The following is a 72,089-nucleotide window of genomic DNA, read 5'->3' as shown; positions in this document are numbered from 1 at the left end:
TTAACATGTGTGATCTTATGCGAGATCCAATGCAAATCCATACAATACTAAACACACATGCTCCAATTTGTTGCCAGACTCACATTCCAAATCCTTGGTATGAGAATGAAACACCGAATGCTGATAGTAGAAATCACTTTGAACATAAACAAACTAATAATAATAATAAGGCGTAAATACACTTTTAGTCTCTATATTTTATTTTTACCACTTTTAGTCCTAAACCAATTAACGTGTGACATTTAAGTCCTTATTGTCACCTAACTAACAGAAAATGCTGACATGACTAACAGCACAATAAAATAATAATTAAAAAATCTATTTTGCCATTAAAAAATTGCCACGTCAGCGTTTGAATTAATTTTAATTAAATAAAAAATAAAAACAAAAATAAAACAAAAAATTGAACATGAACATCAACAACAACAAACCCAGAATCTAGAGCATGAACATGAACATCAAACCCAGAATCAAGAACATGAACATCAACAACAACAAAATAGATCAGACTGAATCACACCCAAACCAACAAACCCAGAATCAAGAACATGAACATCAAAGAACGTGAACATCAACAACATCAAAATAGATCAAACTGAACCACACCCAAAACAACAACAACAAACCCACACCGATCAGACCAACAACAACAACAAACCCTGCAACAGTAAGGTATACAAGAATGGATCCTTCCTCGCTTCGATAATGCCTGGTAGAATTCAATGATTCTTTGCGAATCAGACCCAAAGCAACACCAACAACAGACATTATTGTGTTCAAATAACTTGAACCCCAACAAGAAACAAAATCTATTCTAAAATTTTTCTGAAAAACAAAATCTTTTCTAAAATTTTCGATAATATACAAAACACAGAACCCAAATCACAATGAAAATTAAACTCGTCAATCTCATGTCTTCTAAGATGAAATCTTTGTTGTTAGCATTCTAACTTCTAACATCTAACAGAGATTCAAGTCCCAAACCCCAGTAGAAACAAAACAAACCACAACACAACACAAAACTCTCTTCCACTGAGATGGAACCAGACCCTAACTTCACGCTTGCCAGAGCTTTCTTCTTTGCCACTGGAGACTTCACGCTCTTCGGCTTCGGTGCTTTCTTTGCCAGTGCCACCTTCTTTGACGGAGTTGTTCTTGTTGAAGTCCTCGCCACCTTCGCCTTTGGCTTTGCGACTGGTTTTGCCTTTGTTGCAACCTTCATCTTTGGCTTTGGCTATGGCTTCGTAGCCATGGACTTTGCCTTAGGCTTCACAGACGCTGTGGCTTTTGCCTTTGCCTTTGCCTTTGGCTTGGTTGAAACTTTCTTTGCCTTGGGAGCCACTTTGGTTGCCTTTAGCTTTGCAACGGACTTAGGCTTCGCCAGAGCAGAAACGGTTGAGGACTTCTTCACCGGAGTGGCAGGAGTGAGCTTGAACGAGTTTTTCACCTTGACGAGCTTTCCAGAGGCGATGAGTTTCAGATCTGAAAGCAAGTTTCTAGAGGCGACGAGTTTCAAACACACAAAAATCAGTTTCAGATCCGAAAATTTTAAAAAAGAAACAGTTTTGTTGTTTTTAATTTTTTTTATTTAATTAAAATTAATTTAAACGCTGACGTGACAATTTTTAATGTCAAAATAGATTTTTTAATAATTATTTTACTGTGCCGTCAGTCATGTCAGCATTTTCTGTTAGTTGGGTGACGGTAAAGACTTAAATGTCATGCGTTCATTGGTTTAGAGACTAAAAGTGGTAAAAATAAAATGTAAGGACCAAAATAGAATCGGGTCAAAATGTAGAGACTAAAAGTGCATTTACACCTAATAATAAAAAGACAAGAAACGACAACAACTATCAATTTTTTTATTTAAATTTTTTTGGATAATTTAAATTAAGGTAAATCACATGTTTGGCACATTAGGGTAGGGTTTTTTCTTTATATTCGAGCATTTAAAAACTTTTAGCATTAAAAGACTGCAAAGACTCTTTTACTAAACAGTGTGCCAGCTAGTTAAATTGTGGGGTTAAAAACTTAAAAGCCTTAAGCCATTTCACTCCATATCAGTAAATTGAGGAAAAACATTCTCAATTGAATTAATCTGAAAATGTACAGCTTATATATAATCAGAGAAGCTAAAACAGTCCTATCAAAAAAAAAAAAAAAGAGAAGCTAAAACAGAGAAGAAAACTAACTGCTAACGTGAAAAACTAACTAACCTCACATGTGTGAAAATACATATTAACAACCTTTCTCGCGTGTCATAACTCACTACTCAATTGATAAATACAAAACAAAGCTACACACAGTTTAATCCCTTAAGCTACTGTCGTTTCTCTGTTGCCTTTCCTTCTTTCTTCAACTGTAGCTTTCCTTGTTGCTGATTCTGTCAAGTTGTCTTCATGCTTCTCATGATTCTTCCTTGCACTTTGAATCTCTGATACTCCCCCTTAAGGGAAACTGTAGAATTAATATTGATCATCCCCATTTTACAAACCAAACTTGAAAATTTATTGAAACTAAGTGCCTTGGTTAGTAAATCAGCAAGTTGACAATGTGTTCTAACATGAATTAACTTGATGACCTTTTCAAGCACCTTATCCCTTACTACATGACAATTAATCTCGATATGCTTGGTCCTTTCATGGAATACTGGATTTGATCCAATATGTAATGCAGCCTGACTATCACAGAACAACAAATTAAGCTTCTCTATTGTGTTGAACTCCAATGTCTTTTAGAAATTGTAATAGCCAAACTATCTCACATGTAGCCATAGCCATAGCCATAGCCCTATATTCTACCTGTACTAAAGACCTAGGCACTGCGCACTGCTTTTTTGATTTCCATGAAACTAATGAGTCACTAATGAATATACTATAACCAGTCACTGATCATCTTGTATAAGGACATGCAGCCCAATAAGAATTTGCAAACCCTTTCACATGTAACTTTGATTTTGATGAAAATAAACACTTTGGAGGCACTCCGTAGATCAAATTATTCCATTATGTTATATATATATATATATATATATATATATATATATTTGTTATCATTTAAGATTTGAATCTGCTGAAAACAACAGCTGTGATTTAGACTATATCCTTTGTAATCAACACAAATGTTTAATTATCGTTTATCCTCAAAAAACAAAAAACAAAACAAAAACAAAAATGTGTGATTTAAATAACTATTGTAGTTAGGGATCCAAAGACTTGTGTTTATTATTTTTATTCCCACAAAAATCAAAAGGTCAGGAAGAGAGCACGGAACATAAAATAATACTATATGAGCTTCCCCATCTTGTCACTTTTCGCTGTTAATTGATCTGAAAAACTACATCTTTTAGTTTACATCGTTGCTTACCTATCAGATGCAATATAATACTGTGGTCCATGCAATAAATCGGTGTATATATATATATATATATACACACACGATACAGTGGTCCATGCAATTAATAAATTTAAAGACCTAGTAGGTTTCCGTACCTATTTAAATTTTAAAATTATGATTCATTTTATCATATGGACATAGGTTACTTCTAGCCTCTATATATATATATACACGTTACAGTGTTCCATGCAATTAATAAATTTAAAGGCCTAGTAGGTTTCCGTACCTATTTAATTTTTAAAATTATGTTTCATTTTATCATATGGACATAGGTTACTTCTAGCCTTAAAAAAAAGTACTCCTATGATCTAGGTTGATGGTTGCCAAGTACTTAACATTTTCTCAAAAAGAAGGTGAGCACTAAACTCTGCACGGTTATCTATGGAATTTTTTTTTTGAAAAAAAAATTGAGTTGCGTAAAACTCTCCTTTTACACATTTCAATCATACTTAGAGCATTTTTATCCGTTCTTTTATAAAAAATATCATTTTGACACACTAAGATGCTACTTTATGATTTTACCACATTATTTTACAATTTCATATTTATCACATCTTTTATTTTTCAATTCTATACATCAAAATAATATGTCTAACATATTAAAATAATCTATAAAAAAACTTTTACAAATATACACACACACACAAAATCCTCCACTACCCACATCCATAGATCAACTACCACAGCCCACAACCACCGACCACCCCCACAAAATCAACCACTGACCACCATCAGCCCCTACACTAAAAAAAAAAAAAAACACCACAACAACCACCACAACCAATATCGGCGGCGGCGCATGTGAGACTCATCCACAACCACAAAAACAACACATCTGAGCCCATCCCAAATCTCAAACCCAATCACCAACAATCAAAACAACCAAACACCATTAGAAACACTGCCACAACCACCAAGAGAGAGAGAGAGAGAGAGATCAGTGAGGTGTGGAGAGAGGAGAGATCGGCAGGCGGCGGCTCCAGGCGAGATCAGTGGCACGGCAGCAGCTTGAAGTCCACGGAGTAGAGTGAGGACGAGAGAGGAAGAGAGTGAAAGATAAAAAAAATGAGAGTGAGAAAGAAATAGGGAGCAACGAGAGAGATGGAGACTAGAGAGCAGAGAGAAGACCGATTAAAAAAAGAAAATAAAAATCTATTTCTACAGTTGGCCAGGCCCACATTGGATATAAAAGTATTAAACACATATGCCATATTGATCCGTACTGTACCAAAGATAAGACAGTACTATAGCATGTCTCAAAATTTTTTGGCATTTAACACACCTCATGAAGGTGTGTTTTTGGTGTTTGGTGTGCCAAATGCCAAATATTTGGCATTTGGCACACCTGATGGTAATGCTCTTATACTGTTATACATGTAATAATTTTTCAAACATTGATATACTTTTTTACCATCGTAGAAGAATTATATTTATTGTAGAAAGAAAACAAAATAGATTGAACCATATAAAAAGAAGATCAAAGAGGGAAATAGTGGAGTGGAGAGAAAATTGGAGCATCGAGGCAAGAAAGAAACTTTGATAGATGTTTTTAAACAACCTCATATTCAGCCTTAGGAACAAAATATAAGTAAAAACAGAGTCAAATAAAAAGAGAGAAAAAAGCAACAAGTTAGAAACTTGATAGATGTTTCCAAACTTGTAATATATAATCTCACCCATCAGCTGAGAAATACAAAGTTGGTTGCTGATTTGCTGAGAAAAAGTAGTGAAACAGAAAGAAAGCATTGTATCTTTCGATTTTTACAATTCAAATACCAAAAAAACTACACTCAAATTAACAATCTAATAAGGAAAAAAAAAGTACCCATAAGCTAGACCAAAATTCATTTTCTTTTATTTCTGATTAGTTAGGATTTATATGCTCAAGGGTCAAAGATGATACATACATACATACATACATACATATATATATATATATATATATATATATATATATATATATATATATATATATATATATATATATATATATATATATAGTGAAACTTATTTCATTGAATAGTAGACATTTGAGGCTTCATAATGAACACAAATTCGATCAAATTCGGATTTAAAACAAGTGAAATATAACAATTATTTTAAGTTGGCATGATTGTGTTGAATCGTAGAATTTCGATAGAGGAATTTGCTGTAATTTGAAGTTTGAATTTTGATGAAAGAAGGGCTTTCACTATGTTTTTATCAAATTTTGTGTTCCTATAAAAATCATTTGTTGCATAACTTTAAGAGGAAAGAAGAGAGGTCATATCAAAACTATAAACAAACATACAAATATATATAGAAGATAAGTTCAAAACCTTTTGACTTCTCCTTGTGCTTTATAGAAAAATTATTATTTTTTGTTTGCTTATCTTATTTATTTATTTATAAATAGTAACACTTTATTAGATCACACAAACACGAAAGTAATATGTAGAGTTTTTTAAACAAGCTTATAATATATTACAAAACCAGAGTACTACTACAAAATGACCTAATTTTTGTAGTAGTAACTTGGGGTTTGCTCTTCTTATGATCTTAAAGAAAGTGTTTAATTGTGTGAAATTACAAAAGTCTATTCCAATAAGTTTACTATAGAAAAAACCTTCAAGGAGGTGCCTTGGGTGCTCTAGAGGTTCTGGTTCATGTGGAGTAAATTGTACGTTTTAAGACCTCTTAAAACACAAGTTATTTAATCTAGTTATTTAGCCAAGTGATTAACTTAGTTAAATTATTCAGATCTAGGTTAACACAAACAAATCATATCATGTAAAGTAATACGGAAAAGTAAATAACACACGATATGATAACCCAAAAAAATCAAACCGGTAAAAAATCTGGGGAGGATTTAACCTAACTCTCCTCAAAGTAAAACAAGATCTACTATGAAAGAATTAAAGTTTTACAATAGTGACTTAGACCATTAACATCCTATTACTACCTCGAGTAGAAAACTTACTACCACGACCACGTGACAGCTCCAAGTTCACGGACTATTTCTTTCTCAGATCCACAACATCCACAAGTACACCACTTGTATTTCTTGAAAGTTCTTTATGCAGCAACTGAATCAATCACTAAGGTCTCGACATCAATTTTGATCTTGATAACCCTAAATGTGTATGAAGGCAGACACTTCTAGATCTCATAAGAGATTCACACACACAACATAAACAATAACTCTAAAACGTAGCTAGGGTTTTTCTTTTTATACTTAAGACAAAATATAAAACCTTACATTTCAAACAGGCTTGGGTTGAGTTTGAAAATTCAACAGAAAAACAATCTGCATGAGTTTCAATCGATTGAATCTAATTTTTGATCGATCTTGCAGATTTACGTAATAAATCTTGCAGTACACTCAATTCTAACTATACAAATAAATACACTTTGAGCAGCTTAATTCTAAACTCTAAGTTTTAATTATGGTTTGCCAACATTACATATTAAAGTTCTAATACATTTAGATCCTAAATCCTTAGAACCTAACATAAATTAATCGCCATTGAAAGATTCCAAAGATTTTGGAATTATTGCGGTGGAGAGACAAGCAAGTCATTTGCAGAGATTGCATATAGGGTTCAAGTTACAAAGATTTTGTGAAAGTCCAAAGTAATTGTAAAAATTTCTTTATAGTAGATTTTATATGGGGCTCTCTCATAAAGTTTCTATCGGCTAGCCAAATATTTCCTCAAGTCAAATAGAAAGTTATTTTGTATTATAAAACGGATAAAAGTTACAATATCTATTGTAACTTGACTCAATTATATATATATTAAACATATAAATTTTTGGGTTGAGAAATTCATAATTGAAAATAGTTACAGGAAGCACGACAGGTATTTATTGTTCTCACCTGCATACTCAGCAAGCAGGTTTATCTGGAAACTCCGTTAACACAATGCATTTCATCTTTTATTGCCAAACCAATGCATTTTCAGAATATGATCAAATTGAACTTAAAAATCAGTTCCAAGAAATCAAATAACAAAAGAAAAGAGCTAGATATAAAGATATAAAGAAGTTCAATAAAGAAACACGGATATTTTCCAGGTGTATATGTAGAGAACAACCTGATGAAAATAAGGTTACATGTTCAAAATCAAAGATGAGGGTCTTGTCTTGTTTACATGGCCAAAAATCAAATTCGGCTGGAGTCGGGGTTTTGGGTTGTGCAAGAGCTTAAACTACATAAAATATTGATTAACCACTTCATTGGAGTGCAAAGAAGCTAGGTCAAAAGTTGAAACTATTATTGGGTTCTTCTCTTTATTTCTATGATTCTCGAAAGAAGAGTTGGACAAAAAGAATAAAAAATTGTAATAAACTAACTATTGGTTTGGCTACGATCACTAGACTTCAAGTCTATGGACTAGTGGAGTAGGCTAGCTTTAGGCTCGGTCTTCGTAGTTTTGCTATGATAAAATCTTGAAATATAATGATCGTGCCAATAATTCTATCACAATATATACTGACCCTTTCTGTTGCTGCAAATATTCTTTTGGTTACTTCTATGATCCTTCCTTAGAGTCTGCTTGAAAGTTCAAAAACGTGTAAAAACACCCTTGAACATTTAGATCTTTAAAATACAAATTACTAATTTAAGCTTATAAACAAACAATGTACGTGTGAAAAATGTAGACAAGCTAAAACAGCATTGATAACAAAATCTAAATCAAATAAAATCACATCTACAGCAGAAATTAAATGGTAAAGATTAAGGGAAGAGAGATGCAAATATAAGGACAACACATCGATGTGTTATCAAAGAGGAAACTGAAGTCCTCGGCATAAAACCTCTCCGCCTTCCTCCAAACGGTCAATAATCCACTAAAAAATGTAGTTGGGATACATGGACAACAGAAGACCCTCCAAGCCTAATCTACTTAGTGTACCTAAGCCCTCCAAGCTCCTACTCCAACGAGGTTGCGCCGAACCTTTTTTTTCTTTAGCTTACCGAATTCTGCTACAGCCTATAGCATCAACCAATATAAAATTGATCCATTCTTAACTGCTTTCCAAAGCACCAAATAGCCCTCTCACAGATGTGGATAAGGTGAGAAAAGGTTTTGGTAATGACCCTCTCAAGGATGTAACAATGGAGAGGAAGAGAGTAAAGGAATTTGAAGAGTCTCTATATGAAGATTGTGGATGAATCAATCTTATTTTTCTCTAGGATTTCTCTCTCAAAATTCTCTCTAGAAGTTCTCTACAATTCGTGGGTATACGGGGTATTTATACTGAGGTGAGAAAGGAATGCGAAGAGTCAGATTTTCCCAAACAGGGCTAGCTAGTGGCTTGACCTCGCGACTTAACTGAGTCGCGAGTTCAAGTCACGAGCAAACAGAATGGCCAAATTGGACCTTTTGTCATGTAGTGCTACTGCTGGCATGACTGTTCACCTTCTCAGCCTTCTCAGCACGCTTCACTTGTGTGCATCATCTGGCGGCTTGCAAGCCACGAGCCACCTGCGAGATCCAGCCGCGAGTCCCTATTTTGCTGCACATTCTTGAGCATTTCTTCACTCTCTCACACACTACCTTTACATAAATCCCACCTAAATACAGGGTTTCTAAATGCTGAATTACAAGCAAATTGGCACGGAATAAAGCCAAAACAATGGTTGATAAATTTCAACCTTACACTGCCCATTGACTGGTTGATGGGTCCAAGAGAGACTCGTGTTTGGAAATGATCAGGGTGAGATAATTTTTGGATAATCTTATTCGCGTATAACTCATGGATAAAAAACAAATAATTCCTAATATTTTGAGTGGCAAAGCTTGGTCTGTGCATGTGTGAGCATTTTAGAATTTACAATTAGATAACATCTTGGAGAGAGCGAGAAAGGTTGGTGGGTGGTGACTGCTTCTTTAGTGGTCCATCATATCCTGGCTGGGTAAAGGTAGTCTCAGTCTGAAATGTATAGGAAAGTGGAGTTATAATGGGGATGAACATTGGCTGGTGTGGCCAGCATAAAGGGAGATTTTTGGGCTGTGCCAACTTCGTTATATTAGTTTTTAGACCCCTAAACAAGCAATGTTTAATTTAATTGTATGGCCAAGTGGTTAATTAAGTCAACTATGTAAGCCTTAGGTTAAACATAAATCACATATCATGCATCAAAAAATATAAATAACATAAAATATGATGATTCAGGAAAACCAATGAAACAAACTGGTTTCAAGGTAAAAAAAACCTAGGGGGACCAATCCTAAGAAGAACAATCCACTATCAAACAAAATTTTATAGTCAAGAATATTAAATTCTTAGTAAACTTAACTATGATTATCAAACCTAGCTCTGAAACCCTCAAACTTCTTTGATGTGAGCTTGCTCGAACATGAACCTCCAGTTCATATTTTGCTCTTCAATGCAGTACTTGATATCTGAAGCTTGGGCTGCAACTTTGTTCCTTGATACTTATAGAATAAGAATGATCTTTGGTGCTTGAAAGAGTAGAATGCACAAAACCTCTCAGATCTCAAAAGAGTTGCTCTTCAAGACTTAAAAAATGTACTTTAGGATTTTCCTTATATACCAAGTAAATCTAGACTGAAACTCTAAATGTTTAATGGGTTGTTTGGCTTTATTTAAATTTGGCAGAATGACATCTCAATTAGTTGAAGCTTTCTCTCTATCGATCGAGCCAGCCTGATTTTGAATTCTTAAACCTACAGCTTGTATGTTCTTAAATTTTGACTTGCAACACTTTAAGCAATGTCTAATGTAACTCATAAACACTAAGATCTATATCTAGACAAGTTTATGTACATAGTTTGCCAACAAACAAATCATTTGTAACCTAAATATTTAAAATCTAATATTTAGCATTCCTTAAAGACAAACCACTGCTATGTCGTTGGATTGAAATTTCGGCTACGATCTTGGCAGTTTTTATTGGAATAGTCATTAGTGCTCCAATTTTTGTTAGGAAAAGAGAAAATAAATTTCACAACCACACAAATAGAAAATCGATGGCCAATCTATAGCTGAAAAGAAGATGTCAACATTATGAACCCTGTTAGGTTCTAAAAGTTTTGAACAATTAGCAAACCGTGAGCACAAACTTGTCTAGGTATGAATTCCTCAGTCTATAGTTTTGATTAGACAATGCTCAATGTGTTACAAGTTAGAACACAAGAACATACAAGCTGCAAAAAGAAGAATTCAGATTCTGTGAAACCCGATCGATCGAAAATTAGATCTGATCGATCGAAAATCGTAAAAAATCAAATTCTGTAGAATTTCAATTAAGACCAACAGCCCATTGGCCCATTATACGATTAGGGTTTCAAATCTATTTTACATAGTGTATAAAGGAAATCCTAAGTCACATTTTGAAGAGACTTTGGAAATGCTCTTGTAAGATCTAAAAGGTATTGTGCCTTCCTCTATTAAAGTTACTATCAAAAATCATTCTCATATCATTAAATCCGGGAAATCTAAATTTACTGCAACAAGATCAACAACTGTTGATGATCTAAATCTTCAAGGATGGTCTTGAAGTCATAAACTGGAGAGTTTGTATTACTAAACCTTTGAATGAGATCTCAAAGTCACAAGCGTGGGTGCTTGTGTTGCAGCAAATCCAAGAAGAGAAAGAGTCCATGGATTCGAAACTTGAACGTAGTTGTGTCAGTAAGTTACTACATAAGGTAACAATAGATTTAGGGTTAAATCTGATTGTAAAAATTTCAATTCTCTTATAGTGGATTTACTTTATCTTGAGAATAGTTAGGTCAAATTCTCTCTAGGTTTTAACCTTGAAACGGTTCATTTCATTGGTATTCTTGGGTCATCATATATACCACGGTGTTATTTACTTTTCCGCTTTTATGCATGATATGATATATGCTTGTTTAACCTAGATCTGAATAATAAACCTAATAATCAACTTTGTTAATTAATTAAGTTAAACAATCTAGTTTAAGGGGTCTAAACGAACAAACAAGTGGTATTAGAGCGGGTTCACTCTGATTGGATTAATGTCCTGAGTGAGATCCTTAAACCCTACTATCATGGATAATTTTAAGTGTCTGTCTGCTCATATTTGTGATGATTTGAATAAAAAGGACACAATTATTTCTGTTGATCTTATTGATGTCTATGAAACTCTCCATAAGGAATTATCTAAATCTATGAAAATTATTAAGAAATTCAAGGAAGAGTTAAAATTGGCTAATCTTGAAAAAGAGGAATTAATTATAAGATTCGATGAATCTAATAAAAATAATGAATTTTCGAGAAATCAATTTTTCTCTCAAGATGAAAAGATAAAAAGCTTGGAACAAAAGTTAGCTGAGTTTGAAGCTAAACTTGAAAATTTGGCTAGTACCAAGTCTGTTGTTAATGATAGATCTGTTTCTGTTTCTCTCAAGCCTAAAGCTGACAAAATTTATATTCCTTCTATTAAGAGGAATCATAAAGAAAATGCATATTTTGCTAGGTTAGGCAAAAGTAAAAGTTCTGATGTAAACGCTAAAGTTTCTAAACTTGTGTCTAAATCTCTTGTTAGAGAGTAAAAGAAATATATTTTTGTACCTACTTGTCATCTTTGTGGTGTTGTTGGTCATATTAGATTAAATTGTTCTTTGTTGAGGCAAAAACCAAAATCTGAGACAAAATCTGATGTTAGGAACATTGATATTCCTAAATTTGTTCATATTTGTCACTTTTGTGGTGTCTTTGGTCACATTTATCATAACTGTCATAAATCAAAATTTAAGCATGCTGTGTTTCAGTCTAGGATATGTGATGATTTTTCTCCTGCCACAAGTCCTAATAGATTATTTCATACACTTCTGAAAAATTTAAGCTTGTTGGCTTGTGAAAGAAAATTGTAGGATTTAAGTCTCTCTCAGAAGAAGTGTCTAATCCCTCAAATACACTCTAGTTCTCGTGATTTTTCATCTACAAAGCCAAAGACTCATGATATATGGCTAAGAAAAGATTTGCTAAGGTGATTGTTGTTTACTTATCCCTGATTTAATTCTTTCAATTATTTGCGGACATGTTTTTTATTTCTATTCTAGGTTGTTTTGATTAAAAGAAAAATCCAAAAATATTGAAAATTTTCAAAAAGACAAAAATATATTATTTTTTGTGTCTTGTTTTCTTGAGGATTACATGAACTATGATTTCTCTCTTTTGATTTAGAACATGTTTGATATTATGGAGAAACATAGACAGTGTGTATTGCATAACTAAGTGCATAAGCTATTTTTGTATACCTTCTATAGCTTAGTTGAGCACTTTCATGCATTATTGTTGCATTTTGTTTATTTAGCATAATGTGTGCCGTTTGTTTTTGGTCAAAAATTTTGAAAATACAAAAAGATTTTTATTTTTGTGTTACGTACCACTAAGTGTGTAATTGAGGTTGGCCTATGAAATTTATAGTTCATGACTATGTACGTGTTTAGCTTTGATAAGCTATTTCTCTGCACTTTGCTAGTTTGTGTTATGTAGTGTTTAATTGTGTGAGTTGTTTATAGTTTTTAAACACATGCTCTTGATTTTGATGTCACATTCTTTTGATTGTAAGGAATAAAAAATCCTAAAAGAAATGCATAAATAGCCATCTCACCATTGTTACTCGCCAACCATGAACACTTGTGTGCAAATCATAAAAGTCATGCTCAGTAAGGTGTAGTACTTACACAGCAAAATATTTAAGGTGTTGTTGTAAAATAAATAAAAGAAGCAAAAAGAAAAACAAAGAAAAATATGTTTCAAAAGAAATAAAAAAAAAAAAAAGTATGGTTGCAAGCATGTTTTCTATAAGATGTGTGAGTTATATGATGTAACTCTCTAGGTGATAGTCACTTTCAAACTTATGTGATTGATGATGTAGAAATTGTGTTTAATTTCTATCTACATATCATCTTTTATGTATTTCATACACAAACTAGTTGCACACACTACACACAAATCTTTTCTAAATTCTGTATATATGATTGTGCATTGACTAATCTGGCCATCTTTAATTGCATATGAACTGATGTGTAAAATGCAAGTTTTTGTTATGGTTAGGGATTTGAAGAAAAATGTTTTAGAAGTTTAATTTTTTTTTTCATTTTAACTTCTTGATTGGTTTTGATATATGCATTAAAGAGGCATCCTGTTTTTAAAACTTATCTAGATCATGTTTATCTGCATTGAGTCATAAAAACTGCTTTCAATTTTTTTTTTTTTTTTTTTTTTTTTTTTTTTTTTTTCTGCATAAAATTTCCAGATTTTAAAGTTTTAAAATTTTTTAGCTGTTTTGACTGATCGAAGATCTCCCTCAACCAATCGAAAATGTGAGTTTTTGTATTCAAAACTCTCTGCCTCTCTCAATCGATGTTCGATCGATCGAAACTAAAATTTTTTCAATTTTTAAGTTTTTAATCAATCAGTCTTTTCATGCATTGCACATATAGATTAGGACATGCATTGCATTGTTTTCTTTATCCATCTTACATTTTTGCAGTCATATCTTTCACTGGTTTCACACACATCACCATACACTTTGCTAAATTGGGTACTCAACTTGATTTAAAAATTAATTGATTAATTTTTTTTGAATTCTGTACATTTTAGTATATGTTATTTTTCTTTATGTGTGAACTGCTGAAAATATGAAATATTTTTTGAGATATGGTGGATAATAAATGTACAAATATTTTCTCTAAAACACTTTACATGTTGAATTTTTATATCATTAAGATCTATATTGTATAGTCTTAACTTATTATGCCTGGAATGTTTTCATGCATCTGTTTATGGGTCACATAGTGTTAAGTTTACATATATTGAAAGAGAAAATATTTTTCTTCATGTGTATCTTCAACTTATTTGTATCTTTTTAGTCTTCCCCACCTCCTGAATTTTCCCCAAAATTGTTTTCCCAAAACTTTTTTTGTTTTTCCTATTTTTTATAGGGGGAGAAAGCTGTTTTTAAAACCTTTACTCTTCATAGGGGGAGTTGTCTCTATTTTTTATGAATCTGAATTCTTTTGTGTTTCCTAGATTTCTATTTTCTCTTGTCCTCCGTTATGTACGTTTACTGTCTACTTCTAATTAAGTTATTTTTGTCAATATATGACAAAAAGGGGGAGAAATAGATGAAATTTTGAAAATTTGGAAAAGGTTTGTAACTATTTTTATTTAGAGGGAGATGAAATTGTTTTTGAAAGGGGGAGAAACTAAAAGTTTTTTATGTATCTAACTTAGGGAGAGAGTTAGTTTACATGTTTGTTGTTTGCTATTATTGCATATTAGTTATTTATTGTTTATCTGTCTTTATTTCCATATATGTGTTGATGTGCTCTTTTGAGTGTTTTAGGGAAGATAGGTATATTCTGATCAAGACCTTTTGCCTCTTATTGCAACTTCTAGGTTAGGAGTCTTAGATTGGAATTTGTGATGTAATTAGGCATTTTATTTAATAGGGTTGTTCTTATATTTGATCATTTCATATTGTATGTAAATTTTTTTACAGATTGCCAAAGGGGGAGATTGTTAAATTCTAAAAAGTTAGAACAATTGACAAACTGTGAGCACAAACTTGTCTGAATATAGATTCTTAAGTCTATAGGTTTGATTATACAATGCTCATTGTGTTATAAGTCAGAATACAAGAGCATACAAGCTGCAAAAAGAAGAATATAAATTCTATAAAATCCGACCGATAGAAAATTAAATCCGACCAATCGAAAATCACAGAAAATCATATTCTGCAAAATTTTAATTAAGCCCAACATCCCATTGGCCCATTATGTGATTAGAGTTTCAGATCTATTTCACATAGTATATAAAGGAAACCCAAAGGCACGTTTTGAAGAGACTTTGGAGATGCTCTTGTGAGATCTAAAAAGTATTGTGCATTCTTTCATCAAAGTCATTGCCGGAAATCATTCTCATATCATTAAATCTAGTAGATTTGAAGTTGCTGTAAAAAGATTAATAACTGCTAATGATCTAAACTTTCAAGGGTGGTTTTGGAGTTACAAACTGGAGAGTTTCTGTTGCTAAACTTTTGAGTGAGATCTCAAAGTTACAAGCATGGTTGCTTGTGTTGTAGTAAATCCAAGAAGAGAAAGAGTCTGTAGATTCAGAACTTGCACGTGGTCTTGTCAATAAGTTACTACATGAGGTAGCAATAGATTTAGGGTTAAATTTGATTGTAAAAACTCCAATTCTCTTATTGTGGATTTAGTTTACCTGAAGGATAGCTAAGTCAAATCCTTCCTAAGCTTTTACTTTGAAACAGTTTGTTTCATTGGTTTTCTTGGGTTATCATATCATGATATTATTTACTTTTCTGCTTTTATGCATAATATGATTTATGCTTGTTTAACCTAGATATGAATAATAAACCTAATAATCAACTTGGTTAATTAATTAGGTTAAACAATCTAGTTTAAGGGGTCTAAACGAACAAATAAACTCAAAATTGTAATCTCATCAAGAGGAAGTAGATCTACTTTGATTTGGGTTGGGAAGAAGTAGATTTCGTTCAATCTACATGTGAACCGCACCCAGTGATCCACGACAACAACTCAGTGAGTGAGAGATGGAATGCAACAAACTTGCTTCAATGGGTAAGCCTTCAATTTTAAGTTACCTACGGTCGTTTCTATTCCTTGTTAGAATCAAAAACCTAGAACTGCTTTTCGAATTGGCTTGCGTTGGCAAACCCTAGACTCCATCGACCATCGTGTTGCTCGTCATTTGCAACCCCAACTAACGGTTTGATCAGCTTGGCATTAGTTGGCTACATTAGTGACGGGTGGTTGATGAACGACACTAAATTATATGGACATAGTAGTACAATTATAAAATCGTGCAAATGCTCGTTATTGTCTATGTTTATTAGAAAATGTTAAAATTATTCTTAAGTTTACTAAAAACAAATTCAATCATTAATGTGTAAACTAATGTGATTAGTATTTCTTGAATGATGTAATTAATAAATATCTTACTAAGAGTCTTGCAATCCAGTGTTATAGTGTTTGGTCTCCTTTAGTAAAGCTTGAACCCTTCCTACTTGTAGCAATTGAATATTCAAAATAAATAAATGATATCTTAGTTAATTTAATTTTTGGTGATGAAAAATCAGTTTGAAAGACTTATCGAATAACGTTTATAGTATCCATGGTTCAAGATAAAAGAATTCCCAAAACACTCTAGAACCTTAACATTAACAAGATCCTATTATTTTAGTCGAAGGGAACATGCCATTTGCATAATTTGATCGATTTTTTTGGGTTGAAAGATTTTATTACTTTACTTTGCTCAAAAGTTGTTGAATGATTGAAAAACAGAAGTTAGAAGTGGAAGTCAAAAACTAATATAGTTCAGCTCGACTACACGTTTTTGTACATTTTATTAGAGGATTTTTTTAAAAATTTTTTTAGAGAAAATAGGGTATATATAGGGTAGGATATTAATTTGAATTTTTTAAGGATTTATTTACTTGTAGAAAAAGTTTTATGAGACTTTAAATTGGCCCCTTAATTATAAAATTAAAATCATAAACCCACTTTCAATAAAAAATTTAAGTATTTTTTTTTTCTCTAAAATTTTTGGGTAAATTAAAGATATCAATCTTGCCGATTTAGGTGTTCAAGAGTTAGTGGTGCACGATCTTGCTACTCTCTCTCTCTCTCTCCTTTTCTTTTTTTTATAAAAATTTTAATTAAATACTTGCAACAATATGGAGAGATGATTTGAAATCTAGTCAATTTCATAAAGAAAAATACATAATGTCATTGAACAACAAGACTCTTAATAGTTTTTTTTTTTTTTTAATTTTTAGATACCCTAAATTATCATACAAATTAAAGGTTGTCACTCTTGCAGGGTTAGGAATTTGGATCATGATTCATTATAATGCGAATGAAAGAAACATACACATGGAAAAGAATTTCCGGAAACAATGCACTCAATCATTAATTATTTCGCGTTCACTAGGGTTGCTTTTGAGATGTATAGTGAATTCACCCAAAAACATATATAAAACAGGAAAAAACAATAGGCCACCATAGAAAAGAAAAAAAAATTCCATGCCATACTTTTTGTTGATTGGGAGATTTAGAATTTAAGATCTATTTCTAGGTTCACACAAGAATCACAAAAAGAATCTTTGTGATCATTTTGTAGAAATATTTAGATTTCGGTACGACTATTCCCACAATCAAATAAACTGTATCCACCACTACTAATTGTTAGAGAATAACTATTAGACAAAATTATTCTTTTTTCTTGTTTATTGAGAGAGAGAGAGAGAGAGAAGTGAATAGTTTGTCTATTATTTTTAATGTTGTTATTATTCTCATTGTTTATCTTTTATCAGGCCATGGATAAAGCAAGGTCATCCGTGGAAATGAATAAACCCTAACCCATACACTTACTTCATTCTTAATTCCATTACCTTATGTTTTAGGGTACATTATGCAAAAAAAAAAAAAACAACAAAACAAAAAACAAATTGAGAGTACAAATTATTTTGCCTAAAAATTTCTTTAAAAAATCATTCAAAATTATTAAATTGACTTCCTACCAACTTAAAGCTATAAAAATTATTAACCATCATACTCATTATTAGAGGCTGACCTTTGATTTTTATTTTTAATTTTTGAAGTAGACCTAGAAATTTTGAATGGTTAACTCGAAAGTGATATATCACCCTCACCCAATTCCAAAAACATGATACATTAGTTCCATAAGGAGTAAAAATCTAACAAATTCATGCCACATGTAGTGTATAAATTCTACTTTAGCCTAATTCAAGTGTATATGTGTGTAAAACTCTCTCTTGAAGACTTGAATCTTGGTCTTTGCCTCCCTCTCATCCAACGAGAACCTCGTACTTGTGGAACGACTATTACACTAAGGGTGCACGGTAGTCATATAGTGTATATAATAGGTAGTTGCACTTTCAAACAAGCTTTCTATGGCATACAAGACTAATATTAGAATAGATCGAACTTATGAAACTTGAATATGGTACCGACCAAAACGTTTCAAATACTTAAGTTGGAACTCAAAATGATAAGGATGCAAAGTATGGACATGTGTAGGGATTTTTATCATTCCTTACCAAGGGTGATAGTTGACATAACTTATCATACGATTTTGTATTTGATGGGAAATTATGGGAAACCTACCTACAATTTACGTTTTTCTTTTCCAAAAGAAAAATAAAAATAGCTGCTTTGTTCCTTTTCTTTAATTATTGGTTAAAGGAATTTATTTAGAACGATAATAGAACTATTATATTTTACTACATATGTCTTACAAACTAATATATTAATTTTAAAAACATAAAAAAAAAGTAATTAAGAAAGTTATTTATTATGTTACTAATAAGGAGTCAATTACGTTCATTGTGATGTAAGTTTGTAGTAGTTTAATATACTAATAAGGAGTCAATTACGTTCATTATTTTATAGTAAAATTGGTAGTAGTTTAATTTGGCATTATTGTTTTCTTATATTATTGATATAGTACTAATCTCATTGATTTTCATATCAATTTGTAAGCATTTTTAGTAAAATTAGTAACAGTTTTAGCACTTTAATTGTTGATATTTTGTTAATACTAAATAAATGATAGTTTTAACTTTTTCTTTCTATACTTTGTCCTCCTTAACTTAAAATCATGGTTCTGTCCTTAACTTAAAATGCAAGTCTGTAGTTTACCAAGCATGTTGGTCCATTAGTGTTGAAACACAAAAACACAAGTGCTTACATTCACCTCATTCTCCTCAAGATCATATCTCAGCTTCATGGAGTTGGAAGATCTCTTTATGGGCCTTTACCATAACTTCTTGTCAACAATATTCTCACTACCTAGACCTTCCTTGTTTGCAGGGTCTTGGTTGGAACTACTTCAACATTAGCTCTTCATATGAGCATCTAATGCTTCCAGTTTGAAAGAGTTGATCCATTTTGTTTTGATTTTTCATTCCAAACGTAGAAAACTCATGACAATAAGTATAGATAAAAAATAAAATGAAAAAAACAAGGATGGGTAAAATACAGAGAATGTAGAAGGATTCGATTGAGCTAATGGGAACGCAATAATAGCCCAGGAAAGTCAATAAGTCACGAAAACAAGGGTTTTGGGGAGCAAAGCAAGACTTCTGGGAAACTTCATGAGGAAGAGGTTAAAATATTACTTTTATTTTTATTTTTATACAAGATAGAATTTTTACTCTAGCCTAATCTAAGTGTATGTGCGTGAAACTCCCTCCTGAAGACTTGAACCTCAGCCTTTGCCCCCCACACCCCATAAGTACTTATACTTATGGAGTGACCACCGTACCAAGAGTGCGCACTGGTAAGTTAAAATATTACTAAAAGTTCACAATGGATTGAGAGTGATAAACTAGCACTTTTCCCAAAGGTTCATGTTAATAAACTCCGGTTTTAGCCTAATATAATTAAGCGGAATTTTAGGAATTAACTAACATAGAAATGAACTCATTAATGTTATAAGAAATTAAATTGCAAACATGACCAAGACCAGTCTTGTTTGCCCTTCAAAAGATCAATCTTCATTTGAAAAGGAAAGTTTAATTATAAGAGTGATGTTTCATTTATTTATAAAATTTTAGTAGTTACAAGAAGTGAAAAAGAAGGAATTTGAACTCTAGTTCATTTAATAAAGGAGACCAATTAATATCATTAAAACTTTGTAATATAAAAATAATGTTTCTATTACTAAAAATATTATATTTATCTTTTAAACACTAAAGACATTTAACTTTTAATTGACCTCACAATATTGTACCACATAAACTTTTGAGATCTCACAATTTGTACATTATTATTTTAATAAATATTTTTAATTGAATTTAAATTCTATTTTCTATCTAAATTTTCCATTAAATCTTGGCATATGGTGTTTCCTATAAATGTGTGTGTGTGTGTGTGTGCGCGCGCGCGTTTGGAGAGGGGGGGGTTTAGTTTGTAGTGTGTCTTTATAATAGAATCTCAATGTCACCCTCTTGTATGTGTCTGTGTGTGTGTTTGTTTCTAAAAAAAATAAAAACAAATAAATAAATCGTATTATGTTTCTTTTTGTATTATACGGGTTACTAATAGTTATAAATTTTTTGCAATAAAATTAGTAGTAATTTTAGGAATTATATTAAAATAAATAAAACTTTAATTTTATAAACTTATTAATAATAATAACAAAATTTAGTTACAAACTCAGTTGTATACAAATCATTTAAATACAATTACACATGTTATCTTCCTATTATTTATTCTAATTTTAAGCTATAATCAAATTTACAAGTTCTTAAAATATAATACATATAAATAAAGAGCAAATACTCCAAATGATCCAAGCTATGCAGTGAGAATCCATTTCTCAATTGGGTCCCTAGCCTCCGTGAAGGAACAGCGAAAAGAAACAATACCTATTGGACTTCCTTCTAGTTTAATAACTAGATGGAATAAAACACTACTACTACTACTAATAATAATTAATAATAATAATAATGAGAAAGAAGGTTTAAAGAGAAAAAAGGACAAGCAAACGTAAATATTAACCACAGTATGACCTCTCTCTTTAGGACCTAGACTTGGACCCATGTCCTCTGCAGATAATATAATATATATGCATGCGTCCTTTGTGGTGGTACCACTATTAGTTTGCTCCCTTCTGCTCTATAAAATGCAAACCAGTCCCCTCAAAACCTTGCTACACTAAGACACACAAACACATGTACAATCACAAAATATCAAATGGCAGAACCAGTGCTTGATTCCGTCCATGTAAACCGGAAAAATGTCACAAAAATGGTGTCTGATTCACTACCCGCTAATGGTGGTCATGGCAAATACAGCTACTCTAAAAATTCTTACTATCAGGTATGTGCAACCCTATTTGTGTATCTAATAAAGGGTAAAAAGTATAAATAAAAGAACTTACCCGTATATGTATATGAGTACATATCCCATATATAAATGGATTTGCACTCTCTTTATTCATCAAGAAGAAAAAAAGAAAAGAAAAGAGAAGAATTCTTGATCTCTTAAACATGTCCAAAATGTTCTCTCTCTCTCGATCTTTCTTATTTTTGTTCTTCTAATAAAAAACTATGTCCATATTGTATTTACTCTCTTAATCTTAGTGGGTGGTGATCTATTTATCATATGGATGTTGAGAGATTTACAAGTTAGATATAATCTTTAATCTTGTTTATTGTATTTATTTATTTGTTATTGTAATGTTTATTTTGTTGACTACATGAAGATAGCTTTAGAAAGCCTAGAAACTCTAAGATCAGGCCAAGTTCCATACAGCTTTTGTCCTGTGGGTTGTCCCATTTATGAGCCATTCATAGCAATGTCCATTTGGGTGAAGAGTATCTAGCTTGGAACAAGGGAATACCGAATCTTTCCTAACAGGATAAGTGAATATCATCATTTCCATTTTTCCTTAAGGGATGTATTTAGGGTCTGAACAGCTTATTTAATTTTTTGTTGAAAGTATAATAAAATATACTTGTATTTTAAAAAAAATGAAGAAAAAAAAAAAAAAAAGATTTTAAAAAAACATACATAAAAACTAACAGTTAAAAGTTAAAATTTAAACCTGATGTCAAACTCACCCTTTTTATTTCTAATAAAAAGAATATAAACAAAAGAGAACAGTGATAATTATTACACACTGTGTGTAATAGATCTTACCCAAAAGAGAATATGTTTACTATCATATGGTCTTGAGGTTAAGGTGACTAATTTGGTCAAATTATTAGTAGCCACTCTTTTTTTTTTTTTTAATTATTTCAGGGAACTTCTTCTTGGCCGACCCTAACCCTATTCTATGGTAAACGAGAGCCCATTAGTCTTTATTATATTGGCATTATTATTGATTACAATATTTGAATCTAAAGCCCGTACCAACTCTACTTCACTCTTTTTGCTATTTGAACAAAGGGTCAAAGGCATAATTTTTAATTTGCTAGGATTGAAGCGAAATTTAATATTTTTTATAATTTGTCTTTAAAAAAAAGTAGAATAAGACAAATAAAAAAATACAAGTGTGTAAAAAAAAAAAAATAGTCCATTAAAAAAAATTATTTTTAATTTCTAACAAATTCGCTTCTAATTAATTTTAACATTTCCTTAATTGTCTTCTTCATGTGCTTTCTTTCTTGATATGATTAATCTTTGTGATATTCCCATTGCTTCCATAAAAGTATCTTTCTTCCTTCTACCTCTCTTTTCTTAATTAAAAGAAATATTGCCCAATAGAAAAATGAAAAAAAAATATTGGAAAATAACTAAATGATTCAATTTGGCCAATATCAAACTATGACCAAAGAAACTCGGATTTATACATGTAAGTATTAAACATTAGGAACCTCAGGGTTTTTTTTTTTTTTTTTGCTGAACAAAAAGTCTCAGCTAATTTGACAATCTAGCATACAATAGACACATGCACGTCTATTGAGTTAACAGTGAGGATCCACCATGCATATGCTGAGTTATGTTGGACAAAGAGATATGCTAGAATACAACATTCTTCGTAATGTTTTTTACCATTTATTAAGGTGATATGTTATGATTGGAACGTCAATTTTATATAGATTAATTATTACCACCATTTTTATTATACATTAATCATAATATATCATTTCAATAATTTTGAAATTTTTTTCTAAATTTCTAAAATCTCAATTATTATGCACCAATCATTTTTGTTATACATCAACCATTGACATCTCTATTTTCCTTAAAGTTTAGAGGTTTCAATTATTATGCATCAATCCTTTTATACTTGACTAGACTTATTGATTGACAAAATTAAGCACATGGATTCGAAGTAGAATAATATGTTTTGAGATCCAGGTTTGTGAATTCATTGCAGATCAACCCAACCAACTCAATTTAATCCAAAAGCAATAGATTGGTTTCTTACGGGTTGGTGAGTTGGTTTGGGTTCAGATTTTTTAAGAGGTTGGATTGTATTGATTGAAGTTTAATAATTTTTCTAACTAAATAAACACGACTACCTAGCTCTCTGCATATGTATATTACAAGGTAAAATACTATTTTGGTTTCTAAATTAAAAAAAAAATAAAAAATTAGTCCCTAAATTTTAACAAGTTCTTTTTTTGTCCCTAAATAATAGAAAAGATTGTTTTTCATCTGTAAACTATTGAAAATATTTCACTTTTGTCCTTAAACTTTAAAATAAAATTTTAAAAAATTTCTCATCCCTAAAAAATTGAAAAAAGCTCTTTTTATCCCTACTTTTGTCTCCAAACTATTAAAAAAATTTATTTATGAAATTTAAGAATAAAAAAAGAACGTTTCAAAATTTAAAAACCAAAATAATACTTTACCATATATTAAATATATGAAATATTAATTACATATGTATTGCTTTTATCGTTGATCTCATTATACTATATACACCACAATCCACCCAATAATTTCTTTCCCACACATCCAGCCTAACTCTATTAAGATGTCTCATTCTCATCTCACTTTTTTTCCGCTATCATTCTCACTCTTTTTTCTCTACTGTCATCAGATGTAATCCACACCACATTGCCATCAATCCTATATATATATATGCCTTGTTTTGTTAGTTTGACGTATTACATATTTGGATGACTAACTATTTATTAATGATGCTTATGTGATTTTATTTTGTAAAATAATGGTTCATATAAACAGCTTAATATTGATATTAAAGATAAATAGCCCAAGAAGCCTGTTTAAAAAGGCCAAATAAATCCAACAATGTTAGTTTAGATTGAGAATGCCCCTAAACTAAACCAACTCAATCTATGTGGCCCCTACTTATATTTTTTCACAAGTTTTTTTTTTCCACATCAAATTCTCACAATATTTTCATAAAAAATTAAGGTGTCAGTTCACTATAAATCAAAATAAAATAAATTACAAGTGAAATTACAACTCAAAATAAGGTTGTTGTAAAAATGTTGCGAAATTTTATTGTGCCCATAAACTCTTTATTTGAGTACCATATTATATTAGGGATTTATTGGGCCTCAATGCTAATTGAACACCAATAATAGGACTTATTTGAACTCTACCAATGCTTTCTCTTTTCTTTTTTCTTTTTCTTCTTTTTTTTGGAGGGGGAATTTATCCCAAATTCTGATGTTTGTCATGGTTATAAAAATTTAAACTAAGCGATTGTGACTTGAGTACTCTCTCTATTTCCTCTCCCCACTCTTAGACAAACACATATAAAATCTTGGATTTTATTTCTACAAAGGTAAACTCTCTAAATCACACATATAAACGCATCATTGGAATTCTAAATCTAACTTATGGAATTGAGGTCATAAAATTATATAGGGTCACCATTTAATCCAAAAACTTAAGCATATAAGTTAGGGCTAGTAATATTATATTAATTCATCAACTTTTTATTTTTCTTTTCATATTGTACAATAATAGTATTCATTATTGAATCAAGACCAACAATTTGATAAATCTGATCCTTGGTTGTATGTTTCTACTGATTGTAGATACTTGTTAGATTTGGTCACACTACAAAAAACGCGTTTTTGGGCCGCGTTTTTTAGCCGCGTTTTCGTAAAACGCAGCTACAGACAGGGATTTTGAACCGCGTTTATTAAAAACGCAGCTCCAGGAATGACAAATAGCCGCGTTTACTAAACGCGGCTATAGACCCGCTTTGAAGCCGCGTTCTTGGGGGCTGAGGCTGCGTTTGGTTGGGTAGGACTATAGCCGCGTTTTTAGAAACGCGGCTATAGGGACTTTTTTATTTATTTTTTCATTATTTCTAGAGCTGCGTTTAATCAAACGCGGCCTAACATTTAGTATAAATAAATAAATAAAAATCCCTAAATCAGATCGCTCTCCCTAAATCATCTCCACCCGCTCCTCCAACGAAGAAGAAGAAGAAGAGTGCGTAGGTTAAGCACCGTTGAGTCGTCCTCGATGGGGAGAATCGTCGCCGTTGAGTCTTCTGATTTGACGGAGGGTGATCGGACGGTTGCCGATGGTGGTGGTGGTGGTGGTGGTGTTGTTGTTGCTGAGGTGGATTTCAATGTTGGAGGAGGAGTTTCAGGTCAGGTTGAGCCCTAGCGATTAGCGCTTCCGATCTCGATTCGCGTGAGGATCCCGAGACCACTCAGATCGACGCCGCGAAGCTGATTAGTCTTGGTGGCTCCGCTTCTATTTCTGATAATCAAGCCCTCGTTAAGTTTCTCTAACCTCGATATTGGGTACGGTACCTATCAATTTCGAATCTTTATCGTTCTTTTATTGCAAATTGTGTGTGAATTTGAAGCTTCAATCCAGACCGATTCATCAAAAATTGGGTCTCGCCTAAAATGGAGAAATTGCCATGCGTGATTTATTTAACAACATATTAAACCAACAACGATTTTAATTACAAACAGTGTATTCTTTTTTCTTTTCGTTTTTTTTTTAATTATTTTTGTTATGGGAAGATTGAGAACTCTTAGTGTAAAGAAAACAGTTCTACATCATGAGAGAGTCCAGTAAGATGAAAGTGAGGATACTGTTCGATCCAGGTGACAAAATCCTGGATATTCCTTCTTTTTTTTTTAACCCATAATTGTTTGCTTTCTGTGTCTTTATGAGTCAAAATAATTACTATATTAATGCATATATAAAGATTGATTACAGCCTTAATTATCATGAAAAAACTAACAACGTGATTCAGTTCATTTTCTAATTGGTTTTAGACTTGACTCTAATCAAAACTGAAATTTTAATTAATTTATATTATACTCGTACTGATTTTGATAATTTTCAGGGAATTGAAATATGCGAGAGATTTGCCACAATGGCAATAATTGTGAACCTCGTGACATATTTAGTTGGCACAATGCATCTTCCTAGCGCAAGTGCTTCCAATTTTGCATCAACATCAGGGGGCACAGTATATCTTCTAAGCTTGTTTGGAGGCATTGTTGCAGATTCTTTCTTAGGCCAATATTGGATGATAGCCATTGCTGCTACAATTCGTGCAGGGGTGAGTATACTTTTAGCATGTTAACATGCAATCGTAATGTGATATTTATATGCTACACCTTTTTCTTTTTCTTTTTTAAATTTTAATCCAAGTATTCCGCTTCCTTGCTTGCTAAGTTCTATATTTGATAATTGTACTAATAGATTGTCAACCGGGATAATAAATTAGGGAACGTGTTTGTTAGCCATATCCACTTCTCTTCCAAATTTATGCCCGCCTCCTTGCAATCCTACTTTATCCAACAAATGCGTAGAGGCCAATAGTCTTCAAATGGGCATTTTCACCATGGCTCTGTATTTAACTAATATAGGAGTTGGTGGAATAAAGTCAAGTGTTGCAGGGCTTGGAACAGACCAATTTGATCAAAATGATGATAAGGAAAAGGCTCAAATGGCACATTTCTTCAGTAGGTTCTACTTTGTTATCAGCTCAGGTACCTTATTGCAGTTATAGTACTTGTGTACTTACAAGATCAAGTTGGAAGAAGCTGGGCATATGGGATTTGCTCGGCCTCAATGACACTTGCTCTCTTGGTCTTTCTACTGGGTACTAAAAGATATAGGTACAAGCAACGTTTAGGAACTCCTATAGTTCAAATTCTTCAAGTTATAGTGGCTGCTGTAAAGAAAAGGAAGGTAGCGTATCCATCTAATGATAGTGCCTTATATGAAGACCTTTCTCAAGAATCAAGAATATATCATACAGATAAGTTTCGGTATGTGACCATTAGAATTGCTGCTTAATATTTTAGAAGTTTGCTGTCAATATTGTTTTCTTTCTCTTCGAAAATAATCTGTTCTCTTAGATTATGCTTTTCTTAATTTTTTTTCTAAGCCCATTAACAAGTTTTCTAAACATTGATCAGAATTGTTATAACTAAAGTATGCATATAGTGCCTTTTCAAAATAAAGGGGAAAAAAGTGTGCACATAGAGTTACAGCTTGCCAAACCTTTATGACCCTATGGCATGGAATCCTCCTTGTCAACCTTCCTAATCTCAATCACAGATTTTTGCATCACCCAAACTATCCAAAAAAAGCAAAAACAAAAGACCAGATTATTTGTCTCAAATGATTCCCTACTCCTATATATACAACACCAATTAACTTTCAATAAGTGCTTCTTACTGATGATATCAGTTATCAATATTTCTGAATGAAATGAGATGTCTTTTTGGATCCTTCATGAGTGCTTCAAGATGACTTATTGGATTTGCTTGTAGGGAGAGCTGGCCGGTATGGATCAAAATTTCCTGTTGGTAAAGTCACTTGTATAGATGCAGAGGATCTGCCCTTGCTTCATTCATCACTCGAATCTCCATCGCCCACGCTAGAGGTTATTCTACCATCAATGAAATGGCTATGCATTTGACTTCTCTTAAGCTCTTATTCATTACACGATAATTATGTGGTTTAGTATCATTTTTTTTTAATTATTTTTATTTTTATGTTGTGTCCTCTTTTCTTAATTGAAGTAACTCTTGCAATGCAGCTTGCTGGATTATTTCCTACCTTCGATCTCATGTATATGCATTCATGTGTACACCCAACAAATAGCCTCCATCAGATATTGGTAGGTTTTCGTTTGACCATTTTTTTTTTGTATCTTCTGTATCTATCATCTACTCATTTGTTTCATGTCTATCAATCTTTATGCCCTAGCTATTTATTGACTAATACATTTTCTAGAACAATTGAAAAAAAAAAGTGTCTGTAATCTGCGTAAGTGATCCCAAGGGTTGCTGATTCAACCTTTATCATGGTTTTTTTTAATGACGAGGAAAAGAAGGAAAATAAAATAGAAAATTCATGTATGTTTATGCGGAGATCATTGAATGTTGGAGCTTCACTCTCTTGCCCCCTCGCAAATGAGAGATTAACAAGATAAACAAATTATGATTGTCAAAAATAGCATGATTCCTCAATGAATGGGTTTGACTTTTATGATGGATGCTATCAAGTAGCTGAGAATTGTAACTGTTTGTTAAATAATTGAAACTTGTGCATTTTTTTTTTGTCTGCATTATGATATCAATGTGTTTCCAATCGTGTGATACTTAAAAGACCTTTTTTCTTAAATTTTCCAGGAGCACTTTCTAGACAACGCTAAATTATCGGAAAATTATTTACACAATAATAATTGAGCTTGAACATTGTATCACTTGCAAAGAGAGCATAGTAGTTACTATGAAATTGTAGTTACTGCTCCTAAACCGCTAGATCTTACTTGAATTCTAGAACTTGTATTTTATTTAGATTATTGTACAATGTTACTTATGGTTTGTGGTTTATCAAATTGTTTCTCATTTTATGTGTATAAATCTGTCAACTATTGTTTGCTATATGCATGGTGTGTTTGATAAAATGCCTAAAAAAGATTGTATTATGTGACACAAATGAGGCAAATTTTGGTTTTATTGGATGATTTGTTGACATAATAAATGTTCTTTTCTTGACTGATTTAAGTTGCATTATAATAATAACTTTGTGCTAGCATATTTTAGTTGCTATGACAACATAGTCCTTAGAAATCAGCTATCTTTAACTTTTTCATTGTCCCCTTCCCATTGCTTGCATGTCATTTGAATTGACATGCTATGGTTTATGAAAGATTTTGAGCACTGTGCTTAGTCCTAAGATTGGCCTTAAGTTGAGGTTTTGTATTTGCTGCCTTGAGCTTCCCTTAAGTCCCAGGGGACTGCTTTTCTACTTCTATACTTTTTTGCTTAATGCATAATAGGTTCTCTCCATGATTGCCTCTTTTGAATGTTTGAGTTTCATAGTTTGTGTTTCACTTGGGAGATTTTTTTGTTTTTTTTGTTTAGTACTTATGGTTGTTTGCCTTATACATGTCCATAATATTTTGTCATGGTACAGATATATTTGTCTTATTTTGAACTGTTAAGTTGGGTAAAACAAAATGGGCATCTGATGGAGGTGGAGGTTGGCTATTATGGTAAAATTGAAACCAAAGGCATGTGAATGAAACTCTGAAGTTAGTAGTGGATTTGGTGCAAACAACCTGTACACTTGCTATGGAATATATGGAAGCTTAGAGAAATAATCAGTCTAGATAGCCTGTTGAAGTGTACATGGCCTCCTATAGGTTCATGTTATAAGGTAAATTTTGCCATCAAGAAATTGTAGAACAATAGATGGTGTGGCTTGAAGGTACAATGATAGTGGAAGTCAATGTATAGGAGCTCTATATGCAAGAATAGTAGAAGGAAATGATCAAATTGAAGTGTAGGCTTTAAGATTACGATGAGCAGTTTGATGTGGATTTGGGGCTTCAAGCAGTTGAGGTAGATTGTGAATTTAAAAGTCCAATAGATGAAGTCAGTTGGACCTACCAATTTGAGCATTGGCCATATCCTTCCTTAATGATGTTAGATCGCTTGGTTCTTCTACGAATATATTTTTCTCTTATGGCTTTCTTTGAACAAGTGAACTAGTAGAGAAGATAGCATGTGAAGCAAAGAACTAGCTGGGTTTGCTAGACAATGATGTATTGGGTGGAGGAGCATGTATTAAGACTTTACTAAACAGTGATGTACCTGCTCAATGAAAAAAAGGAAAAAAAAAAAACCCAAATGTGTTTGTAGCATTTTTTAGTGGAATTTCTTGCTTCCTTTTGGCATTTTTACTACAGTGTTACTCCAATAAAATTTAAATCAATTTTTTTTTTCTATTGAAAGTTGTGCTATTACCCAGGCCATTAAAAATCACTACTCATGTTTTAGTTTAAACTAAAACATGAATGACAACTGGCATGTGAGGTGTCTATCCTTCAAGTTCTTTTCTTCATTTTGTTGTCATCTATTTCCTAACTTGATAATGAAAATTAACCACAGAATATTTACTTTCATGAAGATTAATAGAATATTTATTTTTTTATTATTAGAGTCTTTTTTTTTTTTAGTAAAGAATTCTTAGTACATGCTTTTCCTACAATGGACCACTTTGCATATTAAGGCATTTATGGAAGTCATTCACATGCACTTGACAATAGCCATGTGAGTCATCCACTATGCCTAATTAGGCAACATGATATTGTTGTTGAAAAGATACACGTGTTCTCTAAACCTTTTGGTCTTCTTTTTTTAACGCATGTGACATTTTTCTTTTAATTATACATGAGTACTTGTTATTTGTTTCATTTTAAAAGGATGTTTTTAATGGATTTGTTACTCTATTTGCTTGGCAAGAAAAGCCTGCAAAAGTAAAAGGAAAATAAGAAATTAAGTACTTGGAAGATTCATTAATATCACTTTCATGTGTTAGTGTTACTCATTCATTTGTGCTTCTGGGTTTGTTTCAGTTTCAGTTTCTAGGAATTGGGTTGTTGTTATTTGATTTCATGTTTTTGTGTTTTGGGGGGAGAGATGGTGTGAATATGTAGTTGATGTTTTTTTGGTTGGAATGTATTTGTGGATTGGGTTGTGTGAATTTAAGGTATTGGATTGTTGTTGGAACTTGTTTATTTTGGATGGTTGTGTTGGAAACTTGTGATAGCAGGGGAAAATTCTTCAGTTCTGATAACAGCGAAAAAACAGCCAAAAAAGAGGGCAGGAGAAAAAAAAAAAAAAAAAAAGAGAAGATATAGCCGCGTTTTAAAAACGCGGCTATAGTTTCTATGCTAGGTTGGCAAACGAACTAACAGAGGGCTACAGCCGCGTTTTTTATAAACGCGGCTATAGTCTGCAGCCTGTAGCCGCGTTGATAACCGCGGCTCAAGCGGGTCTGTAGCCGCGTTTTTGAAAAACGCGGCTATAGACCTGATGCCTATAGCCGTGGTTCAAAAACGCGGCTTCAGGTCTGGTCTGTAGCCGCGTTTTTAAAAACGCGGCTACAGACCCCGCGGGTCTGTTGCTGCACCGCTTAGGCCGCGTTTACAAACGCGGCTCTAGAAAACGCGGCTATAGGATATAGCCGCGTTTTCGGGGTCTATAGCCGCGTTTTTGAAACGCGGCTATAGGCCCCGTTTTTTGTAGTGTCAATAACGCGGGAAAAACTTAGAATTAACTTATTTTAACTATTTTGCAGAGATCATTAGCGAATACTGTAAAGAACAAAATTGATGAGGAAATTTCTCAGAAGCTTGATATATCAAAATTTTGTTCTACTTCCAACATAATTCGCATTGCAGATTTGGGATGTGCAGCTGGACCTAATACATTTGTTTCTGTGCAAAATCTAATTGAAGCTATAGTTGAGAAGTACCACTTCCTATGCCCTACTTCTCCATTGCCTGAATTCCAAGTGTTTTTTAATGACCAAGACACGAATGACTTCAACAGTCTCTTCATTACTCTCCCACCAGATAGGAAATACTTTGCTGCCGGAGTGGCAGGTTCCTTTCATTACCGATTGTTCCCCGAGTCCTCTCTCCATGTTGTGCATACCTGTTATTCACTCCATTGGCTCTCTATGCTGCCTAAAGAGTTGAATGACAAGAACTCTCCCGCATGGAACAAGGGGAGAATTCACTACACTAGTGCCCCTGAAGAAGTACATAAGGCTTATTCAACTCAATTTGCCAAGGACTTTGAGAATTTTTTGAATGCTAGAGCAAAAGAGCTTGTGCCCGGAGGGATTATGGTAATATTAATGTCTGGTATTTCTAAAGGGTTTCCTTATTCTGAGATCCCAACTGGCATGATGTACGATTTGCTTGCATCTAGCCTCATGGATATGGCAAGAGAGGTTAGTTAGTTTATTATTATTATTATTATTATTATTAAAATTCATTTTTCCTATGTACACCTATATTTTAATTAGTTTTCAATCAATAAGTGTTTGAATATTCATGTGTGAGTAATGTGGTTAGTTAAATAGCAAAATTTCACCTTGAATACTAATGAAAAGGGGTCAAATGATGTCTCTATATATTATATTAAATACTTAATTAGAATCTTCCAAGGTATTACTCAACAATAAGTAAATAAAATTTCAGCCACAAGTTATATCCAGATATAACTTAGTCATCATATGTTCTTACTCTTATTTGAAGAACATTCATTTTACTCAATGGTAATCAGGCAGGAAGTTATTTCTAAAGAAAATATTTCGTAATATTTTTAGAACTTTACCAACTCATCTGAGAGAATTATGAATATTTATATTCTCTTGCATAAATTAATGATTCTACAATTAGTTCTACCCTCAAAAACATCTTTTTAAAAAGATAATACTAACTATAAAATTAAATAAGACAGCTACCAAAAGTCAATAGTTTTTCTGGCAATAAAATAATATTTGTGTGTAAAGAGAAATAGATGAAATCATCATTTGGTTGTTTCTTTAAAATCAAATGTTGTTATATATGCATAATACACTGATTTGGGTATGCTGGGAGATGACCACAATTTGACTCCCTGGCCATAACCATTCTAAAAAGAGACTTGCAGAATGTGATGTTCAATATAATAAAAAATATAAGTTGAAGGGGATAAAAATAGGAAACGTTTATTCCCATAGAACATGAAGGGACGGAGGGCATGTAGACGGATCGACAGCGTAGATGACTCGACTATGACGGTTAAATTTAACTGATCATCCGTCATGTACGAATTAATTGAAGATTTCAGGTTGTGTCATTTGATATGCTTTAGATCAACTTTTGCTTTATCTGCACGCAAGCGTGTATACTTGGACTTCTTGCAACACACATTTGGGAAGACTCCTATATGGAAAGGAACTTGAGGGGGAAGTTGTATCCTAAAAGAAATGCGATTCTACCCAATATAAATACTCCAGAAACCCTAGATATGAAGGTACGCATAATATTCTTAACTCGGACACTCTAGGGTTAAAGAAACAAGATTCTAACTTGACATTCGGAGGGTTTTTGGCCGGCACCAGACCGGTGCTCTCTTTTGGGTCCTTTATTTTCTTTTTGCAGGTATTGCTTTAGTTTGAGGAGTGCTTGCAACTCACTGGTGATATTTTCGGCATCATCAGTTGGCGCCGTCTGTGTGAACGAGAAAATCTTCCGATTACTTTAGCCTCACTCTATTCCTGAGACAAAGAGTTGTATGGTACTCACTCGATCGATGGCAATGAACAACAATCAAGGCGACGAACCGCACGCCACCGCCCTAGAGAGGCAGGTTCAAACGCTTGCGGCGGCAGTTGAGCGCCTCACCAAGCAGAATCATGATTTACAAGAACAGTTGCGACAAAGGACCGCACCCCCAAGTGCACCACAGGAAGACCAGGAGGGCGCTAGTCCGGAAGGAAGGAACGCAGAAAGACCTGAGGGCAGCAACGCTCCAACCAGACTCGAGCGACAAGAAAACAATCAACCATCGGTCTCAGACGCCGTACCGACTCACATAGCCGCCGAAATGCAGGAGATGAGGGAACACATGGATGTGATGATGAGCGCCCTTAGAGGACGGGTATCCAGCAACCTGGACGACCTCATCCATAGAACGGATTCACCATTCACAGCGTTGGTGAATTCATACCCCGTTCCTCCAAAGTTTCGCATGCCCCATATGGAAAACTACGATGGATCCAAAGACCCGTTGGATCACTTGGAGTCTTTCAGAACCCTAATGCATCTTCAAGGTGTACCGGATGAAATCATGTGCAGGGCTTTTCTCACCACCTTGAAAGGGCCTGCGAGGGATTGGTACAGTAGGCTGACGCCTAATTCCATCGGTACTTTCAAGGAACTAGGCGCACAGTTCGTATCACACTTCATTGGAAGTCATCGACACAAGAGGTCTATTGCATGTATACTGGGAATTAAGCAACGAGAAGGCGAGACATTAAGGTCTTATATAGCCCGCTTCAACAAGGAGTCCCTCTCGATAGACGAGGCAGATGACAAGATACTTGTGGCAGCATTCACGAATGGGTTACAAGAGGGTAAGTTCTTATTTTCACTATGCAAGAATGACCCAAAGACTATGTCTGATGTATATTACAGGGCGACGAAGTATATGAACGCGGAAGATGCCTTGCTGGCCAGAGACGACTATAAGCCAAGAAAAAGGGAGAGATAGGAAGATACGAAACCAGATAATGGACGAAAAATGACAAGAACCAGAGATCGACAAGAAGACCGGAGATCCAAACCGCCTTCGGGGAGGTTTACAAGTTTTACCCCCCTCACAGCCCCAATTGACCAGGTGTTAATGCAAATCAAAGATGAAGGAACCTTGACGTTCCCGGGCAAGTTGAAGGGAGATCCGAACAAGAGGCCACGAGATAGATACTGCCATTTTCATCGTGACCACGGCCATGATACGACGGACTGTTATGACCTGAAGCAACAGATCGAAGCACTTATCAGGCAAGGAAGGTTGCAGAGGTTCGTGAGGAAGGAGAGAGCGGATCAACCCCAGGAGCAGAATCCCAGACGGGAAAATGAACGTCCCAGACCACCAATAGCAGACATACGGATGATAATAGGGGGCAGTACTTCAACGGGGTCGTCTAAAAAGGCCAGAAAGACCTATCTACGGGCGGTTCAAAGTGTCCAGTCGACGGGCTCTTCGCTAGAAAGAATACGACAGAACGGCTCCAGTATCGAGTTTTCTAAAGAAGAGGCCTGGCGCCTTCACCACCCCCATGACGACGCGTTTGTGGTTAGCATATAGGTAGGAGACTTCAACGTCCACCGAGTTCTAGTGGATAACGAAAGCTCAGCGGACATCCTTTACTACCCCGCGTTCCAGCAGATGGGGATTGCAAAAGAGTGCCTGATCCCAGCATGTACGCCCCTCGTTGGCTTTGGGAGAACTCAGGTCCATCCTTTAGGATTCGTCACTTTGGCGGTGACGGTAGGAGACTACCCGCAGCAAATAACCAAGGACGTTTCCTTTCTAGTGGTTGATTGCTCCTCAGCATATAATGCCATACTCGGACGACCCACTCTCAACGCGTGGAAGGCCGTCACTTCTACCTACCATCTGATGATCAAGTTTCCCACTGAACATGGAGTTGGAGAACTGCGCGAAAATCAGGTGGCTGCGCGGGAATGTTACGTGGCCATGATGGAGATGGATAACCATGTACAAGCAATGAACATCGAGGAACAGAGAACAGTGGCAGAACCCGTGGAGAAATTGGAAGAGGTACAACTGGACGATTCGAGGCCCGACCGAACCACCAGGATAGGAACCTCGGTCGACCCAACGGTTCGACATGCGCTCTTACTGTTCCTTAAAGAGAACCAAGACGTGTTTGCATGGAGCCATGACGACATGCCAGGAATAGATCCGGCAGTCATAGTCCATAAATTAAACGTGTCACCTTCATTCTCTCCAGTTCGACAAAAGAAGCGTGTGTTCGCCCCCGAGCGGGATCGAGCCGCAGCAGAGGAAGTGCAGAAGCTACGGGAAGCTAACTTCATACGAGAGGTGTACTACCCAGACTGGCTGGCAAATGTGGTAATGGTTAAAAAGTCAAATGGGAAGTGGAGAATGTGCGTTGATTTCACGGATCTGAATAGAGCGTGCCCTAAAGACAGTTACCTGCTCCCACGCATTGACGCCTTAATGGACTCCACCGCAAGACATGAGTTGTTGAGCTTTATGGACGCCTTCTCAGGATATAATCAGATTAAGTTGGACAAAACAGATCAAGAGAAAACATCATTTGTGACAAGTCAAGGGCTTTTTTGCTACAAGGTGATGCCATTTGGGCTCAAGAATGCAGGAGCCACATACCAGCGATTAATGAACAAAATGTTCGCACACCAAATTGGCCGAAACGTTCAAGTCTATGTAGATGATATGTTGGTGAAAAGCGCAAAGGTGTCAGATCATCTGAGGGACCTCCAGGAGACTTTCAACACTCTTCGAACGTACAAAATGAAGCTGAATCCAAGCAAATGCGCATTCGGAGTGATCGCTGGAAAATTCCTAGGATTCATGGTGTCCCAGCGGGGCATTGAGGTCAACCCCGAGAAAGTGAAAGCAATTATGGAGCTATCTCCTCCAAGGACGGTGAAGGAAGTGCAAAGTTTGACAGGAAAGATAGCAGCCCTAAACAGGTTCGTATCAAGAGCAACGGACAAGTGTCTACCTTTCTTCAGAACACTAAGGAGATCTTTCGAGTGGACGGATGAGTGCCAAAGGGCATTTGAAGAGTTAAAAGCATATCTCTCTGCCCCGCCATTGCTTAGTCCATCCACGCCGAGGGAGGAATTGTTCCTGTACCTTGCCGTCTCATCAGTAGCGGTAAGTGCAGCTCTCATCAGAGAGGAATGGAAGATACAAAAGCCCGTGTACTTTGTAAGCCGGGCGCTAAGAGGCACAAATGAGAGATACCCACGGATGGAGAAACTCGTCTTCGCACTCGTAACCGCAACTCGTAAACTGAAGCCCTATTTTCAAGCACATACTATTATAGTCCTGACGGATCAGCCCTTACGGAGAGCAATGAACAATCCTGAAACTGCCAGACGGATGGCTTTATAGGCTATCGAGTTGAGTGAGTTCGATGTCCAATACCAGCCACGAACGGCTGTGAAAGGACAAATATTGGCAGACTTCATCTCAGAATTCATTACACCTGAGGAGCAGGGGGCAGGAGAAACGCCCACATGGAGAATTCATATAGACGGATCCTCCAATAAACATGCAGGAGGAGTCGGAGTTGTACTCCATACCCCGGAAGGAGATAAGATTGGATGCATGATCCGTCTGGAGTTCCCCACTACAAATAACGAAGCAGAGTACGAGGCCCTGGTGGCAGGATTGGAGCTTGTAATAGCGGCTGGGGCCAGGAAGGCAGTGGTCTACTCCGATTCCCAAATCGTAGCTAGACAAGTTAACGGGAGCTATGATTGTAGGAGTGAACGAATGAGAAGGTATCTTGGAGAAGTGAAGGGTCGAACGAGTGACCTCCGATTCACGATAGCTCAGATCCCGAGAGAAGAAAATCAAGAGGCGGATCGACTCGCAAAGGCTGCTTCGGCTGAACCTATGATCGTCCCAGAGCAGGTATTGTCCTTCGTCCAATATTCATCGCTGCTAGATAACGTTCAAGTGCAGGAATTAAGCACTAAAAACGACTGGACGGTTCCAATTGTGGCGTACCTCAAGGACGGCAAACTGCCAGACAGGAAGGAAGACGCAAGAAAATTGAAGGTTAGGGCTGCCCGATTCATACTGATTAAAGACGTCCTCTACAAAAGAGGATTCTCCCGACCATATCTGAGATGCCTTGGCCATGACGAAGCAGAATACGTGATGAGGGAAGTTCATGAAGGAGTTTGTGGAAACCACTCCGGATCCAGGTCTGCAGTACCTGGCTACTCGAGCGGGGTACTACTGGCCGACAATGCAGAAGGATGCCCATATGTACGTTAGAGCCTGCGATAAGTGTCAACGGTTTGGCAATCTTATTAGACAGCCAACGGAGGAACTCACACCCATGACGGCCCCATGGCCGTTCGTACAATGGGGATTAGACATCATGGGTCCGTTTCCAATAGCGGCAAGACAACTGAAGTTCTTGGTAGTTGGTATTGACTACTTCACCAAGTGGGTGGAAGTAGAAGCTCTTGCTACTATCACGGAGAAAAACATTCGCAACTTTGTATGGAGAAGTATTATTTGCCGATATGGGATCCCGAGAGTACTCGTTTCAGACAATGGGAAGCAATTCGACAACGATGCATTCCGAGATTTTTGTTCTCAACTGGGAATCAAGAATCACTACTCGTCACCCGCCCACCCACAAGCCAACGGACAAGTTGAAGTCACGAACTGGTCCTTGTTAAAGATTATCAAGACCCGGCTCGAGGGGCCAAAGGGCATATGGCCAGACAAACTACCAAGTGTACTATGGGCGTACAGAACAACGACAAGAACGCCAACGGGAGAGACACCGTTTCGATTGGCGTTTGGTGCCGAGGCCCTCATACCAGCAGAAGTGGGATTGACGAGCTACCGCGTGGAAAGCTATGACGAGAGCAAGAATATTGAAGCATTACGTCTAGAGCTTGACCTTGTCGATGAAGTCAAGGCAGCAGCAGCCCAGAGACTGGCGCGGTACCAAGACATGATGGCAAAACAATACAACTCCAAGGTCCGACACTGAGATTTCAAGGTTGGAGATCTAGTGTTACGAAAAGTGCTTGGCGCTACGAAGGATGCATCCCTAGGAAAGCTGGGTCCTAATTGGGAAGACCCGTACAGAATCATCTCATGGCACAGGAAAGGAACGTACTACCTGGAGACATTAGACGGAAGGAAGTTGGGCCATCCCTGGAACACGGAGCACCTGAAAAAGTACTACCAATAGGGCAGCAGTCATAAGACGATACCTACTGCCTTATTTTCAGTTTAATTTTAGACAGTCATGGCTTTTACTTTTTAACTAAAGTTTTCTTTTCCATTGACAATTTGGTTTGTTGAACTTATGAGAGGAATTTTATAGAAAATACGAAATGCATGCTGTTGAAAAATCTACAATTCCGCAATATGGACGGATCATCCGAAGGATGAAAAACCTACAAGTCCACAATGTGGACGGATCATCCAAAGGATGAAAACCTACAAGTCCACAAAGTGGACGGATTGTCCCAAAGGGATGAAAACTTACAAGTCCACAAAGTGGACGGATTGTCCCAAAGGGATGGAAACCCTTAAATCCACAAAATGGACGGATCACCCCAAAGGGATGAAAAATCTAGTCCACAAAGTGGACGGATTGTCCCAAAGGGATGAAAACTTACAAGTCCACAAAGTGGACGGATTGTCCCAAAGGGATGGAAACCCTTAAATCCACAAAATATACGGATCACCCCAAATGGATGAAAAATCTAGTTCACTAAGTGGACGGGTCTTAAAACACATCAAAAAGTAAAGTCCGAAGAAAGGACGGACGCCTAAAATTTCCTTTGTAGACGGGCATACAATAGATGACGGATAATAAGCAAGCAACAGGCAATAAGAGATTTGATAAGCTAAATTTAGTAATTACAAACGACGGTTCAACAAAGTTCTCTTACAACAGTAAGAATTTTTTACAAAAAAGAAAAGTATCCTACTCGTTCTTTGGAGAAGAGTTCCCGACCAATGGACCGTCGTTTGGCTGACTAGGAGGAAGAGCTTCACCTTCGTCAGCTGGAGCAGGGACGGCAAACACTTCGTCTGTACTTTCTGAATGGACGGACTGTGCAAGTGTTTGCCCTTGAGCATCAATGGATATGTGGGATACATCCAGATCAGGATACGATGACTTCAGCTGACGGATGGTGTCATCGAATCCGTCAGCAAAGGAGCTCCCAAGCTCCGTCAGAAGGAGTTCAGAATCACGATTTTCCTGGACGGCTATCTCTTTTGCGTTGTCGAGTTTGGACATTGTCTCCGTCAACTGCTTCTCCTTGTCCTTCAAAATCTCACGCAAATGCCCATTCTCCTTTTCCACCTCACTTCTGACCTGCTCCGAGCACTTGAGCTTTCTGTCTACATTGATCTTGTAAGTTTTCAGCTCGAAAAGCTCATCCTCCATCGTCTTGTTTTTCTTTCTCAGACGGTCCATGGTTGTCTCGTGATTGAGACAACGGCCAAAGAGCCCTTTCATCATCACCATGGCCTGGAAGGGAAATACAACGTCATGATAATGACGGGTGTAAAAAAAATAAAAAAATAAAAAAAAACTGAGCAAAACTAGTAGACAGATTCAAAGTTACCTGTGCAAGGGTGAAAAGGCCAGTCTCACCCATCGCCTCCGTTGAATGGTTGCCGAGGTCCGCGTAGTCGTCAGCTGTCAGGATAGACGACAGCTTCTCGAGGGCATAACTTGAATCTTCCCGAAAGAGGACGGGTGGTTTCTCCTCGGAGGGTACTGGACCCTTCATTAAGCCCTTGCCCTTCCCATGCTTGACGGGCATTTTCTCTGCCTCCAAGGCCACGACGGGTTCAGGGGTGGTTTTTTGCTTCTTTGGAGGACGGTCTGTTCTTTCATGTTGAGTTCGTTTTGACAGTACAGGTGGGACCGTCCCCTTTGTTTGACCTCCCTCCAGCTTTTTCTTCGCTGCCTGTTTTTTAATGAAGGCTCTCCTCTTAGTAGCGTCCATCTCTGCAAATCATAGACGGATGAGAAAGGCCAGGTAAGATAAAAAAGAGAGAGAAGAAGAAAGACGGATAGAGTTTCTGCGAACTTACGTTTTCTAATTCTTGTATCGTAACGACGGGCGGAGGATGAAGGATCAGGACTGTCACAATACCAGTGTAGAGTATCAAGTGTGACGAGTTGAGCCCAAGTCCTCTCTTGCAGTTTTGTCTTGTTAAAAATTTTCTCCAGAAAACTCCACTGCTCCAAGTTAACTTGTGGACGATCCCGAGCTGCAATCAAAGACGGTTAGACCTTAAAAAATGAATCAACTTCGGAGACTGACTGGACGGAAACAAAAGGGATACATACCCGACGGAGGCATTATGCCCCATGTTGTGTCGACGGGCATGTAAGTTTTATCTCCTGGACGACACATCCATTCGTCCCCTTCCAAAAAGAAATAATGACTCTTCCAGTCTCTGTTTGAGTCTGGAGTATCATTGACGAGCCTCAATAATGGGCTTCTAGCCGCAAAACTATACATCCCCTTGGACTTGACAATCTCTGTTGGACGGTAGCAATGGAAGAATTCTTCCACCGTCAACCTTCGGACACCGTCAGACATTGCCCCATACAAAACTTCAACTCCAATGAACACCCTCCAGGCGTTTGGGGAAATTTGGGTGACGGACAGGCCAAGGTACTGAAGAAGGTGACGGTGAAGAGAACTTAATGGAAATCTGAGCCCCGCCTTTAAAGCTTGCTCGTAGATCCCAACACCGTCTACCCCCTTATAGTAGCATTTTTCAGATTTTTCGGGAAGACGTAGACAGATGTTGTCTGGTATTTGGTACTTGGTCCTAAGTGTGTTGAGTTGAGATTCAGTCATAGATGACCTAAAATCATTTACCGTCCAAAGAGGCAGCATGATGAACTCTCTAAGGCCATCTGGGCCGATTACTGACTGGACGGAAGGATCCACACCGTCCAAGCTACTACTGGACGACTCTGAACTCTCCATCTCCAGACCACCATCAAGGGAAGAAGAGGTACTGGACGGATTCCTCTCTTCACTTGAAGTGTCAGGATCTCTTGGACCTGACGGAAACTTTTCATCGTAGCCCGCCCCCTCGCGGACAAACGACTGGCTACTTGACGCACTAGACATTACCTACATTTATGACGGTATAACCTAAGACACCGACGGATCTAAAGAAAGCTTATACATGTGAAACAATGAAATTGAAAGAAAGACGGAGAAAGGTTTGGCATACATACCGGATCGAGATGGTTTCTGACGAGGAACGACGGACGGATCTGTTGAACGACAGGAGGGCACGATAGTTGTGACGGTTGCGCTCTACTCACAAATTTTTGATAAGAAGTGAAAATGAAGGGAGAAATGTCTGGCTTTTTATAGAACGAAGGGCGCGGGATACGAAGCGACGCCTCATTTTGGAGAAATAGCCAATCCACAAGGACCACGTGTTCTTCGTCAGAAATGCAGGCCACGTGTCATCCGTTATGGTATACTAAGACCGTCCCCTCTCAATACATTGCTATTAGTCATTCCATGAATCCGTCAGGTTTCAAAGACGGATCCAAGGACTGAAGGGGGCAGCTGAAGGGGATAAAAATAGGAAACGTTTATTCCCATAGAACATGAAGGGACGGAGGGCATGTAGACAGATCGACAGCGTAGGTGACTCGACTATGACGGTTAAATTTAACTGATCATCCGTCATGTACGAATTAATTGAAGATTTCGGGTTGTGTCATTTGATATGCTTTAGATCAACTTTTGCTTTATCCGCACGCAAGTGTGCATACTTGGACTTCTTGCGACACACGTTTGGAAAGACTTCTATATGAAAAGGAACTTGAGGGGGAAGTTGTATCCTAAAATAAAGACGATTCTACCCAATATAAATTCCCCAGAAACCCTAGATATGAAGGTACGCATAATATTCTTAACTCTGGCACTCTAGGGTTAAAGAAACAAGATTCTAACTTGACCTTCGGAGGGTTTTTGGCCGGCACCACACTGGTGCTCTCTTTTGGGTCCTTGATTTTCTTTTTGCAGGTATTGCTTTAGTTTGAGGAGTGCTTGCAACTCACTGGTGATATTTTCGGCATCATCATAAGTGTATCTTTTTCATCATCAATAATTGGTTTTGAGATGAAATAAAACAACTTCACAGTCCGAAAAAATAATATTAGAGTCAAGATCATGGGTTCAAGTCGGGAGAGTGTCATTGTGAGGGAGAAATTGTTGGGGGGATTACAATTCGACTCCCCACAATCACTCTAAAATTAGGCCTGTAGGGGGTGATGTTAAATACTATAAAAGATTTGAGTTTACCTTCTTTATCATCAATTGGTTTTGAGATAAAGTAAAACTGCTCATGGTCCAACAAGGTAGGCCAAAGCAAAACTAAATTGGCAGTTTATTTTTACTTCATTAGAGGAGTGTGTTTTCATATCATATGCTATTGCAACAATGAAGTTTAATTAAGCTAGAGCCCTTCTAAATCCGTAGTAATATGCATATAGCTTTCGCTAAAACGTAACAGGTATATTTATATGCTTATACAATAGGTTATAGTACAAAAACCTTAAATTTCTCAACTCTTATAATATCTTTTTTCTTTTCTTTCTTTTTTCGAAGATAGCTATGAGCCTATGAGGTATTTTTGAAGTTATCTCTTAAAATTCTACATGTGTAGGAAATACCAATCTTTTATCAAATTATTGGGGTGGCACAAACATTTTTCAGGGTCTTATTACTGAAGATCGCGTGGATTCTTTCAACTTGCCTTTTTATGCTGCCTCCCCGGATGAGATGGCAGAGCTGGTAGAGCAAAACAGGCATTTTAGCATAGAGAGGATGGAGTTAACGAACCCAGTTCCATCATTGGAAGGTCCGATTGATATCCGAGCATGGATTATGCATTTAAGGGCTGCCACGGAAGGAGTTTTCATCAAACATTTCGGAAGGGAGGCTATAGATGAAATATTCGAACGATTGATCAAAAAACTTTCAAACTATTCTGAGCTATTGAATTCGAGAACCAACGTAAAAGTTCAATTATTTGCTGTGTTGAAGTGTAAATGATGTAATTTGTATTAATCATGTGAGACTTATTTCATTCTGAAATAATTCAATTTGTATTAATCTTATGACTCATTTCTTGGTGAAATGGTTATGTACTTACCTTTTGTGAGACAAGGTTTGCAAAATTAATAAATTTGAAAACTTCATGGGTTAAAAATAATGGCCTGCAACATATTCTTTTGTAGGGCTAAGTAAAACGTATGCATTGTGAAATGGGCACTACCCTGAATCTAGTGGATATTCTTCAAATGGTATGGAAAGCAAAGTGACCTTTTGTATAAACCCTGTAAGGGTATGGACAGCAACAGAGAATTCTTATATTTATCTCAACATATATAAAAGGGCAGCAATAAGGACAAACCCTCATGCATGACCCCAAGCAAGAGTTGGGTTTAATTTGCTTCAACCACTACTACAATTGCTTATATTTATCTCAAGATGAAAGATATTGCCATTTCAAAATTGGTACATCTTCCTAGAATGGAAGAAACTAGCATTGGATTTGGTTTTGTGCTCCATGATCTTATTGCATTAATGCATGCAAAACTATTTCATTTATATTCATCCAAAAAAAAAACTTTCAGTTTATCCTCTGAAGAATTGTCTAATCTTCTGTCAAAGTCAAATTTGATGAATTATACAAAACCTTTTCTTGATAACGAAGACAGTGGATTCATAAATTTTTCAAAGTTTGCAATAATTAGTATAGACTAGAACGCTCCCCTTTTGCTATTGGACAACGACTCACCACTAAACCATAATTTAACACAATTCCTTAAACCAATTTCCCTGTTTAAACTATTATTGTTCATGTACGAAACAAGGACCACAACCAAGTATATATAAAACCTAGGGCTCTCTCAACGGCAATCGATATAATAAAGTAATAATGAACCCTCTCATATGGTGTTGCTTTCCTCAAAAGTTCCAGAGTATATAAACCCTAGTTGTACGTTCATTCAGTCCATGTCTAATAATATACTATAGCATTATAGCCTTGGGTTGATTCTCTCTCACTCTCTCTCTCTCTTCGTTTTATTATTTTTCACCTTCAATTTTTGATAAAATAAACCCTCAATTTTTCACCTTAGGGACTAATGTATTAAAACTTTAATGTGTAATGTGTTGGCAAACCATGATCAAAACATAGAACCTAGGTTTAGACTTGCTCAAAGTATGTTTTATTGTAAAATTGGAATTAAGTGATTGTAGAAATTAGTGAACAAATTATGTAAGGCTCAGTCGATCAAAAATTAGATTCAATCGATCGAAAATCGTGTAGAATAAATTTTTTACAGAATTTTCAACTCAACTCATGCCCGTTTGACGTGTAGAGTTTTATGTTTTACTTCACATATAAAAAGAAAAACTCTAACTACATTTTAGAGGCTTTTTGATATGATGTGTGTTGAATCTCTTATGAGATCTAGAGGTGTTTACCTTCATACATACTTAGGGTTATTAAGATCAAGATTGATGTCAAGAGCTTGGTGATCGCTTCAATTGCTGCATAAAGAACTTAACAAAGATCTGAAATCTTTGAATGGAGTCTCAAAGTCACAAGTAAGAGAACTTGTGGTTGCAGTGGATCAAAAGGAAAGAAGCAGTCTGTAAACTCGGAACTGTCACGTGGTTGTGTGGTAGTAAGTTTTCTACTGGTTGTTGTAGTAAGTTTTCTACTCAAGGTAGTAATAAGATATTAATGGTCTAAATTCTATTGTACAAACTTCAATTCTTTCATAGTAGATTTATTTTACCTTGAAGATAGCTATGTTAAATCCTCCCCAAGTTTTTAACCGGTTTGGTTTTCTTGGGTCATCAAATCTTTGTGTTTTTTATATTTCCGCGTTATATTTATTTTACACATATTTGTTTAACCTATTTTTAATTAACAAACTTTTTAATCAACTTAGCTTAATATTAGGTTAAACATATTGTGTTAAGAGGTCTAAAACTTTATATAGATTTTTGAGACTTTTATCAAACACACATCATGCATTATTGTTGCAACCATTCCTTGCATATAATATGATCAAAGAACTACCTTGTTGTCAAAAGAACTACCTATAATTTCATAAATAATAGAATACCTTAATACCTCCAAAACATAGTCAAATAAAAATTTCAACAATAAGTGACTCTAATGTAGAGTATAGTCGAAACAAATAACACAATAGTTACAGTTCCAAAGCCAAAAAAAAAAAAATGTCATTTCCAATCCTTTCAAAATCATCTATGTTTGTATATGCAATCAAGGAAGACTCTATTCAGCCTTGCAGTAATAAGTGCAACAAAATATCCAATAATGAAAACCCAATATGCACTTTAAGATATTTCATCAACATAAAAGTGACATTCTAGGTAGCAAAAATCCAAACACTACAAAAAAACAACAACGAATGAAACATGACATACATCAATTGCACTACCATAATTCAAAATAAGGAGCACAAAAACAAATACCCAATTGAAATTAGAAAGAAGAAAAGTTCCATGTACCTAGCATATGTCTTCTTAGTTGAAAGTTCATGTTGTCCTTCCCACACTGCCTGTTGAGTTTGCACATCCTTGTCATTCTCAAAATTCATTCTAACTTGAAAAACCTAAGTGATTCCAACTAGAACAAAAAAAATATATATGCATGGATTTCAAAAAATATATACAGCAAACAAAAGCTATCTCTAAAGCAACAGTTATAGCCTAACTGAAAACATAAAATTAAGACCTATAAATTATAATTTTACACAAAGCAAGACAAAATATTATATTACCCATTGAAATGTCTTTAAAAGACACAAACAAATTACCCGCTATATGAAAAAAAAAATTCATTAATGTAAGCATATATCATATACACTTAAAAGGAAAAGAAAAAAAAAATCTTGAAGATAAAGGAAGCTTAGAGTCATATTTATTTATTTATTTATTTGAGTCAATTTCAGATTGCTAACCTTGATATAAAACTTAGATTAAAAAAAAAAGTTGAAGTCACATATATGAGACAGATAAGTTTTCATTAAGCAATACCCATCAAGGCTTGCAACAAATTCAGGAAATTTTGTTCAAAATGAAGCATGAACCATCCAAAATTACAATGAAAGTCCCCAACTCACAAAAATAAACATCAATACACAAACCCCAGTGGGTGGGTAGAGATTAAGAAAATAAAAATAAAAACTAGAGGAAAGTAGCAAACCTATTGACATCATAAAGATGGATCATTCAATCGCGGCCCCCTAATGCAAGGAACAACTGGCTATCTGCGGCTTCTTCAGAATTAGCCTCCTTTTTACTTGATAAGGTAAAGCTCAGTGAGAGGATCTCTGCATCATGAGCACCTGCCAAAATTTCCAAAATTTTAATATTCTAGATATGAAGGTTTCCCTCACAATCACCTGCACTGAGGTACTTGCAAAGATTGAGAAAATTAAAAGGCATTCGTATAGCTATGTTGTCATGGAACATTCTCTGATTAGCTAAAATCATCAAAAACCTAAAATCAAAATTCTAAGAAGGAGTGGAAAAATTAAGAATCAATTGGAATCTAAGTATCTACCAAAACATTCAAAAATCTAAAATCGAAATTCTAAGTAGGAGTGGAAAAATTAAGAACCAATTGGAATCTAAATATCTACCAAAACATTCAAAAACCTAAAATCAAAATTCTAAGTAGGAGTGGAAAAATTAAGTGCCAATTGGAATCCAAACATCTACCAAAACTGAAAACCCAAAGAGTGAGAGAGAAAAACCTGAATGGCCAGTGCTCCAAAGAGAGGAAAAAGAGAAAAGAAGTTACCTGTGAAAGAAGAGATTGGTGGTGAATCAACAACAAAACCGGTTTCCCAAATCAAAACCCTAGAAAGAAAAAAGAAAAAACTATGAACGCAGATATTCGAAAAAAGGGAAAGGCTTAGTGATTTCTATAATCCAAGATAGGGAAAAACAATATTGGAAAATTGAGAAAACAAACATTTTCATGAAGAACCCAAAGACCCGAAACAGGAAAAAAAAATCAAATCAAATCAAATCTAAACCTATCCAACAAAAAACTCAGTAAAAAGTAATATTTCATACCTAAATCTAAAAAAATGGAGAAAAACAAACCAAAGCCGGTTCCGACAATTTGAGGGTGGCAAATATATAGCCTAACAGTGTTGATGCCCATAGATTTTTCTTTCTCTATGGTTGAAATTCCGATGCTCTAAGTCTGGCAAGGGAACGGATTGAGGACTTACGAACTCTCTCTTTTTTTTTTTTGTTATTTATAATGAGAGGCTTTTAAACGGAATGTAGTATTGCCAACCAATATAATTTATTGCTTTTAACTTAAACGTGGCTGAATTTTAGATAGACATTTTTCCTACATGGCAACACCTTCTTAATTACAGGAAAAGGCTTCTGCTATTTTATATAGTATATGATAAGTAAACGGTTAAATACCAAACCGATGTAGTGTTTGGGTTTGAGTTTTAGACACGCGAAAAACTATGACTTTTCTGGGTTTTCTCTTTTAATATGTATACATGTCAAAATTTGAAGTGTGTTTTTTTTTTAACATGGTAGTACCCCTTAATTGCAGGAAAAAAACTTCTACTATTATTCAATTTTGTCTGCCAAACTCAGCCCGCAATTAACGGGAATGTAAGGCTTTGGAACTAGCTGCTACTTTTTGTCGGTGTACAATGTCAAGAATATAAAGTTCTCAGCTGTCACAACTCGCTGAGAACACAAACATAGGGAAAGGAGAGAGAGTTGAAGATGAGCAACAATACAGATGCAGTGCCTAAATCTTATCCAATGAACAGCGGAGATGGCACTGATACCAAAAACTCTTACTTCCAGGTTTCTTACAATTTTATTATCTATTTTGTCCTATTTCTTCCTCTCTTCTTATCTTATTTGGCTGTTGCGTATATCATCTGGTAGTGAATTTTTACCTGCCAAATAATGTGCATGCTAATAAATCTCTGGGCTACAACATGTTGCCCCCAAATGGAAGAAACCCTTTTAACAAATTGAATATATTTAATTTAGTTTTCCTGCAATGCAGAACATATATATATATATATATATATCTATATATATATATATATATATATATATATATCTATATATATATATATAAATATATAAAGAGAGAGAGAGAGAGAGTTTGGTTGGATGCAATATCACACCATACAATATTTTTTAATTTGATGCAAATTTCAACAAATTTATAGTTGAATTACATTATCTTCGTATGTTTTTTATGTTTGCAAAATTTCAAGATCTATTTTATCAATCAATTGTTTAAATTCAAGTTTTTGTAGTTTAAAATAATACGTAAAAGATGAATTTATGAATTAAATGATAAACAACACCCAATTAAGATAAAAATTGATATATATGTTAAGAACATATAATCCAATAGTAAGATTTTTAAAATATGAATTCAATAACAAAGTATTGGGTGCTGTAACATTACTTTGAGTTATACAAGATGTAATATATATATATATATATATATATATATATATATATATATATAAACACCTCACCTGGGAAAAAAAATTAAGACCTTTATTGGCTAATAGAATACATTGTTTATTTATCTATCTAATAATATAAATAAATAAAAACTTATCAAGGCCCAAAAAATATTATCAATAAATTTAACCATATTATTGATTCTTGTATGCTTGTGCATATGTTAATAATGACATACTTAACTTAACTTAGTGTCTATTTGGTATTAAAAAAAAAAAAAAAGTAGTAGGAACATGGTCTTGAAGGAAATATACAAAGTGAGTTGAAAAGTTTTTTTTTATTTTAATTTTTAGATAAATTTTTTTTGAAGACATGAATTAGTAGGAGAGAGTCATGTTTTATCGGCATTTTAAGTGGAGTTGGAGATATATTTTTACCAAATTGTCCCTAAGTTTTGTCCCTGTTAAACATAAGTTCAAAATGTATTTTTGAATTATATAAAAGTCTAGTTCAAAAAAAGGAATCATGTTATAGATAGTATAGATATATAATAAAAAGTGATATTAAAAAAAGTTGAAAACTACTATGATTGACATATCTTCTATGCAGAGGGCAGCTACAAATGTTGTGAAGGCAAAGATTGATGATGTAATTGCAGAGAAGCTTGATGTAAAAAAAAATTCTTCTACTTCAGAGAGCACATTCCGTTTAGCAGATTTGGGATGTTCAGTTGGGCCAAATACCTTCATTACTATGCAAAATATAATAGATGTTGTGCAACAGAAGTACCAATCCCAAGGCCTTGATTCTCATATGCCTGAATTTCAAGTGTTCTTCAATGATCATGCATCCAATGATTTTAATACCCTCTTTGCCTCTCTCCCACCAAGGTCATACTTTGCAACCGGAGTGCCAGGGTCTTTCCATGATCGGCTATTCCCTGAATCCTCTCTCCATTTTGTGCATTCATCTTATGCACTCCAATGGCTCTCTAAGTTGCCAGAGGATTTCTAAATAAGAACTCTGCTGCGTGGAACAAGGGGAGGGTTCACTATGCAAGTGCCCCAGATGAAGTAGCTCAAGCTTATACTGATCAATTTGCTAAGGACATAACAACTTTTTTAGATTGTAGGGCTAAAGAGCTTGTGATAGGTGGACTGATGGTGCTTATCATGCCAGGTATTCCAAATGGGATTCATCGTTCTAGTGCACCAACAGGAATGATATTTGATTTCCTTGGACTCTGCCTCATGGATATGGCAAAGGAGGTAAGCCAGCAATCAATTATTAGCCTCTATTACTTTTTGCACTAGAAAGTTTTCAAGTCAAATAGGTCACTGCAAGTAATTTATTGAACTTACACTAAATGTCAAAATATGAATTTAGAATTTGGACCTTAAAAAATCAAAATTATGTAGAACTAAAACTTTATATATGTCTCTCTGTGCAAAACTCAAAGAAAAATAAACTTTATATACTCGTCTGATAATAGAAATTTGCTAGAATGTACAAGCAATTTGCTTGGAAAACAACATAAAAAGAAAACCACATAATAAGGTTCTCTTTTGTAGGGTTGGATGTTCTCACTTCTCCTAGTTATGCTTTGTTCCGAAGAACAATTTTCGTTCCATATATGTAAAAACCAAAAGAATTATATTAGTGATACTATAAATTTTATTACATATGTGCCTTGCAAACTAATGTGTGTACAAATCATAACAGTTCAAACATTTATTTATTATGCTATTGGAATAACATCAATCACATTCACTACTTCGTCAAGTTGTAAGTCTTTTGTAGTAAAATTAGTAATAATTTTAGTATTTCGAAACAAAAATACCTATTTATTTTATCTTTGCAGGGATTAATTAGTGAAACTCAAGTGGACACCTTTAACTTGCCTGTGTAGGTTGCCTCACCCAAGGAGATGACACAGCAGGTGGAAACAAATGGGCGTTTTAACATTGAAAGAATGGAGGTAACGCAACCTGGGACAAGAGTGGACGGCTTTAGTGGCCAGGCATTGACAAAGCACCTAAGAGCTGGCATGGAGGGTATAATAAGCAAACATTTGGAACTAAAATTATTGATGAACTATTTGATCGATTCTCTAAGAAACAACAAGAGTCTTCCAACCTGTTGGAGTCAAAATACAATGAAGGAACTTGGCTCTTTATGGTTTTGAAACGCATATGATGCAGCTTTGGAAGCAAACGTAAGAGTTCTTATTATATCACAAGTTTGCATATGTATCAACACAACGCTAGTTGGTTCTGTTGAAAACTTTGGATAAGAATCTTAAGATGGTTTTATTTATTTATTTAATGACTCAATAGTTAAAATGGAAGAGAAGAGATTTAAACCTTGAATGTTTCTATTGAAAATATCATGAGGTTCTAATTAATTGAGATATAAAGCTCTTGGCCGCTAAAGGATTAGAGTTAAAACAATAGGAAATCTTTCTTTTCACAAGATACAAGTTGATTAATTAAGAGTAACACTCTCTATTCTGATTGCAATCAATAAATGAACTAAGGCTTATGTAGGAACTTGGAATAATCATCGGAGTACTAACAACTTACATCCTCAAGGAAAAACATTTAAAATACTTTTAGTTAAAGGGTAGAAAAGTGAGATAATAGAAAATGGGATGAAATAAAAAAGTGAGAAGAGAGAAGAGATTTGGTTTTCTTTCATATATGTTTGGTTGAAAGGATATTAAAGTGGAAAGATGAAAAACTCAATTGTTTAGATGAAAAAAAAAGTAAGAGAATAAAAAATGCAATTTGTCTAAATTTACTATTATGTCCTTATTTAATTATATATAAAAAATAATTTCTTTGTAATATTTATTACCTATTTATCAATTAAAATTATTAAAATAACATTTTATAAAAATTAAAACATTATGCCTATTATATTTTTTTTTCTCTTTGTTATTGCATTTATTACATTTTTTTTAATAAACCAATGAAGAAAAAAAGCACAAATATGAATACTTAACAAGCAGAGAAAGAAAGATAAGAACAAACGGGAAAAAAGGGGTACGACATCAACAAAGAGAAACAAGAAAACAATATTAGAAAAAGAAAAGAAAATAAGAGAGATAACAGGAAAAGAACAAGCAGGAAAGGACGAAAAGAAGGGGGGAAAGCAAGAGAAAAAAATTAAAGGAGAGAGATGACTATTGTTGTCCGTTTCAACGTTAGGAAAGAGAGGCAAAAATGTAAGTCAATGGGCTACAGTAAAGTCACTTGAGTTTTCTTTTCAATTTGAAGAGAAAATATTTTGATAGACTCAGGAAAAGAGTAGATAGGCCCCGTTAAAATCACTTCAACTTTCCTCTTCAACCAAATTACCCTAAAATCTCCTTTCCAATTTTCTCTTCCCCGTTTTCTATTCTTACTGTTTCACCCCAGCTAAACTGACCATTAATAAGATTAAAATCTTGATAAAATATTCAAATCACAAGTCACAACTAACAAAACTCATTAATAAGATTGTGCCCACTGCAAAAGATCACACTGAACGGAAAAGAAATATCGATTGCAGTTCGAACAACATTTCATCAACTTATCGTTTAACTTTTATTAAGTTTTTCTAATTTATCATTTGAACTCGAACATAAGAGTGGCGAGCATAATGATGACTAACGAGCTAACATCTAAAGAATAAATGAGAAAACTTGAAGATTTTTTATTGAGAAAGTTTGTCATTTGATTTTTGGATACAAGCATAGCTGAGAATGCAATGGTAATCAACTACCATATAAAGAATAACTGGCAAAAAAATATGTATAGCATATGGATTTTTTATTGGGAATATCTGTCCTTTTATTGTTGGAAACAGGTCGCCGTGATTGGCGTAAAAAAAGACTACCGTGACGAAGAATCACCCTCTTCCATAAAGTTAAAACTTGAAAGCCCACAAGATTCTATAAAATGGGGTGCCTTATAATATTATTTCTAGCGAATATTTGTGGGGAATGGCAGTGTATGGCTTTGCCAGAGCATAATACTAAACTAATTTAAAGGAAAAGTTTTTAAATTTTTTATATATCTTTATATTGGCTGTGAATTTTAAAAATTTAACCTTAGATTACATGTTTTTATCTTCATACTTGTAAAATTTCAAAAAGATTAAATATTAGTTGTTATATTATCAAACAAATGTTAAAATTTTAAGTTTTTGTGATCTAAAATTGTGTATAGAAATAGGTTATTAATCAAATAGTAATTAACATCCGATTTGAACGAAATTTGATATAAATATTAAAAATATAAGGAGCATGAAGTTTAATGGTTAGATTTCTAAAATTCATATCTAAAAAAGAGATGTATGAGAAATTTGAAGGATTTTTCTTTAAACTAGTTTAGAATGAAATTTTTTTCATTTTCTGCTGCTCTTTCCATTTTAGCCATTTTTTTTAAGAAGATTGAGAAGAGCAGGTTTGATCAGGTCTCTCTATCAGTAGCTAGTAAAAAGAAAATCCCGTGTGTTTATTTTTTTAGTGTCCATATATCATTATCAGGTCTCTCTCAGTAGCTGGAAAGTGATATCTGAAATGATATATACCCAATTCGACTCAGGCAGGCAAGTCAAAAGCATTCAAGCTTTAACTCAGCCTTGAATTAGGCACTTCACTTACAGCTATGGTACAGTGGTAACTTATATAACTTGTTCACAATTTGGCCCATTTAACATACTATAAAATATTTCATTTTGGTTTCCTAATTATTTATTTGTTGGTATGATTTTTTTTTTTCGCTTTTAATTTGGTATGATTGAGGGAAAAGGTGGTTTAAGTTATTTTACAGTGAATGTCAATATTATTCCCAGGGGTGCATTTTGGAGGCCAATATCCTGCACAGCCTCTCCCTTCGACTATATCCAAGCTACCAATATTTGGACTTTGTATTGTCAACTTTATCGATCTTTGATGTTTGCAATGAAAAATTCAAGAAATTTAAATTGGTTTCACAATGATGCAGCGTGACAAACCACTGAAAACTGTTGGGCTAAAAAATACCAATGCTTTTGGTAAGAGATTTCTTTTAGAAGTATTTGACTTACGTTTCTCATTTTAAAGTGTTTGAACACTGAATTTAAAGAACTCTTCCTACTAGTTTTAAGTTTTCAAATAACATATTACACTTTTGTAAATATGTTCAAAATTGTAGATCTCACCTTATTAAACCACATGCGGGAACTTTCTCTCTCTTCAAATAATAATACTAATAATAATAATAATAATAATACTTTTACTGTATTTTTTAGCTTTAAAAAAATATATATATATATATATACACACCAAATATATAATTATGTTATTTAACCTTTTAAAATATGTTATTTAAAATATGGTACTAAACAATTTTTTTACATAATCACTACTCTAAACATGTATTTTTCAACACTTTTTAAACCGTAATTTTCAAACAAAAAGTGAACAACAATATTTGAAATCTCAGGCCCATGTGCCATTTTAGTTTTTATAAGTAATTTGTTCGTTCTAGCTATCACTACAAAAAAAACGGGGCTATCTCAGCGTTTTCAAAACTGCTGGGACAGCCCCAGAAAACGCTGGTATAGGGTCAAAATTTCTATCCCGCGCTTCAAACCGCCGCGAGTGCCAGTCAGTATAGGGTCGCTGGACCTGTACCAGCGCTTTTTTCAAGCGCCGGGATAGGTTGTAACCTATACCAGCGCTTTTAAAAGCGCTGGTATAGGTCTTGAATAAACATAATTTAAAAGGCCTATACCAGCGCTTTTGAAAGCGCTGGCATAGGCAATACCTATTTCAGCGCTTTTAAAAGCGCTGATATAGGTCTTGAAAGAACAAAATTTAAAAGGCCTATACCAGCGCTTTTCAAAGCGCTGGCATAGGCAATACCTATTCCAGCGCTCTTAAAAGCGCTGGTATAGGTCTTGAATGAATATGCATCAACTAGGCCTATACCAGCGCTTTTGAAAGCGCTGGCATAGGCAGTACCTATTCCAGCATTCTCAAAAGCGCTGGTATAAGGCATATGTATATACCCCTATACCAACCCTATTCCAGCGGTTTTCAAAACGCTGGAATAGGTCCTTTTTTTAAAAAAATTTTAAAATATTTTTAGCACCTGTAATTTTTTTTTAATGTACATACAATACATATTTTCCAATAGCAAATACGATACCACATTAAACCAATAAGCTAAATATAATTAATTACACCATATCAATAATTACATCCCAAATGTCCAAAATATTATACACAAAATAATACATCCCAAGTGTCTAGAATGTTATGAACAAAATAATACATTCTAGCTATATAAAATGTTATAATAAAGTTTCCAACTATGTACAATGTCCTACACAAAAAAATACATTCTAACTATATAGAATATTATAATAAAGTTTCCAACTATGATGTGTATATATATCAAAGTTTGAAACTTTATTATAAATATGAAAATGTCACAGTAACTACTCCAAAATAGATGGCCAAATTATCGTCTACTACATATCATCAAATGATAAGTGCTAAGCACCGAGAGACTCGATATCCACTGCAGAACCACCATCACCAGCACCACCATCATCATCAACATCCTACAAATTAAGAAACACACAATGGATTAGCGTACTAAACAACAGAGTTAGTAGCTGAATGACATAGTATCACTACTATTTCAATTAAGCATATCAATTGGGTATTAGTCTCAATAAATTTGTCAAAAAGTGATTAATGAGCAATTTATGCAAAAGATTCAATAAGTGATTACTTACAAATAAGTACAAACCAACCATCAATGCAAAGAAAAGGAAAATGTTTTCCAAGCTCCCAGTCAGAAAACCACAATACAATTATCAACTAAAATAAGTTCAAATGAGGATTTAATAAACAAACCAAATATGTAAATGACCTCTTGCCTAAAGAGACATTCAGGCCCTGTTTGGTTTATGGCAAGTGTGGATTCATTTTCTATACTCAAATCTTATTCTCATTTTTTGTTTCTAACTCTTTTTTTTTTGGCATCAATTTTCAGTTTTAGTCTTCCCTAACTTTTTTTTTTTACAAACCCAATAGATACATACACAAATGAAGCTTTTTGCAGCTATCCCACCAGTTAGAAGTCACTTCCTACAAACTGGTAAAAGTCATAGCAAATATGCCTGAAAACAAACGCCACACAACCATGAATCCACCATTAGATTTCAGCAAGCTCACTCCTAAACTCCTCAAATCCACCTTCAGATAGAAATGGAGTGGAGAAGAGCATACTCCCACCTCCATCACTACCACAACTAATCAAAACCCACAACATCACCACCACTAAATTTGGAAACCATATACACACAGGCACCCCACAACCAACTAGATAGAGTGGAGAAGAGACAAAAAGAAACAACCAAAGCCATACCCAAAGCCATGCCCAAATCAAAACCCAAACTAATCACCACACCCACACCTACCACCAAACCTACTATCATAGCTACAACTTGGATTCAACATCACCAAACTCAAAATAAAAATGCACATATTCAGACACAGAAATACCCACAAACAATAGCACATTTTATATCAACTTATTGATATAACTTATATAACTTATTGACCAATGAGAAAGATATAACGTTAAAACTTCCATTGCCAATATATATCTTTGTTTAAGCCTAGTAATTTTGTAATTGCTGCGCAAATCTAGAGATTGAACTAAACAAGAGACAAAACTGTACTATATCTGACCCTAATGGATATAGTCTTCAATGAGTTGTTCAATAAGGCATTCCACTTACATGGTACAAATTTTGGATTATTGAAGATGTTACTATGTTTTGAAGGAAAGAAAAGCATGGTGTTTTCCGTTATCATGGGGCCACAATCTACATTACCATATATCTAATACATATGACACACAACATACTTTGTATTCAAATTTCTTACCATAGACAAACTAGGAAACGATGGGCATAATCGAGTCAACACCCTCCGCATTAACCTCATTTCAGCTTCAAGGGCATCATAACGAGTGCATTTCTCCTTCATTGCTTCTACTTGAGTAGACAACTCCATAACTCTTTGGTCGGTTGCAATAGATGTTGGAGGTGGCGTACTATCATCCATTGACCTTGCACGATTGCCAGAGGGGTTGGACCAAAGCCTACCCCTCTGACACGGCCACCTCTCTCTGCACCGATAACCTATCCGAATGCATCATCGGGCTGCCAAAGTATGCCAGCCTCAATGTCGTTTCCCTGCAACTGTGACCCCGTTGCCATAAGCTGTTTCATCTTTGCTTAGTACTCACAAATAAACAAGACAACATATTAGCAACGAGGGCAATAATACACATGCAAACATGAGTAATATGCTTTTATATATATAGAAGTTGGGTTGGAGTTATTATAAAAGAGGCTGTACAATTTTGACTGGTACGATTAGCTTTTTCTGTGAGATTTGGTCAAAAAAATCTTTATATGAAATGGTATGAACTGTGCACCTATTAGTGTTAAAAATTTATGTATAATTGGAGAGTTCACTAGAGCTCATTGTAAGAAGAGCTTGTCATAGCCTTTCAAATTGAGTGTGTCACATCTCAGATCGAGTGCTCCAGTTCTTGGTTTACTAGGGTAGTAGTGAATATGATTAGTTACTAGTTTCTTAGAAATAGCAGTGGGTCTTTTTTTGATAATTAGAAATAGTAGTGGTTTTGTTTTTAGAGAATGACATTTTTCTTCCAAGACAAGACAATGCTAGTGAGGATTAGTTAACAATACCTTCAGCTGTAATTTATTGTAAAATACATTAATTAAAAGAATGGAAACTGGTTGAACTCTTGAACCTCCATGTGAACTCAACTTCAAACTTTACAAGTAGATAGATTGGATGAAAAATATGAGCTGTGTGTGTGGGCAGTTGGAAAATATGAAAAAATTTCTGGTTTCTTAGCCATAAATTGGATGAAAAATTCAAAGGGTACCATATGGGCAGTTCCCAATTTTCTATGCCATATTTCAGCTTTCTACAAATATTTGTAAGTGTGTTGTTTATTGCAATTTTGGTTGGTTGGGGAAAAATATGGTCAAACTCATAGGTCCTAAAAGGACATGTCTTTATTCTCATTTTAATTAATATCAGATGCAGGTTGTATTAACTACAAAAAAAAAAAAAATGTTATAAACAAAAGTTTCCTAACATTGGACGACCCTAATCTAATATAATCTAATAATCCCAACAACCTAATCAAGGACAAGGTTGGGCAATGAGAAACCAGTCTCCCCTTTAATTAAAGTCCCTACCATGTGACGTTAATCAAAGAACTTCTTTTCAACTCAAAATACAATAAATTTAAATTTAGAAGAATAATTTGTTACAAACTTACAATGTTCGCTTCTGCAGTGGCATTCACAGCAGTACCATCATGGTGAGAATACGCCACTACATACATCTCACCTCTCTCTAGTTGTTTGCCTTTCTCTGTTGCCTACAGCATGGTCAGTACATTCAGCATATTAAAGCGAGGGTGTCGATTCGATGGTGTTGAATCGCATTTATTCATACTTTACAACACAAAATGATATAAGCTTTGTTATTTTAAGCATGTTATTAATGCTACAAAATATTGTTCTTACCATGATATCTGTCGTCTGGGCCATGCTTCTTGATCCCAGCGTATGTAGCTCTGTTTGCTTTTCACGCCGCAATTTGTTATCTTTTGACAACTCCTACAAACATTTCAATAAAGTCACTACCAATTACAATAAGAAGCTAATATATAATACTCTTGAGCATGGAACCTATAAAAGCAAAACATCTATACTACTGTAACTATTACTACCTTAAAATTGTCAAAGAACCAATACTCCACCAAGCCATGAAATTGAGTGTCATCAACCTCCGGCAGTGATAGCTGAAGTAATTCTTCCTTAGTTGTGCCCTGCTTGTAGTACTTATTCTTCAACTCTGATTTGTGGCCCCTCCACAACTTCCCAATCCGTGAGAGTGCCCATTTCCTTTGGTTGCCATGTGGGATGCGGTTTGTAGGAATTATGTATCGTGCCTACCATGTGTAAAGTTGAATTAACTCCTTAGGAGGTCACATTTTTAACATTATAGCAAATTGACATAAAGCTTTAAACAAGCAATAAAGAGTGAAGAATTTGAAAGAGAGAGATTTTGATACCAAAATGTTGTGTTGCTTCATAATTTATAAGAAGTTTAAAGTGTCAGGGAAGATACTTTAAAACTCTTTATAACATTTTATCCATAAATAAAATAAAATTTATGGATTAATTGAATCTATAGGAGAATGAATTATGACTTATGAGGTAGTATTTTAGGGGCATAAGTAACCTACATAAGACGAATATAAATATACACTAGAAGAACAATGTGGGCTAGATAATATTTCTAGAGCAACCTAAGACAAGAAGGTCACTTCAAGGCACAAAAACACTTTTAAAATTGTGTGGTAAAAATACAATCCAGGTTTAAGGTGCTAACTCAAGGAAGCAGAGCCAATGCATGATCAATCCATAATATAGAAAATTAAAAGATTAACTTTACATAGGTTAGAGTATAGACAAGATGAACCAATTAAAACAGAAAATCTTAAATCCAAACTGATTACAGGAGAATCAGAGATGCACACTCCTCTCAAAAAACATTTCACTATGATTTTGATCCACTTTTCGCTAATATATTTTATTATGTAATGATCTCCATGAGAAAGAAAGTGTAAGAGATGCTTATGAAAAATTTATACAAGGTAAACGGCATAATCACCACAAGTAGCACTTAAGATAGAGAAATTTGAAATCCACAAAATATTTTATTCTAACTCAGCAAGCTAAGCTATAGAACCTATTATTGTAGTTTGCATAACTTTATATAATTTTATTTAGACAGATTGAATTTTATTTTGAACCAAAAGATAAAAGGAAAAAAGAAGAAGAAAATCATGACTATTGAAGCAATTGATATATGTTTAAAGAAAATTCATGGTCATTTCTTGGCTCCATTGCTTTTTGCCTAATACCTGAACGGCTTCCCAACACCGATTCTTGTATTGTAGTGGCATGGATGGCCATTTTCGGTAATTGATTGGGCACATATCAGGCTTTCTGGCCAATGTTCCCAGCCACCTAGCAAAAGATCCAGCATTCTTCCCGATTGGCTGGCGCGCTCCGTTTATCTTCAAGAATAATTTTTTGCCCGGTGGCATATTCCAAATATCATCAAATCGATTAGGCCCACGTTTATTGGGCATAATAACCGCTCCTGCTGCCGGTACATCCTCAGTATCTATTAAAACACCAAGTTGCATTACAATGAAACACAAAATAATGAAATGTCAAGAAACTAGCCATTTGGATACTTGGATATTCCAAAAATCATTTAAGTAAAGTTATATTGTATCCTTATTAGTATAAGGATATTTAATGCAAATATTAATAACATTGGAATGAAGAAGGAGTGTGAATTTAAACTTTAAAACAATGAGATACTAACAAATACCCCTAATGATGAAGCTAACTAGTAATAAATTATGTGCCATAAAAAGTCAGAAGGAAAAAAAATGTCTTCAAACTCATTGGTTAAACTTAAGATCACATGTGGACCTGCTTCTAAGAAATAATAGGCCAAAAAAATAATTGGGACTATAATTGCTTGTAGAGTATGAATATATTTGTACAATTGTACCAATATATATTATGAGGTTCATACACAAAGGGATTATTACTTATGCCAATTGCTTTTTTCAGTACATTTAGGTGTGTATAGCATAATGTACCTTGGTAGCTTAGTCAAAGGGAATCAAACATATGGGTCATTACTCATTAGAAATAAACAAAAATACCCCATTTTATAGGAAAAAAAATTTAAAAAAAAAAGCCTTCAAGAAGAATTATAATCCAAACCTAAGAGTAGTAACAAATTGTATAATGAAAGGAATAAAAACATGTTCAAGGTTTTTAATAATGGTTTGTTATAATGATTTTGTTCAATACAGTTTTACAATTTCTAACCTATGAAGGATTGGATGGACATACATACATGGTTCTTTAAGGCCACTACGAAAGCATTTCTCAACCAGATTTTGCAATTTGGCAATGTGGCTTAATAATAGTAATGACCTTAAACGTGTAAAGATGAAAGAGAAGAGAAACTTAAGAGTACATAAATATTAGCCACACTCCAAAGTCCAAACCTTAAAACAAAGCCCACATCGACACATTAACTGAACCCAACTAAAAGCTTTATAACCCACATCCAAAAAATAAATCAGCCTGCTAAAATGAGAAGGCCCGCCATCATTAAACTCACAAAACTTCCACTTTGAACCTTCGAGTTTCAAAAAATCAAAGTTCAACCCACTAACTATCAATATTACATTTTAACTCCTAAAACTCCAAAAATAACACTTTGACCCCAAAAGTTTCTCAAATTGCACAAAGACCCAAAATTTCCAAAAACTGTCTATCTTAATGTTTGGATCAGCATGTTAATATTGATTTCTATGGGCTTATATGTTTAGGCATGTGTCATAATTTATAATAATTTTCCTAGAAACATATTTATTAACACATTAATAGTGAACCTATAAACTTTTGATTATCTTAGAAAATTACTTAAATTGGATTTTATTTTATTACAAACAAAACAGATTTACAACAGATATAGAAATAATTATTAAAAAAACAAATGTGAGAAAAAAATATATAGGAACGGAATTTCATAATCATGCTATTGAGTACAAATTTAGAAATACACTGACCTGGTGCTTGTGTCTCGTCATCACTCCCCTGGGAATGTCGTCTATCATCATCAGCTGGAGGAGCTTGTTGGCGTGATGGTACGTTATTCGACACCACATGTGAGGAGCTCTCACCAGGCTCAACGAACTCAAGTCGCCGCTTCCTCCCCATTCTTGTGTGCAGTACCTAAACAATGCAAGCTTGTTAGTTATAAAAAACATAATGTTACATATACATATGTCTATATATATACATACATATATATATATATATATATATATATATATATATATGAATAAAATCTCCAACAAACGCTTTAAACATGCAGCACTTCACAAGCACACTACCAAGCCACACATATGGAATCAATTGAGTTTCCATTTACTTAAGTCCAAAAACAGTATAGGTGATAATGAAAATGCATATTCTAATCTAAAGTGTTAAAATAGGAACCTATTAGTTCAAAAGATGGTCTTACTACGTTACACTACTAATCGTCGTTGTACTCATTGTCGCTATACTCCTCATAACTGACTTCGTCATCAATAAAGTCATTATCATCTATGAAGTCCCCATCTTGCTTCTCGTTCTCCTCAATGAGCATTGCATCAATTGTGGTTCCTTGGACATCAGGTCAAGCCAAACCAATGTTGTCAGAAGCCGCATTGTCACCGATGATATTGTACGGAACATTTTCGCAATAAGTATCACCATCATCCTCACATAAGGGACCACTGCCCGCGTCAAACACATCCCTTGCTTTAGTTTTAACAACTACAAACCAATCCTTGTCCCTCTTGTCCTCTACATAAAACACTTGTGAAGCTTCAGATGCCAATACATATGGCTCATCCATCAGTTCATCCCCTACATGTATCAAGCGGGTAAAATTCACAAGTGGAAACCCTAACTCATCAATCTTGTACCCCCGGCTACTATGAACGTCGACCCATTTACATTTGAATAGCACGTGTCTTATTTTATCCGAATAATTCAACTCAATAATATCTGTTACAATACCATAGTAAGCAACGCCACCATCAGTCATGACACTTACTCCACTGTTTTGAGTTTTCTTATTCTTCTTCGAATCTTTAGTTCGAAATTTTAAACCATTGGTGACATAGTGCTTCATCCGCTTGGCTCTAGAATAGGGATATGCACCAATTGTACTAAGAGTAACGCTAAGTTTCTGCCTGTCAGCATCACTTATGGACATAACCTAACACGTTTATACGTACATATTATAAGTAAGTTATTTTACTTCCCATATACAACCATGAAAAAAGTCACTAGCATTCATACTTACAAGATCTCTAAACCAACCACAAAACTTCTCCATATGGTGCTTATGAATGACACCATCGGTTATACGACGGCGGGCCTTTCTTAGCTCATCCTCGATCACATGTTTGTGCATACTGTGCATGCATTTGTGTTAGTCATAATAAAACAGTATTTCCAGTAATAGAGTACGACCGTAAACTAATTGAATCAATATAACTTACTCGCGAAAATGTCCAACATCGGCACAGTTGAAAAGAATGTAACGATGAGCTTGAATTAATTCTGTTTGACCTGGTGTGAAGTAAGACACCGCACCAGTAGAATTTTCCACCGTTCTAATAGGTCGTGTGAAAATTGTTTCCATGCCATGCATGTACCTTGAACAGAATGTTAAGCACTCTTCAACTATGTACCCCTAAGCTATAGATCCTTCTGGAGCGGCTTTATTTCGCACGTAAGACTTAAGTCGAGATAGGTACATAGGCACAATACCGAACTCCCCAATTGAACAACGTACCATGCATTAAAATACCAAATCAATCATAAGCCAAATATTAGGATTACCTCTCAATAGGATACATCCAACGATAATGAACTGGTCCACCAAGCTTTGCTTCCCTTGCCAAATGCATGACTACATGTACCATAACGGTGAAAAATGATGGAGGAAATATCTTCTCCAATTCACTTGTTACTTGTGACGGCAATGATCCGCGCAAAGCTATTGGAAGGAGTTGTTGCATCAAGATGTGGTCATCATGACTCTTTAAACCAGAAATCTTGCGTTCTTTGAGATGGACACGACGTGAGATATTCGAAGCATACCCATCGGGCACTTTTACATCCTTCAAAACTTGTAGGAAGCCGTCTTTCTCACTTGTACTCATATTATAACAAGCTGCTGGCATCTCAACCGTATCAACCGCTTTGTGGACTAGATGAAGTTCACTTCGTATACCCATGGCCTTTAAGTCAAGGCGTGCTTGGTAGGTGTCCTTTGTCTTGTCTTTTAAGTCTAGCAACGTCGCCATTATATTATCAGTAACATTCTTCTCCGTATGCATCACATCGATATTGTAACGCAACTTCTGATCAGCCCAATAGGGCAAGGTGAACAAAATGCTTCTCTTCTTCCAGACACACGGATCTTCCTCCCCCCTCTTTCTTTTGTTATAAAGAGCCTGATGCTTCTTCCCAAGACAACGTCCAACTAACTTCTTTGTTTGGTCCATGATCTCTGAGCCCGATGGTGTCACTGGAGCCACTCTAAACTCCTTAGTCCCATCAAAATTTATATCATCTTCACGGAACTCGAGATCGTTATCCAACCATCGCCTATGTCCCATGTAACAAACTTTCCGGCCATGTTTAAGGTAACAGGACTCAGTATCATTCATGCAACATGGACATGCAAGCAAACCCTTCATACTCCAACCGGAAATGTCAGCGTATGCAGGAAAATCATTTATGGTCCACATTAGTGCTGCATGCAATTGGAATCTGGTATTAGAAGATGCGTCAAATGATTCGACTCCAACATCCCACAGCTCTCTTAATTCTTCTACCAAGGGCTGTAGGTACACATCTATAGCAATCACAGGTGAGGTTGGACCAGGAATTACAAGTGACAAGATCAAGGAAGACCTTTTCATGCACATCCACGGAGGGAGGTTGTATGGAACCAACACAACCGGACATGTACTATGCGTGGTACTCATGTTTCCATATGGGTTGAACCCATCCGCTGCTAACCCAAGTCGGACATTGCGGGGGTCAGATGCGAACTCTACATGCTTATCATCAAATTCTTTCCAAACTTCAAAATCAGCGGGATGCCTCATCACCCCGTCATTTGTTCGACCAGTAGCATGCCATTTCATATTAGTGGCTAGTTCGGATGATAGAAAGAGTCGTTGCAATCTTGGCTTTAAAGGGAACCAATGTAGGACCTTTGCAGCTTTCTTCTTGATCTTGCTTGATGAAGCTTTTGTCTTATCAACTACAGGCGACTCGGGTGGTTTCCATCTTGATTCCTCACAATGTGGGCAAGCATCAAGGTTACTCTTTTCCTTCCAATAAAGCATGCAGTCATTAGGACAAGCATGAATCTTCTCATAACCCAAACCCAAATCCGTAATTATCTTCTTAGCCTCGTAACAATCTTTTGGAAACTTAGCATCCGAAGGAAGTAAATCTTGCAAGACTTGAAGCAACAGAGTGAACGATTTGTTAGTCCAACCGCAAAGAGTCTTTAAGTGGTACAAAACCACAATGGCTGAGAATATGCTAAATTTTGTACACCCTTTGTATAAAGGTTTCTCCACATCTTGTATTCAGTCGTAAAACTTTTTTGCATCATCATTGCGACCTTCAACTGGTTGTTGCACAGAAGGACCATCTGGACCTTGTTGCATACTAGGACCTTCGTCCATTGAAGCCGATGCCATATCATGCATGGGGTGTAAGTCATGTAGCATCCCATGGAAATCGCCATATTGATCCAAAGTTTCATGTACACAACTACTTCCACCTTCAGTAGTGGTCTGTGTAGACTCAAATTCCCCATTAAACACCCAAGTTCTATAATTCTTCACCATCCCAAATGAGTACAGGTGATCACGCACGACCTCTACATCAAGCATATGTCTATGCCTACAGTTCCTACAAGGACATGAGATCTTCCCCTGACATGTCGTGCAAGCAGCAAACTCCACAAATGAGTTAAGCCCATGGAAGTATTCTTCAGAACCTCTTTTAGCATCCATCCAACTCTTATCCATTGATATGTGTCAAATTATGAAGCGCACCTACACTACAATTTCACCATTGCACATCAAGTTTCAAAAATGTAACAATCACAAAACAAACAAATCAACAACCCACCACAACATACTATATGAATTTACTTAGACAAAATGTGAGGAATTGACAACAAATTGAACAACAAGAAGACAATATTCACAAAACAAACAACACTCCCAATATATAATACTCCACCTTTTCTCTCCATGTATTTACTTGTTACTAACCCAATTACTATTAGATAGCCAGACCCAAAATAAACCTATCAAAATCTATACTTAACTGTAATGTGGGACTTTCCAAAATCTATACTTTACTTGTTACTAACCCAATTACTATTATATATACCCTCTTCCAATCTAATCATAGTATCTTAATATTTCTTTCAAATCGATATTCAACTTCCTTTTTTATAATCTTGACATTTTTCAAGAAAAAAAAAACTTCATTTTTTTAACATAAAATATATTTGTCCATATCACCTCAACTTCTTGTTTGCATACTTCCTCCTTTCTGGCTTCTGATCTAGCACTTCTTTGCACCTCAAAGATCACAGCAACTCCTGCAACCTATATAGGCAGAAATTAGCTCATGAAGCAACAACAAAGCCTTAATCCCAAAATAATAAAATGAAATGTATTAATGAATAGAAATATATTTTCATAATTCAATTTAACAAAATTTAATTGAAATTAATACTTCAAACTAATTTAATATATTTTAATTTCATAGTTCAAATTAATAAAATATAATTCGTTGCTACAAATTACTAAAATATAATGTAATAACTAGAAAAAAAAAATGTAAGTTGATACTGGAGGTAAGAGAATAGCTTATTAGAAAGAAGGTTCACTCAAATGTACGGAAAGTATTTAATTCCTAGATTGTTACCCATAAATCTATATAGGGGTATCAACATATAGGGTGAAGTGTCCTACTATTAATTACAAGAGTCTAGGTGAAGAGAACCAAATAAACATTATGACAATAAAAATAAAAATATTAAAGTTAATGGTTGTACTAGAAATACCAAGACAAAGGGGACCAAGTTCTAAAAAAGTAACCCCCAAAAAAGAAAAAAGAAGACAAAAACAAATACCTTTTTAAAAGAGATGCATGTACTGCAGCCAATAGATTCAGTCCCACGGGATACCAAAACAACCAGTGGTCTTATAAACAATTCTAATAATGCCCACAAGGCCATAATTTTTAGCAAGAACTTTTTTTCTGCTACATTATGAACCACAAATTGAATCTATTTCCAGCTAATCAAATTATAATATAAGGTTCTAATTGGTGCAGACCACCAATCTAGAGTGGTCCTTTGAAGCACAAGATTGTACCAAGTCAAGACAACAAAGTCTTTATATACATGCTCATTTTGCGTACCACTCTCCTCTTCCCCATGCAATCATGTCTTTATATAATGCTTGGTAAGTGATTAAATGTTTTTTTATGCGAAGTAGATAAGCTTTTGTTTAACATGTAACATTGATCCAGTTATGATCCTGTTTGGACTTCATGAGCCCTTAAATTTTTATTCTTGCACTTTCACTTGCCTTGCATGTTCATTTTTACTAGCACCTACACTTACCAATGTTTACTCCTACATATTTACAATTCTTTAAAATCCTTTCCACTCATTTTCTAACGTCCATGTATGCATGTTCTACATTTTGCAATCCAAAGAGGTTAAACAAAACTGTCTGAACTCTAAACTCTGAAGTTGTAAAGGGCATTTAGTGTGAGGTTCTTACAGTATTTTAAGATATACAATTTAAGAGATGCAAAACTAGGGGGGAAAAGAAAGGGCACAAAAAAAAAAGGTTAACTGCATAAAACATTATGTTACAATTTAAATAAAAAAAACACACAATCATGCTGAAATTGTTGTCAGTGACTATATTCATATTTCATAGTGAGAAAAGACCAAAATTTTGTCCAACTCCAACATCATGAAGTGCTTCCTAATATAAATAATAGAACAAATTGCAATTTTTTTTTCCGTGAGTAAACACAAAACAGATTGCAATTACTTCAAATAAAAATACAACCAAAAGAAGAAACTCATCATATTACAAACTAAAAATCTAGTCATCATGAGTATCTTGACACTTGACTGCCAAAAACAGAGAGACATAAATGAAGAACCATAGCTTAATGTCTTGGTGCAGTCATAAGTTAAAAGTCCTCACAGTGGTTTAGATAGCTCCTCCTTCATGAACAGACCATCCTTAACAAGCTCTTCGAGAGATATTAGCAGAGTGTTACCACAATTTGCATCCTGAAAGTAATCATGTCAAGTATAACTGCCTACAATTAAAATGACACTTACAAAATAACATTGGAACTAGATATGCTAACACGTATAAATGGAGAGTCAAATAACGTGGATCATTTAATTTCTATACAATATGCATGTAATCATGTCAGACTTACATATAGGATCTAACATCCAACATGGTGGAACCTAAGCTGGACATCTAATAAGCCACAACAATCCCAACTAGTTGATCACTATTATTTATTTACCTTTTCTTTTTTAATTATCAATATAACAACAAACCCAACTTTCAAATTACCAAAAATTTCATGACTATCCAATGAAATTCCTTGACTTTCAATTTTACAAAGCAAGAATTCAGCTTCCCTAAGCATCCCCACATGGACAAGCAACAAGGCCAAGACTTCACGCAACCAAGGGAGATGCTTAAAACTATTATCCTATTCATTAGCCCACTTGAAAATTTCCCATAAAGACTCAACCTTTCTAGCTTTAATCCCAACTTTCCCACTCTCACATTGAAAACCCAGTAATATTTCAAGCACATTTTCAGGTTTCAGCACCAAGACCCTCAAAAATCTATGAGCAGTATCGGGTATTATGGGTCTGTTTGGATAAGCTGTTTAAAAAAGTGCGTTTTCAAAAATAGCATTTTTAAAATAAGCATTTTGAAAACATAATTTTGAAAATCACAATAAAATGTTTGGCAAACTTTGTGAACAGTATTAGTTTAAAAGTATTAGTTTAGAAAACATTATTTGCACATCACAAATATACATCTTTCGTGCACGCTCCTTTCATTTGTGCTCATGATTTTGAATTGAAGTCAACATATGTGATAATTATAGGTGATTATTAGTATTACTGATGCAGATATTAGGTGTGTACTAAAAGTTTGCAAAAAAATATGTGCAAATATTACAATCCTAATAAAAGTGCAATTGCCCCGTGTTAATTCATTGAGAAATTCTAGGAATACAACAAAATGTTATAATATTTTTATAACATTTTTGTTTTTAGTTGTGATGTGTCCCTAACTAATATTTTATTTAGTTTTACCTTGACCTATGGGAACTGACATCTTAATGTTGTGACAATTTTTGCGCCCATTAAAATCGCTTTAAATCATCCACTAGTTTGATCTCTTTCTTGTTCCTTGGCATCAGAGAAGGTTGACTCAAAAAATTGTTTCACCACGAATTAAAAAAAAAAAAAAAACTACTGAATAAAAATATTATATCTGCCATAAAGAAAGTTTAAGACGTGGAATGAGATATTAATTTATGGAGTAAGAAAGTACAAGGACCACCAATTGAAGGTCACCCTTCATTTATCTCTCACGTACACAAAAGGCACCGGCATCTTTGTTCATCCATGTGCAAGCATTAAAGTAATCTCCCTCAACCTCAATAGAATATCTGAATATGTCAATGTCTCTTCCTTTCTTTGCAAGCAATGATACATATTATAAGTACACACATACATAAATGAATGAATGAATACACAGCGTTCAGTTAGTATACTATTTAGTTTGTCTGCTAAATCATGATCCAAATTTCAATATATAAAAATAATATAATTAAGTACAACCAATTACATGATGTATTGTTGTATATTTTTATTAAGTATAATAATAGTTTGTTATGTACATTTAACAAATAAAGATAAAAAAGAGAAGTCATAAAAGTGGTGAAAAAAAGAAAAGTCATAAAGAGTTTATGACCCATCCCATTACCTGACCACCTAGGGAATTTAAGTTTTGAGACTTCTAGTTTCAACCATACACGTGGTGGAGGTAGATGGGTAACTAATAAATGTTGCTTTTGTAAAATCAAAAAGTCACTCTTTGTGCTTCCCAAAAATGACGGAAGAACTGAAGAAATAAAGAAAGAAAAAGTGGAAGAAAAAAGGTAGAAGAGTTAGGATGCTGAAGATTTAAAGGAGATGAGCTAAGAAAAGTGTGAAGACTGCTTAATTAGCTGGTGCCTACCCAGATGCATCTGCCAGCGAAAGCTAGTGCTATCTGCAACTATATGGTGGTGCAGATTAGGTAAGTTGCTAAAATTACATTAAGCTTGAAGTTTTTTTTGGGAGGGGGGGGGGTCATGGCCCCCTCGGCCTCAACGTGTCTCTGCCACTGGACAGAGAGCAAGCTTGAGGGTGACCAGTGAGGTAATTTGCTAGCCGGTGTTTTTGTCATTTAGCAAAAACTTGAGGGTGTTTTAGGTATTCAAACTTTAAAATGTATACTGTGATTTGCGTTTTCAATGAAGTTTTTCAAAAAGCTATTCTATACCTCTGTGATTTTAGTTTTTCAGATAAATCTAACAGGAGGTCCTTCAGAGAGGCATGAGAAAAGTCTTATCCAACAAATGGGAACACTTGAGAATGACAAACCAAAATAACACCAATTTTAATAACAATAAATAATTGATAATATGAGCCAATCCAATGCTAAGCACACTAGAGCGATCCTATTCCTAACACATTCAAAAATCAAAAACCAAAAACCCAGGATAAATATTTTATGGAAAAAAAAAAACAAAAAAGTGCTAAATAAATAAAGAGTGGAAGGTATACCGTCGAGGGTGTGTCAGGCGGCTGAGGTAGGGAAGGAGACTGAGGATGGCCGCGGTGGCTGTGTTGTTGGAGGTGGTGGTGTCAGCGGCAGAAGGCAAGGCCGACGGAGTGTGATGGAGAGTGAGGGAGGGAGTGAGGGAGAATGAGGTTGTTCCTCTCTAGATCGGAGGACTGTTGGATCGGCGGCGAAGAGAACAGTGGTGGTTCAGTAGTCTGAGTGGCGAGGGTACAGTGACGAGAGTGAGGGAGAATGAGGTAGAGAGTGTTTGGGAGTCAGATGGTTTGATTTGAGTGAGAATGAGACCCAATTTTTTACCAAGTGTTTTGGTGGGAACTAAAGAGTTTTAGAGGGAATTCAACAAATTTTTATTGTGACAACATTTTGACCTATTATAGCAAACTTAAAGCTGCTGCAATAAAGAAAGATTAGGCTAAGGTTTATTATGACGGAAATATAACTTCTTGTGGCGAAAATCAAGCCCGCCTTAATAGCTCTTTAGGATTTTATTAATAAAATAATATTTAATACTTCAAATTAATAAAATATAATTTAATAATTAAAAAATATAATTTAATACTTCAAATTACTAAAATTAAATTTAATACTACAATTGTCAAACCCAGTAATATAATTTACTAATGAATAACAATATAATTAATACTTCCAATTATGTAAATATATTTTAATACTACAAATTAATTGAGTATAATTTAATAATTAATAAGATTTAATATAATACTTCAAATTAATAAAATATAATTTAACAATACAAAGTCATAAAATGAATTACATTAATTAATAAAAATATTTTTTAATCATTCAATTTAACAAATTTTAATTTAATTTAATATATTTTAATTTAATACTTCAAATTAATAAAATATAATTCCTCACTAAAAATTAGTAAAATATAATGTAATAGGTAAAAAAAAATGTAAGATGAGACTTGAGGACCAACAATATTAAAATATAATTTAATATTTTAATTGGGTTGGACATATAAAACTCATTTGCCCATTAAAACTCATTTACTAATTACTTTTAACCAAAACCCAATCCAACCCAATTATTATAGGTAAACCCTAACCCATCCAATTACCCAATTACCAAAATGCCCCTAAATAGCAAATGACCAAAGTACTCTAAAATCTTCAAAAATTACCAAAAAACCCCAAGACCTCAAAATTACCAAAATAACCACGAAACCTACAAAATGACCAAAATACTCCCGAAACCCAAAAAAAATGACTAAAATATCCCCAAAATCCAAAAAATGACCAAAATACCCCTAAAACCCATAAAATGACTAAAATACCCCTAAAACCCATAAAATGACCAAAATACCTCCAAAACAAAAACAAAAAGACCAAA

The 72,089-nt window shown here is 34.7% G+C and overlaps 2 protein-coding genes, 1 long non-coding RNA gene and 1 pseudogene across 3 annotated transcripts; 3 read left to right on the top strand and 1 right to left on the bottom strand.

Moving 5' to 3' along the window:
• The first annotated feature begins 21,143 nt into the window (after positions 1-21,143).
• LOC142627609 (loganic acid O-methyltransferase-like) lies at positions 21,144-43,551 on the top strand. Its single transcript, XM_075801482.1, has 3 exons — positions 21,144-21,269; positions 31,458-32,117; positions 43,213-43,551. The coding sequence occupies exons 1-3, from the start codon at positions 21,144-21,146 to the stop codon at positions 43,549-43,551; spliced, it is 1,125 nt and encodes a 374-aa protein (XP_075657597.1).
• On the top strand, positions 27,607-28,539 carry LOC142627383 (uncharacterized). The gene is made up of 3 exons (XR_012842833.1): positions 27,607-27,747; positions 27,904-27,984; positions 28,499-28,539. It is a non-coding gene; the product is annotated as an uncharacterized LOC142627383 (long non-coding RNA).
• Positions 43,552-48,274: 4,723 nt separating the features above from the next.
• LOC142630021 (loganic acid O-methyltransferase-like) lies at positions 48,275-51,359 on the top strand (annotated as a pseudogene).
• A 12,252-nt stretch (positions 51,360-63,611) lies between these two features.
• On the bottom strand, positions 63,612-65,831 carry LOC142628728 (uncharacterized). Its single transcript, XM_075802771.1, has 2 exons — positions 65,420-65,831; positions 63,612-65,326 (listed from the first exon to the last, which is right to left on the bottom strand). Exons 1-2 carry the CDS (start codon positions 65,829-65,831, stop codon positions 63,612-63,614), a joined length of 2,127 nt encoding a protein of 708 aa, XP_075658886.1.
• Positions 65,832-72,089: the final 6,258 nt, after the last annotated feature.

The sequence above is a fragment of the Castanea sativa genome, chromosome 3 (assembly GCF_040712315.1).
Source record: "Castanea sativa cultivar Marrone di Chiusa Pesio chromosome 3, ASM4071231v1".
Taxonomy (NCBI): domain Eukaryota; kingdom Viridiplantae; phylum Streptophyta; class Magnoliopsida; order Fagales; family Fagaceae; genus Castanea; species Castanea sativa.
This window is presented reverse-complemented; position numbering and strand designations above follow the sequence as displayed.

Coding starts and splice junctions, on each gene's coding strand:
- LOC142627609 (XM_075801482.1), top strand. CDS start 21,144: ATGGCAGAACCAGTGCTTGATTCCGTCCATGTAAACCGGAAAAATGTC. Junction 21,270..31,457: donor CTAAAAATTCTTACTATCAG/GTATGTGCAACC, acceptor ACTATTTTGCAG/AGATCATTAGCGAATACTGT. Junction 32,118..43,212: donor TCATGGATATGGCAAGAGAG/GTTAGTTAGTTT, acceptor AACATTTTTCAG/GGTCTTATTACTGAAGATCG.
- LOC142628728 (XM_075802771.1), bottom strand. CDS start 65,831: ATGGATAAGAGTTGGATGGATGCTAAAAGAGGTTCTGAAGAATACTTC. Junction 65,327..65,419: donor TGTGCAACAACCAGTTGAAG/GTCGCAATGATG, acceptor GCATATTCTCAG/CCATTGTGGTTTTGTACCAC.